The sequence below is a fragment of the Lissotriton helveticus genome (assembly GCF_964261635.1).
Source record: "Lissotriton helveticus chromosome 1_1 unlocalized genomic scaffold, aLisHel1.1 SUPER_1_unloc_6, whole genome shotgun sequence".
NCBI classification, from domain to species: Eukaryota; Metazoa; Chordata; class Amphibia; order Caudata; family Salamandridae; genus Lissotriton; species Lissotriton helveticus.
In genome coordinates, this window is record NW_027611703.1 from 246,869 (window position 1) to 318,379 (window position 71,511).

Genomic DNA, 71,511 nt, shown 5'->3' on the forward strand with positions numbered 1-71,511 from the left:
TTTTCTGTATTTCAGTCACCCCTATGGTAGGCCCAAGGGCAGGGTGCATTGTAAGTATAAGGTAGGACAAGCCCCGGTGTGAGTGGCATGTCCTAATAGTGAATTACAGCCATTTTCGTTTTTCACTATTGCAAGGCTACCTGTTCTCCATAGGCCAGAATGGGCTGTTAGAATTGTTACATTTTATAATCCTAACAGGCTCAGAGAATTTGGTGGAAATTCGAGTTTAGTATGCCTGAACTCAGAATAATAAAATACATATTTTAGTGAAATTTATTTTAATATTCTGTGTTTGCAAATACCACTTTTAGGTCTTTGCTTGTCTAACCATTCAAACCTGCCTCTGCTAGTTTGTGTATTCCTATGTCTGGTATCTGTGAGTGACAGGGCTGGGGAATTCCAGGAGACAGGCTGAGTCACCCAGTGGTGAATAGAGAGATCTGAATCTTGACGGGAGGGAGGAGTGTACCTGAACTCTGAATAGGGCTGTGCCTGCCTTCCACAATGCTGGCTCCACCTCCTGGGGAGTGGCTGATGTCCCTGCCCTGCACACTGAAAGAAGAGAAGGAAGACTTTCAACAGAGTACTCCAGGGCTGTCCTTGCCTTCCACAATGCTGGCTCCACCTCCTGTGGGGCGTCTGATGTTTCTGCCTTGCACTGTGAAAGGAGAGGAGAAGTCTGGAAATCAAAGTGCTCAGGAACTGGTTTGGACTAGGTACAGGCCCCTCTCCCCTCAGAGAACAAATGATTTTGGGTATAAATATTGGGACCCTGCTCCCATGAAATTAGATCCCTTTTGGACTACAAGAAGAAACCTTTAATGAGGAGAGGAACCTGAAGAAACTGAGGAGAGACTATTCCCAAGCTGAAGTGCTGCTTGGGGTTTGGCCTGCAGTTGTTGTCTTACTGCCAAAGGAAGGAGAAAGGAACTTTGTGTACTTTGCTTTCAACTTGTGAAGGATCTCCAAGGGCTTGGAAAAGAGCTTGCCTCCTGCTGAAGTCTCAGGGACAACAGACTTCACCCCCCTGCTCCCCAGAGTTCTTGTGGAAGTGCCTGCTGCTGTTTCGGGCCTTCTGACGAACTGCGTGTCGCAAGGAGCTGGAAGAGTGACTCAACGAGAAGAAGTGTGTTGCCGTCGCTGTGCCTGCCGTCGCAACTCTGGAGAAAGGAGGGTGTTGCCACTGGAACTGCCGCACTGCACCGAAATATAACTATTGTTACATGATGAAAAAGATGTTGGAGCTTTTCTTTCAGAAAGTCGGATAAATGGAAGTTTAAGAGTACTATTGAGTAATTTCCAAAGAAAAGGACTTTCCATATACTATTTGGCCTCGTAGAAAAGTAAGTGGATCAAATATGAGTTAAGATATGTTTTTTCTAAGTTTTACATTATTTATTGAAACGTTGTATGGGTTTTTTTAAACACAATCTTTTTGATTGTGGTTTTTTTTTGCCCGCTGTCATATGATGAGTAGTATTGAACTCACTGTTTTAAGTGAAATTCAATATATTCTGAGAACAGCAAAAATAAACCATATAACATGTTGTACAAGTTATTTTGTATTTTGTATTGTGAAATATATATTATACTCCCCTTGTCTCACGCTCACTCACCTTTTTCCATCCTCTATCACCCCTCTTTACTCACCCTCACTGCCCTTCTCTCACTCTCCTTCACCCCCGTTCCCTTACTCCACTTCCCTCACTACCCCACATTCCCCATTCCTTCACTCCCCTTCCCCTCTATCCCCTCCACCACTTTCCAGCTCTCAGTCCCCCTATTTCACTCCCCTTCCCCTTCTTTCCTTCCTTTGGTCCCTAAGTAATTCCCTTTCCCTCACTCACCTTACTCCACTTCACTCACTCCTTCTCTCACTCCCTCTGTCCTCTCACATCCTCACTCCCCTTCCCTCACTCTCACTCTTACCCTCACTCCCTCCATCCCCTCACTTTGTCACTGCCCCTTCCCTCATACTCACTCCCTTTAACTCACCAACTCTCCCTCATTTACCTTTCTATGCTCCCTCACTTAGTCCCCTTCTCTCACTCCTTCCTTCACTACCTCTATGTCCTCACTCCCTCACTCCCCTTGTCTTACGCTCACTCGCCTTTATCCACCCTCTATCACTCCTCTTTCCTCAACCTCACTGCCCTTCTCTCACCCTCCCTCACCCCGTTCCCTTACTCCACTTCCCTTACTTATCCTCATTCCCCATCCTTAATTCCCCTTCCCCTCACTCTCCTCCCGCAGTCACCTTTTCCCAGTCCCTCTGCTTCACTCCCCTTCCCCTTCTTTCATTCCTTTGCTCCCTCAGTCATTCCCCTTCCCTCACTCACCTTACTTTACTTTACTCACTCCTTCTCTCACTCCCTCTGTCCTCTCACTTCCTCACTCCTCTTCCGTCACTCCCTCTCTGTTACCCTCACTCCCTCTGTCCCCTCACTCTCTCACACCCCTTCACTCACGCTCACTCACCTTCCATCCCTCATTGTCGTGAATGCACCCTCACTCACTCCCCCTTTCCTGTCACTCAGTCCCCTTTCCTTACTCCCCTTTCCTCCTTTAGTTTTGATAACTCACATTCCTTTAGTATCTTACTCACCTTCACTTCATTTCTCTCTCCCTCTCTTCCTCTCTGTCACTGAATCTATCCGCCTCATTGTCCTCTTAGTAATTTGCTCTCCCTCTATTTCTTTTTCCCTCTCTGTCCTTCACCATTCCTTTGTTTCCCTTTCTGTGTCCTTCACTCCTACTTTATCTCTTACTACCCTTTTATGACTTTTAATCTCCTGCCTTGTCCCTTGTATTTTAAAATATATATTATAAAAATTATAACTTATTTTTTTTCCTCTTCCACAGATATTAAATTTATTACAAATGTCATTAAGTTTACATTACTTATAAGGTAAGTTTGACAAACAAAATTTACTTTCTCATCACTCTTTTCCTTAACCTCACTACTCTTCTCTCACCCACCCTCACCCCTGTTACCTTACTCCGCTTCCCTCACTTATTCTCATTCTCCATGTTTACTCCCCTTTCCCTCACTCCCCTCCCACACTCACCTTCTTTCAGACCCCCTGCTTTACTTCCCTTTCCCTCTCTTCCCTTCCTTCGCTCTTTCACTCATTCCCCTTCCCTTACTCACCTTACTCCACTTCACTCACTCCTTCTCTCACTCCCTCTGTCCTCTCACTTCCTCTCTCCCCTTCCCTCACTCCCTCTCTCTTAGCCTTACTCTCTCCGTCCCTTCACTCTCTCACTCCTCTTCCATCACGCTCACTCCCTATAACTCACCCACACTCCCTCACTTACCTTTTTTGCTCCCTTACTCAGTCCTTTTCTCTCACTCCTTCCTTCACTACCTCTATGTCCTCACTCCCTCAGTCCCCTTGTCTTACACTCACTCGCCTTTATCTACCCTCTATCATCCCTCTTTCCTCAACCTCACTGCCCTTCTCTCACCCTCCCTCACCCCCGTTCCCTTACTCCCCTTCCCTCACTCTCTCTCTCTCAGCCTCACTCTCGCTGTCTTCTCATTCTCTCACTCCTCTTCTGTCACGCTCACTCCCTATAACTCACCCACACTCACTCACTTACCTTTCTTTGCTCTCTCACTCAGTCCCTTTCTGTCACTCCTTCCTTCACTCCCTCTATCCCCTCACTCCCTCACTGCCCTTGTCTTTCCCTCACTCACTTTTATCCATCCTCTTTCACCCCTCTTTACTCACGCTCACTGCCCTTCTCTCACCCTCCCTCACCCCCGTTCCCTTACTCCGGTTCCTTCACTACCCCTCATTCCCCATCCTTCTCCCCCTTCCCGTTACTTTCATCCCCCACTCACCTTCTCTCAGTACCTATGCTTCAGTCCTCTTCCCCTCTATTCCCTTCCTTCGTTCCCTCACTCATTCCCCTTCCCTCACTCACCTTACTCCACTTCACTCACTCCTTCTCTCACTCCCTCTGTCCTGTCACATCCTCACTCTCCTTCCCTCACTCCCTCTCTCTTAGCCTCACTACCTCCGTCCCCTCACTCTCTCAGTCCCCTTCCCTCATGCTCACTCCCTTTAACTCACCTACACTCCCTCACTTACCTTTCTATGCTCCCTCACTCAGTCCCCTTCTCTCACTCTTTCCTTCACTCCCTCTGTCTCCTCACTCCCTCACTCCCCCTGTCTCACGCTCACTTGCCTTTATCCACCCTCTATCACCACTCTTTCCTCAACCTCACTGCTCTTCTCTTACCCTCCCTCACCCCCGTTCCCTTACTCCGCTTCCCTCACTTATCCTCATTCCCCATGTTCACTCTCCTTCCCCTCACTCCCCTCTCACACTCACCTTCTTTCAGTCCCCCTGCTTCACTTCCCTTCCCCTCTCTTCCCTTCCTTCACTCCCTCACTCATTTTCCTTTCCTCTCACCATACTCCACTCCACTTCACTCACTCCTTCTCTCAGTCCCTCTGTCCTCTCACTTCCTCACTCCTCTTCCCTCACTCCCTCTAGATTACACTCACTCCCTCCATCCCCTCACTCTGTGACTCCCCCTTCACTCACCCTCACTCACCTTCCATCCCTCACTGTCATCAACTCACCCTCACTCACTCCTCTTCTGTCATTTGTTCCCTCAGTCACTTTCTACCCTTCATTCAGTCATTTTATCCATTCATTTATGCAGTGCACATTCATTGAAAAAAGAATGAGAGAATATATAAGGAATATAGCTCTTTTTGGAAAATTGGAGGTAGTTCTAAAAAGAACTTTTTTTTCTTCTTTTTTCGATTTGATATTTTTTTATACTTTTTCAGAACGATTTTACACTTTTTTGGGGGTTTTTTGGGGAGAAAAACAAAACCAGGGAATCCAAAACTGCTCAACAGGAGCAAATAAAAGAGGAAAAATGAGTGGTGGGTGGAGCAGCGGTGTTCTTCTTTTCTCCGAACAATAAGTTCTACGCTCTGCTCCCCATAGCAAATCAGTTAGTCGCAGTCCTTGCAGAGAAATTTGCGACCTGCAAAGACCGGCTGCACGTTTGAAATTAGTCTTTCAGGTCTTTCGGAAGGTGTTGCTCCTCCGGTGGAGGTGCTGCCGCCATCTCTTCGGGGATTGCGTGCCAGGTCCCTGACACTCTCCCTCGTAAAGTTATTGGGGTGCCTCCTCTCAACATGCCTGATTAAGGTGGCGTTGCCAAAGCTGTACTTTTTTGTTGGGTCACCACGTGACAAGGTGGTGCCACAGATTTTGCAGCACACCTTTGCCGCATTCACCTTCTTTTCACCTTCGGGGAAGGTAAAAAATTTCCAAATAAAATGTTCTTTTACTTTGCGCCGAGGAGGGTCCTCTGGCACAAACTCTTCATCAGAGTCACTGGAGGTTGTCTGTCTTCCAGCCATTCTTCAGAAAAAGACAACATGCTGCAGAAGAACCAGGGAACAGCTCTTGCTCTCTCCAAGTTCAAAGTGGTAGTGAGGGAAATGGGTAGAGGCTTTCAATATTTGGAAAAAAAACTGTTATGAACCAATGAAAAGTGTTGTTTTAAGGTCACATGGCTTGACGCGCTTACGTACGCGCTCCGGAGCGTTCCGGGTGCGCTAACGCGGCACGTACGTAGGAGCTTATGGAGGTGCTTCCGGGGCCGCTTACGCGGCGCGTATGAATGACATTTTACTTGATTTTCGGAAATGTGTTTAGAGTCAAAATACGGTTTTTAAAAATCAAAAATACTACTTTTATGAGTATGCTACTGAATGTCTTGCATTGTTATTTACTTTAAATACATATATTTTTTCGCTCGTGGGAATAGCGCTCATGCTACGTGTACGGATGCGTTTACGTGTGCGCGCACCCTGAGCGCACCGGGGTTAAAAAATAAAAAAAAAAACACAGGAAAAATACATTGAAAAATTAATATTACAAAAATATACAATATTTAAATAATTAAAAAAATTATAATAATTAATAGCTATTAAAAAAAACTTAATAATTCACTTTAAAAACCATAGGTTTCAAACTCGTTATAGTTAGGAATTAGCTTTTAAAAAACCTTTGAAATTCATTGAAAAAACCATAGGTTTAACACTCGTTATAGTTAGGAATTAGCATTTAAAAAACCTTTGAAATTCACTGAAAAAACCATAGGTTTCACACCAGTTATAGTTAGCTGAACATTTTACTCATACAAAACCATTGAAATTCCCACGTTATAGTTAGTTGGACTCACTATAACTCGCGCGCCCACAATCCACTGCTGATGATGTCACATATTACATCATTCATGACATCTCAAATGACATCACTGATGACATCTCTGATGATATCTCAATTGACATCAGTGATCACATCACTGATGACATCATTCATGTGATAATACGATGCACCTCCTCACACTCTAATCTAACCTTTGATACACCCAGTCTTAAATACAGACTACCATTCTTGAAACCATTGACACACCAATACCAGTTACTACATACGTACTCACTGATTCCTAGGTCTACACACACATCCACTCATTCACCCATACAATCACTCATACATACTGTCACTCATCAATACAACACTATCATATGCACTCATACACCTATACAGACACTCACATACTACCACTCATCCATGGAGTTACTCTCACACCTAGTCAGTCATGCAAAGAATCAATTACACTCCCATTTCATCATCTATACAGTTATACACAGAACACCTTACTTATTCAAACATATACTAACACATACTTACTCTCTTATACAATCACTGATACAAGTACACATTGATCCACACAGCCACGTGCACAATCACTGGCACTCATGCATAGTCATTTATATATGCCAACTCTCACATGCACCGTGTTTTACATATGTACTTACTTGGACATGTAGCAGTGAGATATTCATTCACTCACCAACACACACATACACACAGTCAACTGCCCATACAGCTGTTTCCACATGCAGTCTTGACCTCATACACCTAGTGAATCAACTGCTCACACATCTATGCACAGAGTCACACACCTCCCAGCCACCCACTCACACACTCAGCCTCACATACAAATACTTGGGCAACCAATCAATAACCCATATAGCCACTCATATAGCTACTGATCAACACCTGCAGGAGCTTACACAACAACAGGCATACTGATGCACACATTCAGGCAGTTTAGTCACTAACCCATGCATTCAGTAAGAAACATTTAATCACTCACCCATACAGTCAGTCACGCACCTACTAAATCCTTCATACAGACACTTATACATCCACTCATTGTTCAATATGTAAAACATATTTAAACTTTACAGAAACACACAGTCACTGGATGATGTCATCAGTGATGTCATCAGTGATGTCACTGACCATGTCATGAATGATGTAATATGTGACATCATCAGCAGTGGATTGCGGGCGCGCGAGTTATAGTGAGTCCAACTAACTATAACGTGGGAATTTCAATGGTTTTGTATGAGTAAAATGTTCAGCTAACTATAACTGGTGTGAAACCGATGGTTTTTTCAGTGAATTTCAAAGGTTTTTTAAATGCTAATTCCTAACTATAACGAGTGTTAAACCTATGTTTTTTTCAGTGAATTTCAAAGGTTTTTTAAAAGCTAATTCCTAACTATAACGAGTTTGTAACCTACGGTTTTTAAAGTGAATATATATATATATACATACACATACATACACATACACACACAGCACTGGGGATGGGGGTCCCCAGAGGCGAATAAGGCTCAGGGAGGCAGGCCATGCAGACCTACTCCCCTTTCAAATACAAGGGGTCCTGGGGTCCCCATGGCCTAATGAGGCACGAACAGGGGTCCCCCTCCCCTTTAAAAAAACACAGCCCTGGGTGTTGGGGGTCTCCAGGGCCTTAATTGATTGATTGATTTGAAAATTTGTAGAGCACACGAATGCCAAGGGCGTCTTGGCGCTAAGTCGATGTAGAAAACCAGAACTGCCGATGATGTAATGCTCTAACTTGGAGGTAAAAAGCCAGGTTTTTACAGCTTTTCTGAATGATAGTAGCGATGGGCTATTTTTTATTGTAATAGGAAGAAGGTTCCAGATCTTGGCAGTCTGCAACAGGAAGCTTCTCCCCCCCCTCCCCCCACCTGACATGCTTGAATTTAGGGACCTGAATCAATATTGCCTGACCAGATCTCAGGCTCCTGGCTGGCTCATACCGTTTCAGATGAGATTTAAAAAGTGTGGTCCTACACCATAGAGGGCCTTATAAGCTAGGCAAACTGACTTAAACCTTATCCTTTTCTCCATTGGTAGCCAGTGGAGGGCTCTTAGTCTGTGGCAACCGGTTCAGATCTGGGGATGTCCAGCACCAACCTAGCTGCTGTGTTCTGTAGATGCTAGAGTTTTGTCAGAAGCTGGATTTGTATTCCAGCATACAAGACATTGCCATAATCCAACCTGGACAAGGCCAGTGCCGTTACTAGGGTTTTGCATGATTCTTGGGGAATAAAAGGCAGTAGTCTTCTTAAGGCTCAGGGAGAGGCCCTTATGGCCCCTCTCCCCTTCTTTACTACATTTTGACCACAGGTGTGGTCCCCACAGGCCCTATATTAGTTCGGGGAGGGGGCCCCATGGCCCCCTTCTCCTTTAAAAAAAAAAATGCCCTGGGCGATGGAGTCTTATGAGGCTCGGGGAGATTGGCCACATAGGAGGGTTGGCTTTACATATGGTAATAAAATATTACTTTGTTATTTTTATTTGTTATTTTTAAAAAAAACTAGAAATTCACTGGAAAGACCAAAGGTTATCTGAAGGTTATCTGAAATCTGGCACAGACTATCTTAATGTATGCCTTTCTGCAAAGTACAGCATTTTAAAACATATTACAAGTTGTACTACACTCAGGGGGAAATAGCTACATGGGGTGGAACCAGTAACCAGCACTGTTCCCGATGCCATTCACACAGGCCGCATTTGATACACTGTTTGCAACCAGCCCAGTCCAAGGTGGCCTCATTTGGGACATTACTGAGTTCCTGGAGGGAGGACTGGGACTAAGTATAGTATAGAGCCCGCAACTTATATTACTGGGAATTAGTAATGAATCAATCATTAGCCAGGCACAGGCATTTGTGTTTATTTTAATGACAGATTTTCGGCTAAGCTTGGATACAGCATGGCAAGACCTCTCAGCACCATCGGTCCAACAATGGCTCGCTCGTCTAATGGCTATTTATCATACGGAAGTGGCAGTATATGCAAAAAAAAAAGGCGAGGGGGCTAGGAGGAAAGGGTCAAAGTTGTGGGCACCTCTGACGGGTGGGTGGCTACACTTGAAGAGGGATAGTAGAGCATCTTTCTATTCTCTATGAGATGTGGGAATGGGGGTCAGTTGGGTAAATTTTTCCGCAGGTGCCTCCTACATGGGAAAGATAGGAATATATGTATAAATGTTTGATCAGTGTATAAGAAGTGACATGAATTAATCTTAAGACTGGACTGTCCACTTGGAGAGGTACATTAAAACGTAAGCTATAAGATATGCAATAAAGATATGTTTAAAAGAAAAAAGGAAAACATCAAGTCATTCTCAAAGCTGTTGCAAAGGTAACCCATGAATCTTAGAAGAGGGGCTGTGAACTGTGCTTGGTAGAACCAAAGACCTATTTGAGGAATTATCAGCGTCCGCTTTTTGAGATTGGAAGTAAACCAGTTTTGCTCTTAGTATAAGTGGGTTACAACCACTGCAATGGATATGACAAGTGCTTCTGGCAAAGGGTATATATATAAGGTTTTTCACTCAGTGTGGGTTCTCTCGTGTCGAAAGGCATCCATTTTACAACTCGTGTTCCTGAAATTCAGAACAGTGATAAGGATTTGACACAGGACGCGTTCTTTAATTTTCATTGAAATTAATTTTATGAATAAAGCTTTTCTGGCATTCAGAACACTAATAAACACTTTTCCTTTATAACATGGATCTTCCAACTGAATCTTTACATGCCTTCAAAACACTCATACATTTATTTTGGTTAGTATGGGCTTTTACATGCAGAGTGAGAATTATTTTAAAACTAAAGCTTGTCTGGAATTGAAAGCACCGAAAATGATCTTCCCCATTATGTGTTTTCTCATGAACAGTAAGGTGACTTTTCACACTGAAGGTTTTCTGGCATTCAGAGCACTGATGAAGTTTTTCCCAACTATGAGTTCCCTCATGTAAAGTTAGACTGAGTTTATGACTGAAGCTTTTCTGGTACTCAAGGCACTGATGAGGTCTTTCCCCAGTGTGAGTTCTCTCATGTAAAGTTAGATTGAGTTTATGACTCAAGGTTTTCTGGAATTCAAGGCACTGATCAGGTTTTTCCCCAGTGTGAGTTCTCTGATGTACAATAAGACTGGTTTTATAACTGAAATGTTTTAGGCATTCAGAACACTGATAAGGTTTTTGTCCAGTATGTGTTTGTTCATGGTGAGTGAGACTATCTCGTTCACTAAAGTTTTTGTGACATTCAGAGCACTCATATGGTTTCTCCCCAGTGTGAGTTCTCTCATGGAAAATAAGACCAGTTTGCAACCAATAGCTTTTTAGTGGCATTCAGAGCAGTGATATGGTTTTTCCCCCGTGTGGGTTCTCTCATGTTGAGTGAGAAGGTATTTACGACTAAAGTTTTTTGGGCATTCAGAGCACTGATGGGATTTCTGCCCAGTATGGGTTAACTCATGCCGGGTGAGAACTTTTTTCCGACTGAAGGTTTTCTGGCATTCAGTGCACTTATAAGGTTTTTGCCCAGTATGCGTTCTCTCATGTTGAGTGAGATCTGCTTTACATTGGTAACTATTTAGGCATTCAGAGCACTGATAAGGTTTCTCTCCAGTGTGAGTTCTCTCATGTTGACTGAGAAGGGTTTTACAAATGAAGCTTCTCAGACATTCAGAGCACTGAAAAGGTTTTTCTCCAGTATGTATTCTCTCATGTCGAGTAAGGCTGAATTTACTTCGGAAACCTTTGTGGCATTCAGAGCACTTATGAGGTTTTTCCCCAGTGTGAGTTCTCACATGTCGAGTCAGATGCTGTTTGCGAGTGAAGCGTTTCTGGCATTCAGAGCACTGATAAAGTTTTTCCCCTGTGTGAGTTTTCTCATGCTCACTGAGACTGGATCGACACCTAAAGCTCTTCTCACATTCAGAGCATGAATGAGACTTCTTTTTGGTGCTAATATCTCCAAGTTCGGTTTTGTCTTGTATACATTCCATTATGAGATAAAATTTCTTTCTGAAGTTAATATCGCCAAGTTGGGACATGCCATAAGACAAGACTAAATCTTATTCAGCATGTGTTTAGCATCACCCACTCAAATGTGCTGCACTTGTTCAACTTAACACTTGTACATTTATTTAGCCAAAGATCAATTCTCTGTGGAGTTCACAGTTTATAACTTCTGTTGGCAACCTAATTCACCCTACAACCTTAATATCAGCAGCCCCTGGTACTTATGGGGAAGCCTCTCATGGGATTATTGCCTCTTCATTACATCCCTGTAGATTCTCTAACCCTTTTCTCGAACGTATTCATTTATGAGTTAATGAAGCCCTTAACAGGTCTTTTTTTGGTGTTCAGTATTTCAAAGCTAGGTAAATATTCACATAATGTATTGGCATGAACATTCAGAATACTATTGTTTATCAGTAGCAGCACATTGTTTCTTGTCACCCTTCTTACGGATGTCTTCTATATCTGTATATAAGACTACAATGAGGATTTTAAGGATTTTGCAGGTCTTGCCCGGTAACAAATACCTGAGGTCACTTCTAATGGGTAAGAATGGTAGTGGACATATGGACCTGGACTACAAGCAAAATGTGGTCATTGGTCGCAGAGGTGCAGTTATTTTCCCTCACTCTCCTTCCCTTGGTCCCAGATTTACCCACATCGCTAGTTCGTAACTAGCAGATATCTTAGTCCTAACCTGATTACCTGGTCTTTTAAGCAGCTTTGTTTACAATGTATAAGTGATGAACAGATATTTGTTTTTGATTTAACGACAATTCACTGGATATGGTGCTCAAGTTCCATTTTGCTGAGGTCTGTCAAAAACTCTTCAAGTCCCACTTGTTCTGTGTGTATTATCTTCTCTTGGATCGATTAGAACTTGAGACTGATGTGTGTCCTCTCTGGTTGAGATAGATGGTCTTCCTGCCCTGGGTTAGCATCTCCAGGGCATTCTTCATATACCATTAGAGCAGCAGGAAATCTATTTCGCGAAACTGCTTTCACATTCTTTATTTTACTCTAATCCAAGTTCCTCACCACATCTTTTTTCTGGATACTTTCCTCTTGTTGGAGCTCTGAAGCAACTTTACTTCTTTAGCGTAGGCGCTTTAATAGTTTTTAATTATTTGCTTATTACTGATCACCATTGTGTCTTCTACGCCAACACTTCAATCACCTGTGGATTTAAAACAAGAGATTGTTAAAGAATGCAAACTGGAACTAAGGAATAACATTTATTAGCTAATACAGACATCCAGAGTCTGAGTTCATTTTGAGAGAGGGATGAGAGGCCTCTAGGCATTCTCGAGATAGAAAGCTTGAGAACACTGGAATACTAGGTTGAGGAGGTCTAAGGATGGAAATTCTGATGAACAGTTTTACCCTTGTGTTTCAGGCCTATAATTCCCCAGTCAGTATTTATGTAGAATGTGTTTGTATAGTAACCGAAAAGTATAATTTATAAAGTTATTAATATACTTTTATTTAAGTTTATTTTTTTACAGATATTGTTTATCATTATTAAAATAAAGTTATCATGCCTGAGAAATTCAGAAAAAGAGAGCTAAAGGACAGTTACTTGAAAAAAACTCAACAACAAGTATTGGATGACCAAGATAATGTGACTAAAAAGAGAAAATGTTCTGGTAAGACCACCAACAAATTTATTAAAAATATTACTAGACTCAGAAAGAATATTGAAAATGTTGAAAAAAGCACAAAAAAATTTCAAAAATATAGGAAAGGAAAAAAAGGCAATGTACATTCAAAGGATACAACTTAGGGCAAAAGAAGAGAAAATTAATATAAAGAAATACGTAAAAAATTATTTTATAACAGAGTAGTGCATAATTTTCTGAAAGATATGAAGAAATATAAATAGAGAGCACTGTTTTTATAAAAGGAAGAAACATATTAAATCTATTGTTGAAAAGGCTTTTGAAGTAAAGAGGAAATTATTTATTTTAGTTTTAAACAGAAGTCGATCACTAGATAAACGAATCCATTTCATGAAGGCCAAAAGTAAGAGGGAAAGAGTAATTAATAGAACTAATTTTTGTGAGGTGTTTTTGCGGGAATGGAAGCACAGTTCAAGTTCAGAGCCTTTCTTTAATGAAGAGAGTTATTTTCAGACCAATGATTTGCTGCTTGCAGTGACACCAGTGGTGGAGCTTATGAGGTTAGAAATTGTTGTCCAACTGAGAAAGAGAAAATGGTTCCCAGAAATGCAGAAGGAAGAAGTGATAGCTGATGGAGTTCTAGGCTGTGGGGCAGGAGGGAGAGGAGCACAGAGTGGGGCAGAGTGTGAGAGATGCGCATGCAGATAGACAAGGAGGGGGGCAATTTGGGGCAGGAGAGAGAGGAGTACAGAGTGGGGGCAGAGTGTGAGAGATGCGCATGCAGATAGACAAGGAGGGGGGCAATGTGGGGCAGAAGGGAGAGGAGTACAGAGTGAGGGCAGAGTGTGAGAGATGCGCATGCAGATAGACAAGGAGGGGGGCAATGTGGGGCAGAAGGGAGAGGAGTACAGAGTGGGGGCAGAGTGTGAGAGATGTGCATGCAGATAGACAAGGAGGGGGCAATGTGGGGCAGGAGAGAGAGGAGTACAGAGTGGGGGCAGAGTGTGAGAGATGCGCATGCAGATAGACAAGGAGAGGGGCAATGTGAGGCAGGAGGGAGAGGAGTACAGAGTGGGGGCAGAGTGTGAGAGATACGCATGCAGATAGACAAGGAGGGGGGCAATGTGGGGCAGGAGAGAGAGGAGCACAGAGTGGGGGCAGAGTGTGAGAGATGCGCATGCAGATAGACAAGGAGAGGGGCAATGTGGGGCAGGAGGGAGAATAATACTGAGTGGGGGCAGAGTGTGAGAGATGCACATGCAGTTAGAGAAGGAGGGGGGCAATGTGGGGCAGGAGGGAGAGGAGTACAGAGTGGGGGCAGAGTGTGACAGATGCGCATGCAGATAGACAAGGAGAGGGGGCAATGTGGGGCAGGAGGGAGAAGAGTACAGAGTGGGGCAGAGTGTGAGAGATGCGCATGCAGATAGACAAGGAGGGGGGCAATGTGGGGCAGGAGGGAGAGGAGTACAGAGTGGGGGCAGAGTGTGAGAGATGCGCATGCAGATAGACAAGGAGAGGGGATAATGTGGGGCAGGAGGGAGAGGAGTACAGAGTGGGGCAGAGTGTGAGAGGTGCGCATGCAGATAGGCAAGGAGAGGGGGGCAATGTGGGCCAGGAGGGAGAGGAGTACAGAGTGGGGGCAGAGTGTGAGAGATGCGCATGCAGATAGACAAGGAGGGGGCAATGAGGGGCAGGAGGGAGAGGAGTAGAGTGGGGGCAGAGTGTGAGAGTTGCGCATGCAGATAGACAAGGAGAGGGGGGGCAATGTGGGGCAGGAGGGAGAGGAGTACAGAGTGGGGTAAGAGTGTGAGAGATGCGCATGAAGATAGACAAGGAGGGGGCAATGTGGGGAAGAGGGAGAGGAGTACAGAGTGGGGGCAGAGTGTGAGAGATGCGCATGCAGATAGACATGGAGAGGGGGGCAATGTGGGGCAGGAAGGAGAGGAGTACAGAGTGGGGGCAGAGTGTGAGAGATGCGCATGCAGATAGACAAGGAGAGGGGGCAATGTGGGGTAGGAGGGAGAGGAGTACAGAGTGGGGGCAGAGTGTGAGAGATGCGCATGCAGATAGACAATGAGAGGGGGGCAATGTGAGGCAGGAGGGAGAGGAGTACAGAGTGGGGGCAGAGTGTGAGAGATGTGCATGCAGATAGACAAGGAGAGGGGGAAATGTGGGGCAGGAGGGAGAGGAGTACAGAGTGGGGCAGAGTGGGAGAGATGCGCATGCAGATAGGCAAGGAGGGGGGCAATGTGGGGCAGGAGGGAGAGGAGTACAGAGTGGGGGCAGAGTGTGAGAGATGCGCATGCAGATAGACAAGGAGAGGGGGCAATGTGGGGCAGGAGGGAGAGAAGTACAGAGTGGGGCAGAGTGTGAGAGGTGTGCATGCAGATAGACAAGGAGGGGGCAATGTGGGGCAGGAGGGAGAGGAGTAGATTGGGGGCAGAGTGTGAGAGATGCGCATGCAGATAGACAAGGAGAGGGGGGGCAATGTGGGGCAGGAGGGAGAGGAGTACAGAGTGGGGGCAGAGTGTGAGAGATGCGCATGCAGATAGACAGGGAGGGGGCAATGTGGGGCAGGAGGGAGAGGAGTAGATTGGGGCAGAGTGTGAGAGATGCGCATGCAGATAGACAAGGAGAGGGGGGGCAATGTGGGGCAGGAGGGAGAGGAGTACAGAGTGGGGGCAGAGTGTGAGAGATGCGCATGCAGATAGACAAGGAGGGGGCAATGTGGGGAAGAGGGAGAGGAGTACAGAGTGGGGGCAGAGTGTGAGAGATGCGCATGCAGATAGACATGGAGAGGGGGGCAATGTGGGGCAGGAAGGAGAGGAGTACAGAGTTGGGGCAGAGTGTGAGAGATGCGCATGCAGATAGACAAGGAGAGGGGGCAATGTGGGGCAGGAGGGAGAGGAGTACAGAGTGGGGGCAGAGTGTGAGAGATGCACATGCAGATAGACAAGGAGAGGGGGGCAATGTGGGGCAGGAGGGAGAGGAGTACAGAGTGGGGGCAGAGTGTGAGAGATGTGCATGCAGATAGACAAGGAGAGGGGTCAATGTGGGGCAGGAGGGAGAGGAGTACAGAGTGTGGGCAGAGTGTGAGAGATGCGAATGCAGATAGACAAGGAGAGGGGGGCAATGTGGGGCAGGAGAGGAGTACAGAGTGGGGGCAGAGTGTGAGAGATGCACATGCAGATAGACATGGAGAGGGGGCAATGTGGGGCAGGAGGGAGAGGAGTACAGAGTGGGGCAGAGTGTGAGAGATGCGCATGCAGATATACAAGAAGGGGGGCAATGTGGGGCAGGAGGGAGAGGAGTACAGAGAGAGGACAGAGTGTGAGAGATGCACATGCAGATAGACAAGGAGGGGGGCAATGTGGGGCAGGAGGGAGAGGAGTAGAGTGGGGGCAGAGTGTGAGAGATGCGCATGCAGATAGACAAGGAGGGGGCAATGTGGGGAAGAGGGAGAGGAGTACAGAGTGGGGGCAGAGTGTGAGAGATGCGCATGCAGATAGACATGGAGAGGGGGGCAATGTGGGGCAGGAAGGAGAGGAGTACAGAGTGGGGGCAGAGTGTGAGAGATGCGCATGCAGATAGACAAGGAGAGGGGGGCAATGTGGGGTAGGAGGGAGAGGAGTACAGAGTGGGGGCAGAGTGTGAGAGATGCGCATGCAGATAGACAACGAGAGGGGGGCAATGTGGGGCAGGAGGGAGAGGAGTACAGAGTGGGGGCAGAGTGTGAGAGATGTGCATGCAGATAGACAAGGAGAGGGGGGAATGTGGGGCAGGAGGGAGAGGAGTACAGAGTGGGGCAGAGTGTGAGAGATGTGCATGCAGATAGGCAAGGAGGGGGGCAATGTGGGGCAGGAGGGAGAGGAGTACAGAGTGGGGGCAGAGTGTGAGAGATGCGCATGCAGATAGACAAGGACAGGGGGCAATGTGGGGCAGGAGGGAGAGAAGTACAGAGTGGGGCAGAGTGTGAGAGTTGTGCATGCAGATAGACAAGGAGGGGGCAATGTGGGGCAGGAGGGAGAGGAGTAGATTGGGGGCAGAGTGTGAGAGATGCGCATGCAGATAGACAAGGAGAGGGGGGGCAATGTGGGGCAGGAGGGAGAGGAGTACAGAGTGGTGGCAGAGTGTGAGAGATGCGCATGCAGATAGACAAGGAGGAGGCAATGTGGGGCAGGAGGGAGTGGAGTAGATTGGGGCAGAGTGTGAGAGATGCGCATGCAGATAGACAAGGAGAGGGGGGGCAATGTGGGGCAGGAGGGAGAGGAGTACAGAGTAGGGGCAGAGTGTGAGAGATGCGCATGCAGATAGACAAGGAGGGGGCAATGTGGGGAAGAGGGAGAGGAGTACAGAGTGGGGGCAGAGTGTGAGAGATGCGCATGCAGATACACATGGAGAGGGGGGCAATGTGGGGCAGGAAGGAGAGGAGTACAGAGTGGGGGCAGAGTGTGAGAGATGCGCATGCAGATAGACAAGGAGAGGGGGGCAATGTGGGGCAGGAGGGAGAGGAGTACAGAGTGGGGGCAGAGAGTGAGAGATGCACATGCAGATAGACAAGGAGAGGGGGGCAATGTGGGGCAGGAGGGAGAGGAGTACAGAGTGGGGGCAGAGTGTGAGAGATGTGCATGCAGATAGACAAGGAGAGGGGTCAATGTGGGGCAGGAGGGAGAGGAGTACAGAGTGTGGGCAGAGTGTGAGAGATGCGATTGCAGATAGACAAGGAGAGGGGGGCAATGTGGGGCAGGATAGGAGTACAGAGTGGGGGCAGAGTGTGAGAGATGCGCATGCAGATAGACAAGGAGAGGGGGCAATGTGGGGCAGGAGGGAGAGGAGTACAGAGTGGGGCAGAGTGTGAGAGATGCGCATGCAGATATACAAGAAGGGGGGCAATGTGGGGCAGGAGGGAGAGGAGTACAGAGAGAGGACAGAGTGTGAGAGATGCACATGCAGATAGACAAGGAGGGGGGCAATGTGGGGCAGGAGAGAGAGGAGTACAGAGTGGGGGCAGAGTGTGAGAGATGCGCATGCAGATAGACAAGGAGAGGGGCAATGTGAGGCAGGAGGGAGAGGAGTACAGAGTGGGGGCAGAGTGTGAGAGATACGCATGCAGATAGACAAGGAGGGGGGCAATGTGGGGCAGGAGAGAGAGGAGCACAGAGTGGGGGCAGAGTGTGAGAGATGCGCATGCAGATAGACAAGGAGAGGGGCAATGTGGGGCAGGAGGGAGAAGAATACTGAGTGGGGGCAGAGTGTGAGAGATGCACATGCAGTTAGAGAAGGAGGGGGGCAATGTGGGGCAGGAGGGAGAGGAGTACAGAGTGGGGGCAGAGTGTGACAGATGCGCATGCAGATAGACAAGGAGAGGGGGCAATGTGGGGCAGGAGGGAGAGGAGTACAGAGTGGGGCAGAGTGTGAGAGATGCGCATGCAGATAGACAAGGAGGGGGGCAATGTGGGGCAGGAGGGAGAGGAGTACAGAGTGGGGGCAGAGTGTGAGAGATGCGCATGCAGATAGACAAGGAGGGGGCAATGTGGGGCAGGAGGGAGAGGAGTAGAGTGGGGGCAGAGTGTGAGAGTTGCGCATGCAGATAGACAAGGAGATGGGGGGCAATGTGGGGCAGGAGGGAGAGGAGTACAGAGTGGGGGAAGAGTGTGAGAGATGCGCATGCAGATAGACAAGGAGGGGGCAATGTGGGGAAGAGGGAGAGGAGTACAGAGTGGGGGCAGAGTGTGAGAGATGCGCATGCAGATAGACATGGAGAGGGGGGCAATGTGGGGCAGGAAGGAGAGGAGTACAGAGTGGGGGCAGAGTGTGAGAGATGCGCATGCAGATAGACAAGGAGAGGGGGGCAATGTGGGGTAGGAGGGAGAGGAGTACAGAGTGGGGGCAGAGTGTGAGAGATGCGCATGCAGATAGACAACGAGAGGGGGGCAATGTGAGGCAGGAGGGAGAGGAGTACAGAGTGGGGGCAGAGTGTGAGAGATGTGCATGCAGATAGACAAGGAGAGGGGGAAATGTGGGGCAGGAGGGAGAGGAGTACAGAGTGGGGCAGAGTGTGAGAGATGCGCATGCAGATAGGCAAGGAGGGGGGCAATGTGGGGCAGGAGGGAGAGGAGTACAGAGTGGGGGCAGAGTGTGAGAGATGCGCATGCAGATAGACAAGGAGAGGGGGCAATGTGGGGCAGGAGGGAGAGAAGTACAGAGTGGGGCAGAGTGTGAGAGGTGTGCATGCAGATAGACAAGGAGGGGGCAATGTGGGGCAGGAGGGAGAGGAGTAGATTGGGGGCAGAGTGTGAGAGATGCGCATGCAGATAGACAAGGAGAGGGGGGGCAATATGGGGCAGGAGGGAGAGGAGTACAGAGTGGGGGCAGAGTGTGAGAGATGCGCATGCAGATAGACAAGGAGGGGGCAATGTGGGGCAGGAGGAAGAGGAGTAGATTGGGGGCAGAGTGTGAGAGATGCGCATGCAGATAGACAAGGAGAGGGGGGGCAATGTGGGGCAGGAGGGAGAGGAGTACAGAGTGGGGGCAGAGTGTGAGAGATGCGCATGCAGATAGACAAGGAGGGGGCAATGTGGGTGTTGGAAATGGGATCCCCGGCTGGCCAGGGCTTTCGCCAAAGTCAGTCAGAGACCACCACACCCAAGTCAGGGCAAGGGAGTAACACGCCAAGATAACCCCTACTCACCCTCTAGGTAACGTGGCGCGAGCAGCAAGGCTAAACTTGGAGGCGATGTAGGCTAAGTATTTGCGCACGCACCCCAGCAACAACAACCAAAGGCCCACCACAAAGGAAACTCCACACAAGGTTATATAAAAATAGCCTTTGTATTACACCAAAACACATTAGATAAAACACACACTTTACAATGTGCCAGAGGCACGGGCAGAATTTACAAGGGATTATTTACAAGACAGGGCCACCTGGACCACTGTCAGGAATCAGCACTTTTAGAAGTAACAATACAATACTTGTAGGCCTAGAACTTAGAACATAGCCTATCAGACAGTACCTTCCGTCCTGGTTGCACGGGATAATGCGAGTGACCTCCTTAGTAAGCTTGAGCGGGCGACCCAGCGAAGCGGCGCGGCTCAGGGGAGAGCGGCGCTGCTCGAGGCTTGGACGGGCTGCCGGCACGAGCTGCCGAGGGGAACGAGCGAGGCACACTTCAGCGAGGCCCCAGGGGCCCAGGGAGATCAGACAAGTCCCATCAATTTGGCAGGGAAGGCACCATAGAGTCCACTGGTCCTGGGACTCTGGTCAGGGGGCAAGCTTAGTATCAAGCCCTTGGGATCACTTATAACAGAAGATCACTGTAATACAAAATAAGACATAAAGCACACAACCAGTACCCACTGGTAACTGGTAAGTCCCCCCTACGCAATCCTAACCACCCTAGGAACAGGTCACGCAGGGAACCAGGACCTTACTAGCACCACCTGCACTAGCAAGAACAACCACCTCAGTATCACAATACAAGTAGGGGCATAGACCTGGGGACAAAACACATGATGCAGAACCTACATTCAGCGGTGTAAGGAACAGGGCACATAATGTATCAACAACACATTCAGAGGTGCAGAACACAGGGTGCGCAAAACATACTACACATTGTACATTTCCTAACACCCAAAAGCAATAGGACATAGATCATAACAGCATCTAAACCTTTAGCGTAGAACTCACAAAGTCCAGGTTGCGCCACTGCGCCAAGACCTAAACGTAGCAGCTGCCCACTACTTGCTGGGCAGCTGAGGGACAGAACAGGGGGCCTAAACGCTGCAGCTGGCACTAAGTGCTGCGCAGCTGGGGAAAGGCCAGGGATGAAGGAGTGCGCCTCACTCCTAAAGTCCAGAACATGTCCCTAGAAGCAAAAGAAAGACCTAAACGGTGCAGCTGCCCACTAACTGCTGGGCAGCTGGAAACAAATCTGCGCCAGGGGCCCTCACTGGCCCCTCAGGACAAGAACTGTGCCCAACTGAGCCCTCTGGCTCTAAAAACAAATACGTCCCGGGTTGGAGCCATCTAGGCTCAAGAAACACTACTGCCCAGCGTGGGAGCCCTCAGGCTCTGCAGTAAATACAATGCCCCCACACGTTGGAGCCACGGGGCTCAGCACGGGCTCCTCGGGCCCTTTCACTCGATACTGTGCCCTGGGGAAACGTTGGGGCGGCCCTCTACCATCCGGGGCCGCCCTGAAGGCACCTGAAGGCTGAGCGCACGGACAGAAGAAAACGCTATGCCCCCACCGAGCCCTCTAGGCTCAAAGAACTACTGGGGGCCGTTGGAGCGGCCCTCTGTCAAGCGGGGCCGCTCAGCGTTGCGAGGGGATCCCTCGCGCACTTTCACCACCACCGCCCCCCCCCCGGGGCAGCTCTACTCACCGGCTGCTCTCCGGAGGCGGCGGGGGACACCATCTTCTTTCAGCAGTCTGCCGGGGCCCTCCCTCGCTCACGGGGGCCTCGGCGGTTGTCAGCAGGGCAGCAGGCGGGGCTCTCTCACCTCATGAGAGCCCCGCTTTCTTGACACACGGGTCTTCACCCGGTCCCCCATCTCGGGACCGGGACTCAGCTCCAGGCTCAGTCTCCCTGGCGGCGCTGGCCAATCCCAGCGCGGCGGCGGGCGGGACTTCCTCCGGCAAACCGGAAGTCCCGCCCCGCATCAGGCACTGTAGTGCCTGACTTCCTGTTTTGCGGCGCTCGGGCCGCGGCGGTGAATCTCGGGGGCATTTCAGAGGGGTGGCACCCTCGAGATTAAAAATAAACAGCGAGGTGGGCACTCGCTCGCTTTAAGTAATAAACAGGGGCAAAAGTAAAAATAAAGCGCTCCGAGCGCTAGGGAACAACACAGCGCTTTCAAGCGCTAGGGGCAGAATAAAAGCGCTCCCATGCGCTATAAAGCCAATAAAGCGCTCCTTGCGCTAGGCAACAGTCCCTCTGGCATCCAGGAGCTGGGCAGGGCAAACAGGCCCCACGAGTCCAGGGACAAGCACAGCAGAGAAAAGTCCTCCAGGGCATCAAGGCAAGTCAGAGAGACCCCAGAGGGAGAAGGCATCCAGGGGCTGGGCAGGGCCCAGGGAGGCAAGCCTTCCCCTGGGCCCAAGTAGCAACACGCCCCTGGTAGTTTCAAGTTGGCAAACAAGAACATTTTCATGGGGTCACAGCCCCTCTTTTATACACCTTTCTCTTTGTCTTTAGGTGCAGGGTGGGGGCAGAACCAGTCGCAGCTGGTCTGGGAGTACTGTTGATGGCCCAACCACCCATTCTATTCACTGGCAGGGCTTGGGTCATCAGTCACACCACAGGGGGGCGGAGCCAGCATTGTGTGGGGAAAACCCAGCCCATCCAGGACACAGGTACACTCCTCCCACACATCACTCATGCTAATCTCCCACTCACCACCGGGGCAGACCCACACAGACTTCCTGGAGCCTGGCATCCCAGCCAGCTCCAGCCAATCACACGCCAGCACCCTCACAGCACACGTACAGCCATGTCTAGAAGTAGCACTTCCCTTCTAGACACATACATGCCGCATATACCATCTCGCAGCATTCACTCCCCCGAGTTCACACATACCAAACTTGACCATGCACACCTCACGCATCAGGAACTACCAGGGACACAGACATTCCCCATGCATTCCTATGGGAGGGCAGGCCAATCTCACACACGCACTCAGGGAGAGCACGCACTTTACACTGCGCCACAGTGTCAAAGTGCGCAAAGGCCAGAAATCACTATACTTTTAAGGCAAAAAGTTCAGGGGTGACCCTGCCAGAAGGCCCAAGTCCAACAGTGGGGAAGAGGGAGAGGAGTACAGAGTGGGGGCAGAGTGTGAGAGATGCGCATGCAGATAGACATGGAGAGGGGGGCAAGGTGGGGCAGGAAGGAGAGGAGTACAGAGTGGGGGCAGAGTGTGAGAGATGTGCATGCAGATAGACAAGGAGAGGGGGGCTATGTGGGGCAGGAGGGAGAGGAGTACAGAGTGGGGGCAGAGTGTGAGAGATGCACATGCAGATAGACAAGGAGAGGGGGGCAATGTGGGGCAGGAGGGAGAGGAGTACAGAGTGGGGGCAGAGTGTGAGAGATGTGCATGCAGATAGACAAGGAGAGTGGTCAATGTGGGGCAGGAGGGAGAGGAGTACAGAGTGTGGGCAGAGTGTGAGAGATGCGAATGCAGGTAGACAAGGAGAGGGGGGCAATGTGGGGCAGGAGAGGAGTACAGAGTGGGGGCAGAGTGTGAGAGATGCGCATGCAGATAGACAAGGAGAGGGGGCAATGTGGGGCAGGAGGGAGAGGAGTACAGAGTGGGGCAGAGTGTGAGAGATGCGCATGCAGATATACAAGAAGGGGGGCAATGTGGGGCAGGAGGGAGAGGAGTACAGAGAGAGGACAGAGTGTGAGAGATGCACATGCAGATAGACAAGGAGGGGGGCAATGTGGGGCAGGAGGGAGAGGAGTAGAGTGGGGGCAGAGTGTGAGAGTTGCACATGCAGATAGACAAGGAGAGGGGGGCAATGTGGGGCAGGAGGGAGAGGAGTACAGAGTGGGGGAAGAGTGTGAGAGATGCGCATGCAGATAGACAAGGAGGGGGCAATGTGGGGAAGAGGGAGAGGAGTACAGAGTGGGGGCAGAGTGTGAGAGATGCGCATGCAGATAGACATGGAGAGGGGGGCAATGTGGGGCAGGAAGGAGAGGAGTACAGAGTGGGGGCAGAGTGTGAGAGATGCGCATGCAGATAGACAAGGAGAGGGGGGCAATGTGGGGTAGGAGGGAGAGGAGTACAGAGTGGGGGCAGAGTGTGAGAGATGCGCATGCAGATAGACAACGAGAGGGGGGCAATGTGGGGCAGGAGGGAGAGGAGTACAGAGTGGGGGCAGAGTGTGAGAGATGTGCATGCAGATAGACAAGGAGAGGGGGAAATGTGGGGCAGGAGGGAGAGGAGTACAGAGTGGGGCAGAGTGTGAGAGATGCGCATGCAGATAGGCAAGGAGGGGGGCAATGTGGGGCAGGAGGGAGAGGAGTACAGAGTGGGGGCAGAGTGTGAGAGATGCGCATGCAGATAGACAAGGAGAGGGGGCAATGTGGGGCAGGAGGGAGAGAAGTACAGAGTGGGGCAGAGCTTGAGAGGTGTGCATGCAGATAGACAAGGAGGGGGCAATGTGGGGCAGGAGGGAGAGGAGTAGATTGGGGGCAGAGTGTGAGAGAAGCGCATGCAGATAGACAAGGAGAGGGGGGGCAATGTGGGGCAGGAGGGAGAGGAGTACAGAGTGGGGGCAGAGTGTGAGAGATGCGCATGCAGATAGACAAGGAGGGGGCAATGTGGGGCAGGAGGGAGTGGAGTAGATTGGGGGCAGCGTGTGAGAGATGCGCATGCAGATAGACAAGGAGAGGGGGGGCAATGTGGGGCAGGAGGGAGAGGAGTACAGAGTGGGGGCAGAGTGTGAGAGATGCGCATGCAGATAGACAAGGAGGGGGCAATGTGGGGAAGAGGGAGAGGAGTACAGAGTGGGGGCAGAGTGTGAGAGATGCACATGCAGATAGACAAGGAGAGGGGGGCAATGTGGGGCAGGAGGGAGAGGAGTACAGAGTGGGGGCAGAGTGTGAGAGATGTGCATGCAGATAGACAAGGAGAGGGGTCAATGTGGGGCAGGAGGGAGAGGAGTACAGAGTGTGGGCAGAGTGTGAGAGATGCGAATGCAGATAGACAAGGAGAGGGGGGCAATGTGGGGCAGGATAGGAGTACAGAGTGGGGGTAGAATGTGAGAGATGCGCATGCAGATAGACAAGGAGAGGGGGCAATGTGGGGCAGGAGGGAGAGGAGTACAGAGTGGGGCAGAGTGTGAGAGATGCGCATGCAGATATACAAGAAGGGGGGCAATGTGGGGCATGAGGGAGAGGAGTACAGAGAGAGGACAGAGTGTGAGAGATGCACATGCAGATAGACAAGGAGGGGGGCAATGTGGGGCAGGATTGAGAGGAGTACAGAGTAGGGGCAGAGTATGAGAGATGCGCATGCAGATAGACAAGGAGAGGGGGGGCAATGTGGGGCAGGAGGGAGAGGAGTACAGAGTGGGGGCCGAGTGTGAGAGATGCGCATGCAGATAGACAAGGAGGGGGGCAATGTGGGGAAGAGGGAAAGTAGTACAGAGTGGGGGCAGAGTGTGAGAGATGCACATGCAGATACACAAGAAGAGGGGGCAATGTGGGGCAGGAAGGAGAGGAGTACAGAGTGGGGCAGAGTGTGAGAGATGCGCATGCAGATAGACAAGGAGAGGGGGGCAATGTGGGGCAGGAGGGAGAGGAGTACAGAGTGGGGGAAGAGTGTGAGAGATGTGCATGCAGATAGACAAGGAGAGGGGGGCAATGTGGGGCAGGAGGGAGAGGAGTACAGAGTGGGGGCAGAGTGTGAGAGATGCGCATGCAGATAGACAAGGAGAGGGGGCAATGTGGGGCAGGAGGGAGAGCAGTACAGAGTGTGGGCAGAGTGTGAGAGATGCGCATGCAGATAGACAAGGAGAGGGGGGCAATGTGGGGCGGGAGAGGAGTACAGAGTGTGAGAGATGCGCATGCAGATAGACAAGGAGAGGGGGAAATGTGGGGCAGGAGGGAGAGGAGTACAGAGTGGGGCAGAGTGGGAGAGATGCGCATGCAGATATACAAGGAGGGGGCAATGTGGGGCAGGAGGGAGAGGAGTACAGAGTGAGGACAGAGTGTGAGAGATGCGCATGCAGATAGACAAGGAGGTGGGCAATGTGGGGCAGGAGTGAGAGGAGTCCAGAGTAGGGGCAGAGTATGAGAGATGCGCATGCAGATAGACAAGGAGAGGGGGCAATGTGGGGCAGGAGGGAGATGAGTACAGAGTGGGGGCAGAGTGTGAGAGATGCGCATGCAGATAGACAAGGAGAGGGAGCAATGTGGGGCAGGAGGGAGAGGAGTACAGAGTGGGGGCAGAGTGTGAGAGATGTGCATGTAGATAGACAAGGAGAGGGGGGCAATGTGGGGCAGGAGGAAGAGTCGTACAGAATGGGGGCAGAGTGTGATGGAAGCGCATGCAGATAGACAAGGAGAGGGGGCAATGTGGGGCAGGAGAGAGAGGAGTACGGAGTGTGGGCAGAGTGTGAGAGATGCACATGCAGCTAGACAAGGAGGGGGCAATGTGGGGCAGGAGGGAGAGTAGTACAGAGTGAGGGCAGAGTGTGAGAGATGCGCATGCAGATAGACAAGGAGGGGGGCAATGTGGGGCAGGAGGGAGAGGAGTACAGAGTGGGGGCAGAGTGTGAGAGGTGCGCATGCAGATAGACAAGGAGGGGGGCAATGTGGGGCAGGAGGGAGAGGAGTACAGAGTGAGGGCAGAGTGTGAGAGATGCGCATGCAGATGGACAAGGAGGGGGGCAATGTGGGGCAGGAGGGAGAGGAGTACAGAGTGGGGGCAGAGTGTGAGAGATGCGCATGCAGATAGACAAGGAGGGGGCAATGTGGGGCAAAAGGGAGAGGAGTACAGAGTGGGGGCAGAGTGTGAGAGATGCGCATGCAGATAGACAAGGAGGAGGGCAATGTGGGGCAGGAGTGAGAGAGGAGTACAGAGTGGGGGCAGAGTGTGAGAGATGCGCATGCAGATAGACAAGGAGGGGGGCAATGTGGGGCAGGAGGGAGGGAGTACAGTGTGGGGCAGAGTGTGAGAGATGCGCATGCAGATAGACAAGGAGGGGGCAATGTGGGGCAGGAGGGAGAGGAGCACAGAGTGTGAGAGATGTGCAAGCAGATAGACAAGAGAGGGGGGCAATGTGGGGCAGGAGGGAGAGAGAGGAGTACAGAGTGAGGGCAGAGTGTGAGAGATGCGCATGCAGATAGACAAGGACAGGGGGGGCAATGTGGGGCAGGAGGGAGGGAGAGGAGTACAGAGTGGGGGCAGAGTGTGAGAGATGCGCATGCAGATAGACAGGGAGACAATGTAGGGCAGGAGGGAGAGGAGTACAGAGTGTGGGCAGAGTGTGAGAGGTGTGCATGCAGATAGACAAGGAGGGGGCAATGTGGGGCAGGGGGGAGAGTAGTACAGAGTGAGGGCAGAGTGTGAGAGATGCGCATGCAGATAGACAAGGAGGGGGGCAATGTGGGGCAGGAGGGAGAGGAGTACAGAGTGGGGGCAGAGTGTGAGAGGTGCGCATACAGATAGACAAGGAGGGGGGCAATGTGGGGCAGGAGGGAGAGGAGTACAGAGTGGGGGCAGAGTGTGAGAGATGCGCATGCAGATAGACAAGGACAGGGGGCAATGTGGGGCAGGAGGGAGAGAAGTACAGAGTGGGGCAGAGTGTGAGAGGTGTGCATGCAGATAGACAAGGAGGGGGCAATGTGGGGCAGGAGGGAGAGGAGTAGATTGGGGGCAGAGTGTGAGAGATGCGCATGCAGATAGACAAGGAGAGGGGGGGCAATGTGGGGCAGGAGGGAGAGGAGTACAGAGTGGTGGCAGAGTGTGAGAGATGCGCATGCAGATAGACAAGGAGGGGGCAATGTGGGGCAGGAGGGAGTGGAGTAGATTGGGGGCAGAGTGTGAGAGATGCGCATGCAGATAGACAAGGAGAGGGGGGGCAATGTGGGGCAGGAGGGAGAGGAGTACAGAGTGGGGGCAGAGTGTGAGAGATGCGCATGCAGATAGACAAGGAGGGGGCAATGTGGGGAAGAGGGAGAGGAGTACAGAGTGGGGGCAGAGTGTGAGAGATGCGCATGCAGATACACATGGAGAGGGGGGCAATGTGGGGCAGGAAGGAGAGGAGTACAGAGTGGGGGCAGAGTGTGAGAGATGCGCATGCAGATAGACAAGGAGAGGGGGGCAATGTGGGGCAGGAGGGAGAGGAGTACAGAGTGGCGGCAGAGAGTGAGAGATGCACACGCAGATAGACAAGGAGAGGGGGGCAATGTGGGGCAGGAGGGAGAGGAGTACAGAGTGGGGGCAGAGTGTGAGAGATGTGCATGCAGATAGACAAGGAGAGGGGTCAATGTGGGGCAGGAGGGAGAGGAGTACAGAGTGTGGGCAGAGTGTGAGAGATGCGATTGCAGATAGACAAGGAGAGGGGGGCAATGTGGGGCAGGATAGGAGTACAGAGTGGGGGCAGAGTGTGAGAGATGCGCATGCAGATAGACAAGGAGAGGGGGCAATGTGGGGCAGGAGGGAGAGGAGTACAGAGTGGGGCAGAGTGTGAGAGATGCGCATGCAGATATACAAGAAGGGGGGCAATGTGGGGCAAGAGGGAGAGGAGTACAGAGAGAGGACAGAGTGTGAGAGATGCACATGCAGATAGACAAGGAGGGGGGCAATGTGGGGCAGGAGAGAGAGGAGTACAGAGTGGGGGCAGAGTGTGAGAGATGCGCATGCAGATAGACAAGGAGAGGGGCAATGTGAGGCAGGAGGGAGAGGAGTACAGAGTGGGGGCAGAGTGTGAGAGATACGCATGCAGATAGACAAGGAGGGGGGCAATGTGGGGCAGGAGAGAGAGGAGCACAGAGTGGGGGCAGAGTGTGAGAGATGCGCATGCAGATAGACAAGGAGAGGGGCAATGTGGGGAAGGAGGGAGAAGAATACTGAGTGGGGGCAGAGTGTGAGAGATGCACATGCAGTTAGAGAAGGAGGGGGGCAATGTGGGGCAGGAGGGAGAGGAGTACAGAGTGGGGGCAGAGTGTGACAGATGCGCATGCAGATAGACAAGGATAGGGGGCAATGTGGGGCAGGAGGGAGAGGAGTACAGAGTGGGGCAGAGTGTGAGAGATGCGCATGCAGATAGACAAGGAGGGGGGCAATGTGGGGCAGGAGGGAGAGGAGTACAGAGTGGGGGCAGAGTGTGAGAGATGCGCATGCAGATAGACAAGGAGGGGGCCATGTGGGGCAGGAGGGAGAGGAGTAGAGTGGGGGCAGAGTGTGAGAGTTGCGCATGCAGATAGACAAGGAGAGGGGGGGCAATGTGGGGCAGGAGGGAGAGGAGTACAGAGTGGGGGAAGAGTGTGAGAGATGCGCATGCAGATAGACAAGGAGGGGGCAATGTGGGGAAGAGGGAGAGGAGTACAGAGTGGGGGCAGAGTGTGAGAGATGCGCATGCAGATAGACATGGAGAGGGGGGCAATGTGGGGCAGGAAGGAGAGGAGTACAGAGTGGGGGCAGAGTGTGAGAGATGCGCATGCAGATAGACAAGGAGAGGGGGGCAATGTGGGGTAGGAGGGAGAGGAGTACAGAGTGGGGGCAGAGTGTGAGAGATGCGCATGCAGATAGACAACGAGAGGGGGGCAATGTGAGGCAGGAGGGAGAGGAGTACAGAGTGGGGGCAGAGTGTGAGAGATGTGCATGCAGATAGACAAGGAGAGGGGGAAATGTGGGGCAGGAGGGAGAGGAGTACAGAGTGGGGCAGAGTGTGAGAGATGCGCATGCAGATAGGCAAGGAGGGGGGCAATGTGGGGCAGGAGGGAGAGGAGTACAGAGTGGGGGCAGAGTGTGAGAGATGCGCATGCAGATAGACAAGGAGAGGGGGCAATGTGGGGCAGGAGGGAGAGAAGTACAGAGTGGGGCAGAGTGTGAGAGGTGTGCATGCAGATAGACAAGGAGGGGGCAATGTGGGGCAGGAGGGAGAGGAGTAGATTGGGGGCAGAGTGTGAGAGATGCGCATGCAGATAGACAAGGAGAGGGGGGGCAATATGGGGCAGGAGGGAGAGGAGTACAGAGTGGGGGCAGAGTGTGAGAGATGCGCATGCAGATAGACAAGGAGGGGGCAATGTGGGGCAGGAGGGAGAGGAGTAGATTGGGGGCAGAGTGTGAGAGATGCGCATGCAGATAGACAAGGAGAGGGGGGGCAATGTGGGGCAGGAGGGAGAGGAGTACAGAGTGGGGGCAGAGTGTGAGAGATGCGCATGCAGATAGACAAGGAGGGGGCAATGTGGGTGTTGGAAATGGGATCCCCGGCTGGCCAGGGCTTTCGCCAAAGTCAGTCAGAGACCACCACACCCAAGTCAGGGCAAGGGAGTAACACGCCAAGATAACCCCTACTCACCCTCTAGGTAACGTGGCGCGAGCAGCAAGGCTAAACTTGGAGGCGATGTAGGCTAAGTATTTGCGCACGCACCCCAGCAACAACAACCAAAGGCCCACCACAAAGGAAACTCCACACAAGGTTATATAAAAATAGCCTTTGTATTACACCAAAACACATTAGATAAAACACACACTTTACAATGTGCCAGAGGCACGGGCAGAATTTACAAGGGATTATTTACAAGACAGGGCCACCTGGACCACTGTCAGGAATCAGCACTTTTAGAAGTAACAATACAATACTTGTAGGCCTAGAACTTAGAACATAGCCTATCAGACAGTACCTTCCGTCCTGGTTGCACGGGATAATGCGAGTGACCTCCTTAGTAAGCTTGAGCGGGCGACCCAGCGAAGCGGCGCGGCTCAGGGGAGAGCGGCGCTGCTCGAGGCTTGGACGGGCTGCCGGCACGAGCTGCCGAGGGGAACGAGCGAGGCACACTTCAGCGAGGCCCCAGGGGCCCAGGGAGATCAGACAAGTCCCATCAATTTGGCAGGGAAGGCACCATAGAGTCCACTGGTCCTGGGACTCTGGTCAGGGGGCAAGCTTAGTATCAAGCCCTTGGGATCACTTATAACAGAAGATCACTGTAATACAAAATAAGACATAAAGCACACAACCAGTACCCACTGGTAACTGGTAAGTCCCCCCTACGCAATCCTAACCACCCTAGGAACAGGTCACGCAGGGAACCAGGACCTTACTAGCACCACCTGCACTAGCAAGAACAACCACCTCAGTATCACAATACAAGTAGGGGCATAGACCTGGGGACAAAACACATGATGCAGAACCTACATTCAGCGGTGTAAGGAACAGGGCACATAATGTATCAACAACACATTCAGAGGTGCAGAACACAGGGTGCGCAAAACATACTACACATTGTACATTTCCTAACACCCAAAAGCAATAGGACATAGATCATAACAGCATCTAAACCTTTAGCGTAGAACTCACAAAGTCCAGGTTGCGCCACTGCGCCAAGACCTAAACGTAGCAGCTGCCCACTACTTGCTGGGCAGCTGAGGGACAGAACAGGGGGCCTAAACGCTGCAGCTGGCACTAAGTGCTGCGCAGCTGGGGAAAGGCCAGGGATGAAGGAGTGCGCCTCACTCCTAAAGTCCAGAACATGTCCCTAGAAGCAAAAGAAAGACCTAAACGGTGCAGCTGCCCACTAACTGCTGGGCAGCTGGAAACAAATCTGCGCCAGGGGCCCTCACTGGCCCCTCAGGACAAGAACTGTGCCCAACTGAGCCCTCTGGCTCTAAAAACAAATACGTCCCGGGTTGGAGCCATCTAGGCTCAAGAAACACTACTGCCCAGCGTGGGAGCCCTCAGGCTCTGCAGTAAATACAATGCCCCCACACGTTGGAGCCACGGGGCTCAGCACGGGCTCCTCGGGCCCTTTCACTCGATACTGTGCCCTGGGGAAACGTTGGGGCGGCCCTCTACCATCCGGGGCCGCCCTGAAGGCACCTGAAGGCTGAGCGCACTGACAGAAGAAAACGCTATGCCCCCACCGAGCCCTCTAGGCTCAAAGAACTACTGGGGGCCGTTGGAGCGGCCCTCTGTCAAGCGGGGCCGCTCAGCGTTGCGAGGGGATCCCTCGCGCACTTTCACCACCCCCCGCCCCCCCCCGGGGCAGCTCTACTCACCGGCTGCTCTCCGGAGGCGGCGGGGGACACCATCTTCTTGCAGCAGTCTGCCGGGGCCCTCCCTCGCTCACGGGGGCCTCGGCGGGTGTCAGCAGGGCAGCAGGCGGGGCTCTCTCACCTCATGAGAGCCCCGCTTTCTTGACACACGGGTCTTCACCCGGTCCCCCATCTCGGGACCGGGACTCAGCTCCAGGCTCAGTCTCCCTGGCGGCGCTGGCCAATCCCAGCGGCGGCGGGCGGGACTTCCTCCGGCAAACCGGAAGTCCCGCCCCGCATCAGGCACTGTAGTGCCTGACTTCCTGTTTTGCGGCGCTCGGGCCGCGGCGGTGAATCTCGGGGGCATTTCAGAGGGGTGGCACCCTCGAGATTAAAAATAAACAGCGAGGTGGGCACTCGCTCGCTTTAAGTAATAAACAGGGGCAAAAGTAAAAATAAAGCGCTCCGAGCGCTAGGGAACAACACAGCGCTTTCAAGCGCTAGGGGCAGAATAAAAGCGCTCCCATGCGCTATAAAGCCAATAAAGCGCTCCTTGCGCTAGGCAACAGTCCCTCTGGCATCCAGGAGCTGGGCAGGGCAAACAGGCCCCACGAGTCCAGGGACAAGCACAGCAGAGAAAAGTCCTCCAGGGCATCAAGGCAAGTCAGAGAGACCCCAGAGGGAGAAGGCATCCAGGGGCTGGGCAGGGCCCAGGGAGGCAAGCCTTCCCCTGGGCCCAAGTAGCAACACGCCCCTGGTAGTTTCAAGTTGGCAAACAAGAACATTTTCATGGGGTCACAGCCCCTCTTTTATACACCTTTCTCTTTGTCTTTAGGTGCAGGGTGGGGGCAGAACCAGTCGCAGCTGGTCTGGGAGTACTGTTGATGGCCCAACCACCCATTCTATTCACTGGCAGGGCTTGGGTCATCAGTCACACCACAGGGGGGCGGAGCCAGCATTGTGTGGGGAAAACCCAGCCCATCCAGGACACAGGTACACTCCTCCCACACATCACTCATGCTAATCTCCCACTCACCACCGGGGCAGACCCACACAGACTTCCTGGAGCCTGGCATCCCAGCCAGCTCCAGCCAATCACACGCCAGCACCCTCACAGCACACGTACAGCCATGTCTAGAAGTAGCACTTCCCTTCTAGACACATACATGCCGCATATACCATCTCGCAGCATTCACTCCCCCGAGTTCACACATACCAAACTTGACCATGCACACCTCACGCATCAGGAACTACCAGGGACACAGACATTCCCCATGCATTCCTATGGGAGGGCAGGCCAATCTCACACACGCACTCAGGGAGAGCACGCACTTTACACTGCGCCACAGTGTCAAAGTGCGCAAAGGCCAGAAATCACTATACTTTTAAGGCAAAAAGTTCAGGGGTGACCCTGCCAGAAGGCCCAAGTCCAACAGTGGGGAAGAGGGAGAGGAGTACAGAGTGGGGGCAGAGTGTGAGAGATGCGCATGCAGATAGACATGGAGAGGGGGCAATGTGGGGCAGGAAGGAGAGGAGTACAGAGTGGGGGCAGAGTGTGAGAGATGTGCATGCAGATAGACAAGGAGAGGGGGGCTATGTGGGGCAGGAGGGAGAGGAGTACAGAGTGGGGGCAGAGTGTGAGAGATGCACATGCAGATAGACAAGGAGAGGGGGGCAATGTGGGGCAGGAGGGAGAGGAGTACAGAGTGGGGGCAGAGTGTGAGAGATGTGCATGCAGATAGACAAGGAGAGTGGTCAATGTGGGGCAGGAGGGAGAGGAGTACAGAGTGTGGGCAGAGTGTAAGAGATGCGAATGCAGATAGACAAGGAGAGGGGGGCAATGTGGGGCAGGAGAGGAGTACAGAGTGGGGGCAGAGTGTGAGAGATGCGCATGCAGATAGACAAGGAGAGGGGGCAATGTGGGGCAGGAGGGAGAGGAGTACAGAGTGGGGCAGAGTGTGAGAGATGCGCATGCAGATATACAAGAAGGGGGGCAATGTGGGGCAGGAGGGAGAGGAGTACAGAGAGAGGACAGAGTGTGAGAGATGCACATGCAGATAGACAAGGAGGGGGGCAATGTGGGGCAGGAGGGAGAGGAGTAGAGTGGGGGCAGAGTGTGAGAGTTGCACATGCAGATAGACAAGGAGAGGGGGGCAATGTGGGGCAGGAGGGAGAGGAGTACAGAGTGGGGGAAGAGTGTGAGAGATGCGCATGCAGATAGACAAGGAGGGGGCAATGTGGGGAAGAGGGAGAGGAGTACAGAGTGGGGGCAGAGTGTGAGAGATGCGCATGCAGATAGACATGGAGAGGGGGGCAATGTGGGGCAGGAAGGAGAGGAGTACAGAGTGGGGGCAGAGTGTGAGAGATGCGCATGCAGATAGACAAGGAGAGGGGGGCAATGTGGGGTAGGAGGGAGAGGAGTACAGAGTGGGGGCAGAGTGTGAGAGATGCGCATGCAGATAGACAACGAGAGGGGGGCAATGTGGGGCAGGAGGGAGAGGAGTACAGAGTGGGGGCAGAGTGGGAGAGATATGCATGCAGATAGACAAGGAGAGGGGGAAATGTGGGGCAGGAGGGAGAGGAGTACAGAGTGGGGCAGAGTGTGAGAGATGCGGATGCAGATAGGCAAGGAGGGGGGCAATGTGGGGCAGGAGGGAGAGGAGTACAGAGTGGGGGCAGAGTGTGAGAGATGCGCATGCAGATAGACAAGGAGAGGGGGCAATGTGGGGCAGGAGGGAGAGAAGTACAGAGTGGGGCAGAGCTTGAGAGGTGTGCATGCAGATAGACAAGGAGGGGGCAATGTGGGGCAGGAGGGAGAGGAGTAGATTGGGGGCAGAGTGTGAGAGAAGCGCATGCAGATAGACAAGGAGAGGGGGGCAATGTGGGGCAGGAGGGAGAGGAGTACAGAGTGGGGGCAGAGTGTGAGAGATGCGCATGCAGATAGACAAGGAGGGGGCAATGTGGGGCAGGAGGGAGTGGAGTAGATTGGGGGCAGCGTGTGAGAGATGCGCATGCAGATAGACAAGGAGAGGGGGGGCAATGTGGGGCAGGAGGGAGAGGAGTACAGAGTGGGGGCAGAGTGTGAGAGATGCGCATGCAGATAGACAAGGAGGGGGCAATGTGGGGAAGAGGGAGAGGAGTACAGAGTGGGGGCAGAGTGTGAGAGATGCACATGCAGATAGACATGGAGAGGGGGGCAATGTGGGGCAGGAAGGAGAGGAGTACAGAGTGGGGGCAGAGTGTGAGAGATGCGCATGCAGATAGACAAGGAGAGGGGGGCAATGTGGGGCAGGAGGGAGAGGAGTACAGAGTGGGGGCAGAGTGTGAGAGATGCACATGCAGATAGACAAGGAGAGGGGGGCAATGTGGGGCAGGAGGGAGAGGAGTACAGAGTGGGGGCAGAGTGTGAGAGATGTGCATGCAGATAGACAAGGAGAGGGGTCAATGTGGGGCAGGAGGGAGAGGAGTACAGAGTGTGGGCAGAGTGTGAGAGATGCGAATGCAGATAGACAAGGAGAGGGGGGCAATGTGGGGCAGGATAGGAGTACAGAGTGGGGGTAGAATGTGAGAGATGCGCATGCAGATATACAAGAAGGGGGCAATGTGGGGCAGGAGGGAGAGGAGTACAGAGAGAGGACAGAGTGTGAGAGATGCACATGCAGATAGACAAGGAGGGGGGCAATGTGGGGCAGGATTGAGAGGAGTACAGAGTAGGGGCAGAGTATGAGAGATGCGCATGCAGATAGACAAGGAGAGGGGGGGCAATGTGGGGCAGGAGGGAGAGGAGTACAGAGTGGGGGCCGAGTGTGAGAGATGCGCATGCAGATAGACAAGGAGGGGGGCAATGTGGGGAAGAGGGAGAGTAGTACAGAGTGGGGGCAGAGTGTGAGAGATGCACATGCAGATAGACAAGAAGAGGGGGCAATGTGGGGCAGGAAGGAGAGGAGTACAGAGTGGGGCAGAGTGTGAGAGATGCGCATGCAGATAGACAAGGAGAGGGGGGCAATGTGGGGCAGGAGGGAGAGGAGTACAGAGTGGGGGCAGAGTGTGAGAGATGTGCATGCAGATAGACAAGGAGAGGGGGGCAATGTGGGGCAGGAGGGAGAGGAGTACAGAGTGGGGGCAGAGTGGGAGAGATGCGCATGCAGATAGACAAGGAGAGGGGGCAATGTGGGGCAGGAGGGAGAGCAGTACAGAGTGTGGGCAGAGTGTGAGAGATGCGCATGCAGATAGACAAGGAGAGGGGGGCAATGTGGGGCGGGAGAGGAGTACAGAGTGTGAGAGATGCGCATGCAGATAGACAAGGAGAGGGGGAAATGTGGGGCAGGAGGGAGAGGAGTACAGAGTGGGGCAGAGTGGGAGAGATGCGCATGCAGATATACAAGGAGGGGGCAATGTGGGGCAGGAGGGAGAGGAGTACAGAGTGAGGACAGAGTGTGAGAGATGCGCATGCAGATAGACAAGGAGGGGGCAATGTGGGGCAGGAGGGAGTGGAGTAGATTGGGGGCAGCGTGTGAGAGATGCGCATGCAGATAGACAAGGAGAGGGGGGGCAATGTGGGGCAGGAGGGAGAGGAGTACAGAGTGGGGGCAGAGTGTGAGAGATGCGCATGCAGATAGACAAGGAGGGGGCAATGTGGGGAAGAGGGAGAGGAGTACAGAGTGGGGGCAGAGTGTGAGAGATGCACATGCAGATAGACATGGAGAGGGGGGCAATGTGGGGCAGGAAGGAGAGGAGTACAGAGTGGGGGCAGAGTGTGAGAGATGCGCATGCAGATAGACAAGGAGAGGGGGGCAATGTGGGGCAGGAGGGAGAGGAGTACAGAGTGGGGGCAGAGTGTGAGAGATGCACATGCAGATAGACAAGGAGAGGGGGGCAATGTGGGGCAGGAGGGAGAGGAGTACAGAGTGGGGGCAGAGTGTGAGAGATGTGCATGCAGATAGACAAGGAGAGGGGTCAATGTGGGGCAGGAGGGAGAGGAGTACAGAGTGTGGGCAGAGTGTGAGAGATGCGAATGCAGATAGACAAGGAGAGGGGGGCAATGTGGGGCAGGATAGGAGTACAGAGTGGGGGTAGAATGTGAGAGATGCGCATGCAGATATACAAGAAGGGGGCAATGTGGGGCAGGAGGGAGAGGAGTACAGAGAGAGGACAGAGTGTGAGAGATGCACATGCAGATAGACAAGGAGGGGGGCAATGTGGGGCAGGATTGAGAGGAGTACAGAGTAGGGGCAGAGTATGAGAGATGCGCATGCAGATAGACAAGGAGAGGGGGGGCAATGTGGGGCAGGAGGGAGAGGAGTACAGAGTGGGGGCCGAGTGTGAGAGATGCGCATGCAGATAGACAAGGAGGGGGGCAATGTGGGGAAGAGGGAGAGTAGTACAGAGTGGGGGCAGAGTGTGAGAGATGCACATGCAGATAGACAAGAAGAGGGGGCAATGTGGGGCAGGAAGGAGAGGAGTACAGAGTGGGGCAGAGTGTGAGAGATGCGCATGCAGATAGACAAGGAGAGGGGGGCAATGTGGGGCAGGAGGGAGAGGAGTACAGAGTGGGGGCAGAGTGTGAGAGATGTGCATGCAGATAGACAAGGAGAGGGGGGCAATGTGGGGCAGGAGGGAGAGGAGTACAGAGTGGGGGCAGAGTGGGAGAGATGCGCATGCAGATAGACAAGGAGAGGGGGCAATGTGGGGCAGGAGGGAGAGCAGTACAGAGTGTGGGCAGAGTGTGAGAGATGCGCATGCAGATAGACAAGGAGAGGGGGGCAATGTGGGGCGGGAGAGGAGTACAGAGTGTGAGAGATGCGCATGCAGATAGACAAGGAGAGGGGGAAATGTGGGGCAGGAGGGAGAGGAGTACAGAGTGGGGCAGAGTGGGAGAGATGCGCATGCAGATATACAAGGAGGGGGCAATGTGGGGCAGGAGGGAGAGGAGTACAGAGTGAGGACAGAGTGTGAGAGATGCGCATGCAGATAGACAAGGAGGTGGGCAATGTGGGGCAGGAGTGAGAGGAGTCCAGAGTAGGGGCAGAGTATGAGAGATGCGCATGCAGATAGACAAGGAGAGGGGGCAATGTGGGGCAGGAGGGAGATGAGTACAGAGTGGGGGCAGAGTGTGAGAGATGCGCATGCAGATAGACAAGGAGAGGGAGCAATGTGGGGCAGGAGGGAGAGGAGTACAGAGTGGGGGCAGAGTGTGAGAGATGTGCATGTAGATAGACAAGGAGAGGGGGGCAATGTGGGGCAGGAGGAAGAGTCGTACAGAATGGGGGCAGAGTGTGATGGAAGCGCATGCAGATAGACAAGGAGAGGGGGCAATGTGGGGCAGGAGAGAGAGGAGTACGGAGTGTGGGCAGAGTGTGAGAGATGCACATGCAGCTAGACAAGGAGGGGGCAATGTGGGGCAGGAGGGAGAGTAGTACAGAGTGAGGGCAGAGTGTGAGAGATGCGCATGCAGATAGACAAGGAGGGGGGCAATGTGGGGCAGGAGGGAGAGGAGTACAGAGTGGGGGCAGAGTGTGAGAGGTGCGCATGCAGATAGACAAGGAGGGGGGCAATGTGGGGCAGGAGGGAGAGGAGTACAGAGTGAGGGCAGAGTGTGAGAGATGCGCATGCAGATGGACAAGGAGGGGGGCAATGTGGGGCAGGAGGGAGAGGAGTACAGAGTGGGGGCAGAGTGTGAGAGATGCGCATGCAGATAGACAAGGAGGGGGCAATGTGGGGCAAAAGGGAGAGGAGTACAGAGTGGGGGCAGAGTGTGAGAGATGCGCATGCAGATAGACAAGGAGGAGGGCAATGTGGGGCAGGAGTGAGAGAGGAGTACAGAGTGGGGGCAGAGTGTGAGAGATGCGCATGCTGATAGACAAGGAGGGGGGCAATGTGGGGCAGGAGGGAGGGAGTACAGTGTGGGGCAGAGTGTGAGAGATGCGCATGCAGATAGACAAGGAGGGGGCAATGTGGGGCAGGAGGGAGAGGAGCACAGAGTGTGAGAGATGTGCAAGCAGATAGACAAGAGAGGGGGGCAATGTGGGGCAGGAGGGAGAGAGAGGAGTACAGAGTGAGGGCAGAGTGTGAGAGATGCGCATGCAGATAGACAAGGACAGGGGGGGCAATGTGGGGCAGGAGGGAGGGAGAGGAGTACAGAGTGGGGGCAGAGTGTGAGAGATGCGCATGCAGATAGACAGGGAGACAATGTGGGGCAGGAGGGAGAGGAGTACAGAGTGTGGGCAGAGTGTGAGAGGTGTGCATGCAGATAGACAAGGAGGGGGCAATGTGGGGCAGGGGGGAGAGTAGTACAGAGTGAGGGCAGAGTGTGAGAGATGCGCATGCAGATAGACATGGAGAGGGGGGCAATGTGGGGCAGGAGGGAGAGGAGTACAGAGTGAGGGCAGAGTGTGAGAGATGCGCATGCAGATAGACAAGGAGGGGGGCAATGTGGGGCAGGAGGGAGAGGAGTACAGAGTGAGGGCAGAGTGTGAGAGATGCGCATGCAGATAGACAAGGAGGGGGGCAATGTGGGGCAGGAGGGAGAGGAGTACAGAGTGGGGGCAGAGTGTGAGAGATGCGCATGCAGATAGACAAGGAGGGGGCAATGTGGGGCAAAAGGGAGAGGAGTACAGAGTGGGGGCAGAGTGTGAGAGATGCGCATGCAGATAGACAAGGAGGAGGGCAATGTGGGGCAGGAGTGAGAGAGGAGTACAGAGTGGGGGCAGAGTGTGAGAGATGCGCATGCAGATAGACAAGGAGGGGTGCAATGTGGGGCAGGAGGGAGGGAGTACAGTGTGGGGCAGAGTGTGAGCGATGCGCATGCAGATAGACAAGGAGGGGGCAATGTGGGGCAGGAGGGAGAGGAGCACAGAGTGAGAGAGATGTGCAAGCAGATAGACAAGAGAGGGGGGCAATGTGGGGCAGGAGGGAGAGAGAGGAGTACAGAGTGGGGGCAGAGTGTGAGAGATGCGCATGCAGATAGACAAGGACAGGGGGGGCAATGTGGGGCAGGAGGGAGGGAGAGGAGTACAGAGTGGGGGCAGAGTGTGAGAGATGCGCATGCAGATAGACAGGGAGACAATGTGGGGCAGGAGGGAGAGGAGTACAGAGTGTGGGCAGAGTGTGAGAGGTGTGCATGCAGATAGACAAGGAGAGGGGGCAATGTGGGGCAGGAGGGAGAGGAGTACAGAGTGGGGGCGGATTGTGAGAGATGCACATGCAGATAGACAAGGAGAGGGGCAATGTGGGGAAGGAGGAAGAGGAGCACAGGGTGGGGGCAGAGTGTGAGAGATGCGCATGCAGATAGACCTTGGGAGGGTGGCAATGTGGGGCAGGAGGGAGAGGAGTACAGAGTGGGGGCAGAGTGTGAGAGATGCACATGCAGTTAGACAAGGAGGGGGGCAATGTGGGGCAGGAGTGAGAGAGGAGTACAGCGTGGGGGCAGAGTGTGAGAGATGCGCTTGCAGATAGACAAGGAGAGGAGGCAATGTGGGGCAGGAGGGAGAGAGGAATACAGAGTGGGGCAGAGTGTGAGAGATATGCATGCAGATAGACAAGGAGAGGGGGCAATGTGGGGCAGGAGGGAGATGAGTACAGAGTGGGGCAGAGTGTGAGAGATGCGCATGCAGATAGACAAGGAGGGGGCAATGTGGGGCTGGAGGGAGAGAGAGGAAGGAGATGCCTGCCGTGAGGGGTCCTGGTGGGGTCTCCTTGGCTGCAGCGGTGCAGGCACAGGCGTCCCACGGTGTGGGGGGGGCTCTAGCTCCAAGGGGCCCCCTCGGCACTGCACTGTGGCCGGAGAGCTCCTGATTGAGCCTGGAGGGGGCCCCTCTAAGTACCGTGCAGGGAGCCCCCTTCACTTTTCATTACGCCAGTGGTGGGGGTCTCCTTGGCTGCAGGGGTGGAGGCACAGGCGTCCCACGGACCCGAGGCATGGAATAGTTTGCCAGACAGATGAAGGGCTGCAGTGGCCCTCCATGCAGAGAAATCCGGGTGCAAAAACCTGCAGCCATTGAAGTGAGTAATGCGTGTTTAAGCACCAGCCCAACTGCAGTTGGCGTCAACATGCCATCTTAATATCATGTTATATTATATTTTGTACCAAAATTTGTTGTTCCTATCAAATGGGCATAGGATAGTGTTCCCCAGAAATGGTTCAGGCGATGGTGCATTGTGTAAAGAGCTGTAGGAAATGCCTCTTAGGAACACGTCGACTGCATTGCACAAACAAAGTGTCATAGGGCAAACAGTGTCCATGTTTTTCGGGCCCACGGTTGAAAATGGAGCCTTTGGGAGCTATTGTGACTGTTTTAATATACTTTTCACTTTTCTGCACACAGCATGGGTGTTCATTTACACATAATATAGCCGCAAAGTCAATGGGCGAGCTTTGTAAACACGAGGGCCTGACAGCCCGTGCGCCTTGGGAGAGGTTCGCCTGGTCCCCGGCACACTCTGTGGCCCGCCAGCGCCAGCATCCCCCCACTCCACTAGTGCCCAAGGGGGGCTGATCCAACAGGGTGCCCAGCCACGACACACGCACGACGCGTGAAATGCGCGCTCATTAGTAATAATAACAAGCATTTACAATGCAATGGTCTCGGCATTATTAAAGGTAGAGCTATTAGCATTGCTCATGACATTTTTTTTTAAATCATAAATAAATGGCAATGTCATTTACATTGCCAATAGCTTAATCGTTAAATAAATGGCATTGTCATTTACAATGCCAATAGCTTAATCGCTCACAAATGCATGACCTATTGCATTTACACCCAAACAGAGCCACTCACACAAAGCCACCCACACACACATACAGAGCCACTCACACAGAGACACACACACACAGACACACACACACACACACACACAGCCCCACACACACACAGAACCCCCCACACACACACACACATAGAGCTCCATATACACCCAGAGCCGCACACACACCCAGAGCCACACAAACACCCAGAGCCACACACACAAACAGGAGAGCAGGCACAGCGAGGGGGCAGGGAAGCAAGCACAGCGAGGGGGCAGGGGAGCAAGCACAGCCAGGGGCAGGGGGGCAAGCACAGCCGGGGGCAGGGGAGCAAGCACAGCCAGGGGGCAGGGGAGCAAGCACAGCGAGGGGGCAGGGAAGCAAGCACAGCGAGGGTGCAGGGAAGCAAGCACAGCGAGGGGGCAGGGGAACCAGGGGGCAGGGGAGCAAGCACAGCCAGGGGGCAGGAGAGCAAGCACAGCGAGGGGGCAGGGAAGCAAGCACAGCGAGGGGGCAGGGAAGCAAGCACAGTGAGCGGGCAGGGAAGCAAGCACAGCGAGGAGGCAGGGGAGCAAGCACAGCCAGGGGAGCAAGCACAGCCAGGGGGCAGGGAAGCAAACACAGCCAGGGGGCAGGGAAGCAAGCACAGCCAGGGGTCAGGGAAGCAAGCACAGCCAGGGAAGCAAGCATAGCCAGGGGGCAGGAGAGCAAGCACAGCCAGGGGGCAGGAGAGCAATCACAGCCAGGGGGGCAGGGAAGCAAGCACAGCCAGGGGGGCAGGGAAGCAAGCACAGCGAGGGGGCAGGGGAGCAAGCACAGCGAGGGGGAAGGGAAGCAAGCACAGCAAGGGTGCAGGGAAGCAAGCACAGCGAGGGTGCAGGGAAGCAAGCACAGCGAGGGTGCAGGGAAGCAAGCACAGCGAGAGTGCAGGGAAGCAAGCACAGCGAGGGTGCAGGGAAGCAAGCACAGCGAGGGTGCAGGGAAGCAAGTACAGAGAGGGGGCAGGGAAGCAAGCACAGCGAGGGGGCAGGGGAACAAGGGGGCAGGGGAGCAAGCACAGCCAGGGGGCAGGAGAGCAAGCACAGCGAGGGGGAGGGAAGCAAGCACAGCGAGAGGGCAGGGAAGCAAGCACAGTGAGCGGGCAGGGAAGCAAGCACAGCCAGGGGAGCATGCACAGCCAGGGGGCAGGGAAGCAAACACAGCCAGGGGGCAGGGAAGCAAGCACAGCCAGGGGGCAGGGAAGCAAGCACAGCCAGGGGGCAGGGAAGCAAGCACAGCCAGGGGCAGGGAAGCAAGCACAGCCAGGGGGCAGAGGAGCAAGCACAGCCAGGGGGCAGGGGAGCAAGCACAGCGAGGGTGCAGGGAAGCAAGCACAGCGAAGGTGCAGGGAAGCAAGCACAGCGAGGGGGAAGGGAAGCAAGCACAGCAAGGGTGCAGGGAAGCAAGCACAGCGAGGGTGCAGGGAAGCAAGCACAGCGAGGGTGCAGGGAAGCAAGCACAGTGAGAGTGCAGGGAAGCAAGCACAGCGAGGGTGCAGGGAAGCAAGTACAGAGAGGGGGCAGGGAAGCAAGCACAGCGAGGGGGCAGGGGAACAAGGGGGCAGGGGAGCAAGCACAGCCAGGGGGCAGGAGAGCAAGCACAGCGAGGGGGGAGGGAAGCAAGCACAGCGAGTGGGCAGGGAAGCAAGCACAGCGAGCCGGCATGGAAGCAAGCACAGCCAGGGGAGCATGCACAGCCAGGGGGCAGGGAAGCAAACACAGCCAGGGGGCAGGGAAGCAAGCACAGCCAGGGGGCAGGGAAGCAAGCACAGCCAGGGGGCAGGGAAGCAAGCACAGCCAGGGGCAGGGAAGCAAGCACAGCCAGGGGGCAGAGGAGCAAGCACAGCCAGGGGGCAGGGGAGCAAGCACAGCTAAGGGGCAGGGGAGCAAGCACATTGAGGGGGCTCCTTGACATTGGCATTCACCCTTGTATAGCGCTGGCTAGACCCGCAGGTATCAGAGCGCTTTCCCGTAGGAACAAAGCAAGGGAGAAACAAACTCTGTGTGCCCAATTATAGACAACCTGGAGCACGGCGCCCTGTGCTGTTCCACTGTAGTGCCTGACTTCCTGTTTTGCGGCGCTCGGGCCGCGGCGGTGAATCTCGGGGGCATTTCAGAGGGGTGGCACCCTCGAGATTAAAAATAAACAGCGAGGTGGGCACTCGCTCGCTTTAAGTAATAAACAGGGGCAAAAGTAAAAATAAAGCGCTCCGAGCGCTAGGGAACAACACAGCGCTTTCAAGCGCTAGGGGCAGAATAAAAGCGCTCCCATGCGCTATAAAGCCAATAAAGCGCTCCTTGCGCTAGGCAACAGTCCCTCTGGCATCCAGGAGCTGGGCAGGGCAAACAGGCCCCACGAGTCCAGGGACAAGCACAGCAGAGAAAAGTCCTCCAGGGCATCAAGGCAAGTCAGAGAGACCCCAGAGGGAGAAGGCATCCAGGGGCTGGGCAGGGCCCAGGGAGGCAAGCCTTCCCCTGGGCCCAAGTAGCAACACACCCTGGTAGTTTCAAGTTGGCAAACAAGAACATTTTCATGGGGTCACAGCCCCTCTTTTATACACCTTTCTCTTTGTCTTTAGGTGCAGGGTGGGGGCAGAACCAGTCGCAGCTGGTCTGGGAGTACTGTTGATGGCCCAACCACCCATTCTATTCACTGGCAGGGCTTGGGTCATCAGTCACACCACAGGGGGGCGGAGCCAGCATTGTGTGGGGAAAACCCAGCCCATCCAGGACACAGGTACACTCCTCCCACACATCACTCATGCTAATCTCCCACTCACCACCGGGGCAGACCCACACAGACTTCCTGGAGCCTGGCATCCCAGCCAGCTCCAGCCAATCACACGCCAGCACCCTCACAGCACACGTACAGCCATGTCTAGAAGTAGCACTTCCCTTCTAGACACATACATGCCGCATATACCATCTCGCAGCATTCACTCCCCCGAGTTCACACATACCAAACTTGACCATGCACACCTCACGCATCAGGAACTACCAGGGACACAGACATTCCCCATGCATTCCTATGGGAGGGCAGGCCAATCTCACACACGCACTCAGGGAGAGCACGCACTTTACACTGCGCCACAGTGTCAAAGTGCGCAAAGGCCAGAAATCACTATACTTTTAAGGCAAAAAGTTCAGGGGTGACCCTGCCAGAAGGCCCAAGTCCAACAGTGGGGAAGAGGGAGAGGAGTACAGAGTGGGGGCAGAGTGTGAGAGATGCGCATGCAGATAGACATGGAGAGGGGGCAATGTGGGGCAGGAAGGAGAGGAGTACAGAGTGGGGGCAGAGTGTGAGAGATGTGCATGCAGATAGACAAGGAGAGGGGGGCTATGTGGGGCAGGAGGGAGAGGAGTACAGAGTGGGGGCAGAGTGTGAGAGATGCACATGCAGATAGACAAGGAGAGGGGGGCAATGTGGGGCAGGAGGGAGAGGAGTACAGAGTGGGGGCAGAGTGTGAGAGATGTGCATGCAGATAGACAAGGAGAGTGGTCAATGTGGGGCAGGAGGGAGAGGAGTACAGAGTGTGGGCAGAGTGTGAGAGATGCGAATGCAGATATACAAGGAGGGGGCAATGTGGGGCAGGAGAGGAGTACAGAGTGGGGGCAGAGTGTGAGAGATGCGCATGCAGATAGACAAGGAGGGGGCAATGTGGGGCAGGGGGGAGAGTAGTACAGAGTGAGGGCAGAGTGTGAGAGATGCGCATGCAGATAGACAAGGAGGGGGGCAATGTGGGGCAGGAGGGAGAGGAGAACAGAGTGTGGGCAGAGTGTGAGAGGTGTGCATGCAGATAGACAAGGAGGGGGCAATGTGGGGCAGGGGGGAGAGTAGTACAGAGTGAGGGCAGAGTGTGAGAGATGCGCATGCAGATAGACAAGGAGGGGGGCAATGTGGGGCAGGAGGGAGAGGAGTACAGAGTGAGGGCAGAGTGTGAGAGATGCGCATGCAGATGGACAAGGAGAGGGGGGCAATGTGGGGCAGGAGGGAGAGGAGTACAGAGTGGGGGCAGAGTGTGAGAGATGTGCATGCAGATAGACAAGGAGAGTGGTCAATGTGGGGCAGGAGGGAGAGGAGTACAGAGTGGGGGCAGAGTGTGAGAGATGTGCATGCAGATAGACAAGGAGAGTGGTCAATGTGGGGCAGGAGGGAGAGGAGTACAGAGTGTGGGCAGAGTGTGAGAGATGCGAATGCAGATAGACAAGGAGAGGGGGGCAATGTGGGGCAGGAGAGGAGTACAGAGTGGGGGCCGAGTGTGAGAGATGCGCATGCAGATAGACAAGGAGAGGGGGCAATGTGGGGCAGGAGGGAGAGGAGTACAGAGTGGGGCAGAGTGTGAGAGATGCGCATGCAGATATACAAGAAGGGGGGCAATGTGGGGCAGGAGGGAGAGGAGTACAGAGAGAGGACAGAGTGTGAGAGATGCACATGCAGATAGACAAGGAGGGGGGCAATGTGGGGCAGGAGGGAGAGGAGTAGAGTGGGGGCAGAGTGTGAGAGTTGCACATGCAGATAGACAAGGAGAGGGGGGGGCAATGTGGGGCAGGAGGGAGAGGAGTACAGAGTGGGGGAAAAGTGTGAGAGATGCGCATGCAGATAGACAAGGAGGGGGCAATGTGGGGAAGAGGGAGAGGAGTACAGAGTGGGGGCAGAGTGTGAGAGATGCGCATGCAGATAGACATGGAGAGGGGGGCAATGTGGGGCAGGAAGGAGAGGAGTACAGAGTGGGGGCAGAGTGTGAGAGATGCGCATGCAGATAGACAAGGAGAGGGGGGCAATGTGGGGTAGGAGGGAGAGGAGTACAGAGTGGGGGCAGAGTGTGAGAGATGCGCATGCAGATAGACAACGAGAGGGGGGCAATGTGGGGCAGGAGGGAGAGGAGTACAGAGTGAGGGCAGAGTGTGAGAGATGTGCATGCAGATAGACAAGGAGAGGGGGAAATGTGGGGCAGGAGGGAGAGGAGTACAGAGTGGGGCAGAGTGTGAGAGATGCGCATGCAGATAGGCAAGGAGGGGGGCAATGTGGGGCAGGAGGGAGAGGAGTACAGAGTGGGGGCAGAGTGTGAGAGATGCGCATGCAGATAGACAAGGAGAGGGGGCAATGTGGGGCAGGAGGGAGAGAAGTACAGAGTGGGGCAGAGCTTGAGAGGTGTGCATGCAGATAGACAAGGAGGGGGCAATGTGGGGCAGGAGGGAGAGGAGTAGATTGGGGGCAGAGTGTGAGAGAAGCGCATGCAGATAGACAAGGAGAGGGGGGGCAATGTGGGGCAGGAGGGAGAGGAGTACAGAGTGGGGGCAGAGTGTGAGAGATGCGCATGCAGATAGACAAGGAGGGGGCAATGTGGGGCAGGAGGGAGTGGAGTAGATTGGGGGCAGCGTGTGAGAGATGCGCATGCAGATAGACAAGGAGAGGGGGGGCAATGTGGGGCAGGAGTGAGAGGAGTACAGAGTGGGGGCAGAGTGTGAGAGATGCGCATGCAGATAGACAAGGAGGGGGCAATGTGGGGAAGAGGGAGAGGAGTACAGAGTGGGGGCAGAGTGTGAGAGATGCGCATGCAGATAGACATGGAGAGGGGGGCAATGTGGGGCAGGAAGGAGAGGAGTACAGAGTGGGGGCAGAGTGTGAGAGATGCGCATGCAGATAGACAAGGAGAGGGGGGCAATGTGGGGCAGGAGGGAGAGGAGTACAGAGTGGGGGCAGAGTGTGAGAGATGCACATGCAGATAGACAAGGAGAGGGGGGCAATGTGGGGCAGGAGGGAGAGGAGTACAGAGTGGGGGCAGAGTGTGAGAGATGTGCATGCAGATAGACAAGGAGAGGGGTCAATGTGGGGCAGGAGGGAGAGGAGTACAGAGTGTGGGCAGAGTGTGAGAGATGCGAATGCAGATAGACAAGGAGAGGGGGGCAATGTGGGGCAGGATAGGAGTACAGAGTGGGGGTAGAATGTGAGAGATGCGCATGCAGATAGACAAGGAGAGGGGGCAATGTGGGGCAGGAGGGAGAGGAGTACAGAGTGGGGCAGAGTGTGAGAGATGCGCATGCAGATATACAAGAAGGGGGGCAATGTGGGGCATGAGGGAGAGGAGTACAGAGAGAGGACAGAGTGTGAGAGATGCACATGCAGATAGACAAGGAGGGGGGCAATGTGGGGCAGGATTGAGAGGAGTACAGAGTAGGGGCAGAGTATGAGAGATGCGCATGCAGATAGACAAGGAGAGGGGGGGCAATGTGGGGCAGGAGGGAGAGGAGTACAGAGTGGGGGCCGAGTGTGAGAGATGCGCATGCAGATAGACAAGGAGGGGGGCAATGTGGGGAAGAGGGAGAGTAGTACATAGTGGGGGCAGAGTGTGAGAGATGCACATGCAGATAGACAAGAAGAGGGGGCAATGTGGGGCAGGAAGGAGAGGAGTACAGAGTGGGGCAGAGTGTGAGAGATGCGCATGCAGATAGACAAGGAGAGGGGGGCAATGTGGGGCAGGAGGGAGAGGAGTACAGAGTGGGGGCAGAGTGTGAGAGATGTGCATGCAGATAGACAAGGAGAGGGGGGCAATGTGGGGCAGGAGGGAGAGGAGTACAGGGTGGGCCAGAGTGTGAGAGATGCGCATGCAGATAGACAAGGAGAGGGGGCAATGTGGGGCAGGAGGGAGAGCAGTACAGAGTGTGGGCAGAGTGTGAGAGATGCGCATGCAGATAGACAAGGAGAGGGGGGCAATGTGGGGCGGGAGAGGAGTACAGAGTGTGAGAGATGCGCATGCAGATAGACAAGGAGAGGGGGAAATGTGGGGCAGGAGGGAGAGGAGTACAGAGTGGGGCAGAGTGGGAGAGATGCGCATGCAGATATACAAGGAGGGGGCAATGTGGGGCAGGAGGGAGAGGAGTACAGAGTGAGGACAGAGTGTGAGAGATGCGCATGCAGATAGACAAGGAGGTGGGCAATGTGGGGCAGGAGTGAGAGGAGTCCAGAGTAGGGGCAGAGTATGAGAGATGCGCATGCAGATAGACAAGGAGAGGGGGCAATGTGGGGCAGGAGGGAGATGAGTACAGAGTGGGGGCAGAGTGTGAGAGATACGCATGCAGATAGACAAGGAGAGGGAGCAATGTGGGGCAGGAGGGAGAGGAGTACAGAGTGGGGGCAGAGTGTGAGAGATATGCATGTAGATAGACAAGGAGAGGGGGGCAATGTGGGGCAGGAGGAAGAGTCGTACAGAATGGGGGCAGAGTGTGATGGAAGCGCATGCAGATAGACAAGGAGAGGGGGCAATGTGGGGCAGGAGAGAGAGGAGTACGGAGTGTGGGCAGAGTGTGAGAGATGCACATGCAGCTAGACAAGGAGGGGGCAATGTGGGGCAGGAGGGAGAGTAGTACAGAGTGAGGGCAGAGTGTGAGAGATGCGCATGCAGATAGACAAGGAGGGGGGCAATGTGGGGCAGGAGGGAGAGGAGTACAGAGTGGGGGCAGAGTGTGAGAGGTGCGCATGCAGATAGACAAGGAGGGGGGCAATGTGGGGCAGGAGGGAGAGGAGTACAGAGTGAGGGCAGAGTGTGAGAGATGCGCATGCAGATGGACAAGGAGGGGGGCAATGTGGGGCAGGAGGGAGAGGAGTACAGAGTGGGGGCAGAGTGTGAGAGATGCGCATGCAGATAGACAAGGAGGGGGCAATGTGGGGCAAAAGGGAGAGGAGTACAGAGTGGGGGCAGAGTGTGAGAGATGCGCATGCAGATAGACAAGGAGGAGGGCAATGTGGGGCAGGAGTGAGAGAGGAGTACAGAGTGGGGGCAGAGTGTGAGAGATGCGCATGCAGATAGACAAGGAGGGGGGCAATGTGGGGCAGGAGGGAGGGAGTAAAGTGTGGGGCAGAGTGTGAGAGATGCGCATGCAGATAGACAAGGAGGGGGCAATGTGGGGCAGGAGGGAGAGGAGCACAGAGTGTGAGAGATGTGCAAGCAGATAGACAAGAGAGGGGGCAATGTGGGGCAGGAGGGAGAGAGAGGAGTACAGAGTGAGGGCAGAGTGTGAGAGATGCGCATGCAGATAGACAAGGACAGGGGGGGCAATGTGGGGCAGGAGGGAGGGAGAGGAGTACAGAGTGGGGGCAGAGTGTGAGAGATGCGCATGCAGATAGACAGGGAGACAATGTGGGGCAGGAGGGAGAGGAGTACAGAGTGTGGGCAGAGTGTGAGAGGTGTGCATGCAGATAGACAAGGAGGGGGCAATGTGGGGCAGGGGGGAGAGTAGTACAGAGTGAGGGCAGAGTGTGAGAGATGCGCATGCAGATAGACAAGGAGGGGGGCAATGTGGGGCAGGAGGGAGAGGAGTACAGAGTGGGGGCAGAGTGTGAGAGGTGCGCATACAGATAGACAAGGAGGGGGGCAATGTGGGGCAGGAGGGAGAGGAGTACAGAGTGAGGGCAGAGTGTGAGAGATGCGCATGCAGATAGACAAGGAGGGGGGCAATGTGGGGCAGGAGGGAGAGGAGTACAGAGTGGGGGCAGAGTGTGAGAGATGCGCATGCAGATAGACAAGGAGGGGGCAATGTGGGGCAAAAGGGAGAGGAGTACAGAGTGGGGGCAGAGTGTGAGAGATGCGCATGCAGATAGACAAGGAGGAGGGCAATGTGGGGCAGGAGTGAGAGAGGAGTACAGAGTGGGGGCAGAGTGTGAGAGATGCGCATGCAGATAGACAAGGAGGGGTGCAATGTGGGGCAGGAGGGAGGGAGTACAGTGTGGGGCAGAGTGTGAGAGATGCGCATGCAGATAGACAAGGAGGGGGCAATGTGGGGCAGGAGGGAGAGGAGCACAGAGTGAGAGAGATGTGCAAGCAGATAGACAAGAGAGGGGGGCAATGTGGGGCAGGAGGGAGAGAGAGGAGTACAGAGTGGGGGCAGAGTGTGAGAGATGCGCATGCAGATAGACAAGGACAGGGGGGGCAATGTGGGGCAGGAGGGAGGGAGAGGAGTACAGAGTGGGGGCAGAGTGTGAGAGATGCGCATGCAGATAGACAGGGAGACAATGTGGGGCAGGAGGGAGAGGAGTACAGAGTGTGGGCAGAGTGTGAGAGGTGTGCATGCAGATAGACAAGGAGGGGGCAATGTGGGGCAGGAGGGAGAGGAGTACAGAGTGGGGGCAGAGTGTGAGAGATGCACATGCAGTTAGACAAGGAGGGGGGCAATGTGGGGCAGGAGGGAGTGAGGAGTACAACGTGGGGGCAGAGTGTGAGAGATGCGCTTGCAGATAGACAAGGAGAGGGGGCAATGTGGGACAGGAGGGAGAGAGGAGTACAGAGTGGGGCAGAGTGTGAGAGATGCGCATGCAGATAGACAAGGAGGGGGGCAATGTGGGGCAGGAGGGAGAGGAGTACAGAGTGGGGCAGAGTGTGAGAGATGCGCATGCAGATAGACAAGGAGAGGGGGCAATGTGGGACAGGAGGGAGAGAGGAGTACAGAGTGGGGCAGAGTGTGAGAGATGCGCATGCAGATAGACAAGGAGGGGGGCAATGTGGGGCAGGAGGGAGAGGAGTACAGAGTGGGGGCAGAGTGTGAGAGATGCGCATGCAGATAGACAAGGAGGGGTGCAATGTGGGGCAGGAGGGAGGGAGTACAGAGTGGGGCAGAGTGTGAGAGATGCGAATGCAGATAGACAAGGAGGGGGCAATGTGGGACAGGAGGGAGAGAGGAGTACAGAGTGGGGCAGAGTGTGAGAGATGCGCATGCAGATAGACAAGGAGAGGAGGCAATGTGGGGCAGGAGGGAGAGAGGAATACAGAGTGGGGCAGAGTGTGAGAGATATGCATGCAGATAGACAAGGAGAGGGGGCAATGTGGGGCAGGAGGGAGAGAGGAATACAGAGTGGGGCAGAGTGTGAGAGATATGCATGCAGATAGACAAGGAGAGGGGGCAATGTGGGGCAGGAGGGAGAGGAGTACAGAGTGGGGCAGAGTGTGAGATATGCGCATGCAGATAGACAAGGAGGGGGCAATGTGGGGCTGGAGGGAGAGAGAGGAAGGAGATGCCTGCCGTGAGGGGTCCTGGTGGGGTCTCCTTGGCTGCAGCGGTGCAGGCACAGGTGTCCCACGGTGTAGGGGGGCTCTAGCTCCAAGGGGCCCCCTCAGCACTGCACTGTGGCCGGAGAGCTCCTGATTGAGCCTGGAGGGGGCCCCTCTAAGTACCGTGCAGGGAGCCCCCTTCACTTTTCATTACGCCAGTGGTGGGGGTCTCCTTGGCTGCAGGGGTGGAGGCACAGGCGTCCCACGGACCCGAGGCATGGAATAGTTTGCCAGACAGATGAAGGGCTGCAGTGGCCCTCCGTGCAGAGATATCCGGGTGCAAAAACCTGCAGCCATTGAAGTGAGTAATGCGTGTTTAAGCACCAGCCCAACTGCAGTTGGCGTCAACATGCCATCTTAATATCATGTTATATTATATTTTGTACCAAAATGTGTTGTTCCTATCAAATGGCCATAGGATAGTGTTCCCCAGAAATGGTTCAGGCGATGGTGCATTGTGTAAAGAGCTGTAGGAAATGCCTCTTAGGAACACGTCGACTGCATTGCACAAACAAAGTGTCATAGGGCAAACAGTGTCCATGTTTTTCGGGCCCACGGTTGAAAATGGAGCCTTTGGGAGCTATTGTGACTGTTTTAATATACTTTTCACTTTTCTGCACACAGCATGGGTGTTCATTTACACATAATATAGCCGCAAAGTCAATGGGCGAGCTTTGTAAACACGAGGGCCTGACAGCCCGTGCGCCTTGGGAGAGGTTCGCCTGGTCCCCGGCACACTCTGTGGCCCGCCAGCGCCAGCATCCCCCCACTCCACTAGTGCCCAAGGGGGGCTGATCCAACAGGGTGCCCAGCCACGACACACGCACGACGCGTGAAATGCGCGCTCATTAGTAATAATAACAAGCATTTACAATGCAATGGTCTCGGCATTATTAAAGGTAGAGCTATTAGCATTGCTCATGACATTTTTTTTTTAAATCATAAATAAATGGCAATGTCATTTACATTGCCAATAGCTTAATCGTTAAATAAATGGCATTGTCATTTACAATGCCAATAGCTTAATCGCTCACAAATGCATGACCTATTGCATTTACACCCAAACAGAGCCACTCACACAAAGCCACCCACACACACATACAGAGCCACTCACACAGAGACACACACACACAGACACACACACACACACACACACAGCCCCACACACACACAGAACCCCACACACACACACACACATAGAGCTCCATATACACCCAGAGCCGCACACACACCCAGAGCCACACAAACACCCAGAGCCACACACACAAACAGGAGAGCAGGCACAGCGAGGGGGCAGGGAAGCAAGCACAGCGAGGGGGCAGGGGAGCAAGCACAGCCAGGGGCAGGGGAGCAAGCACAGCCGGGGGGCAGGGGAGCAAGCACAGCCAGGGGGCAGGGGAGCAAGCACAGCGAGGGGGCAGGGAAGCAAGCACAGCGAGGGTGCAGGGAAGCAAGCACAGCGAGGGGGCAGGGGAACCAGGGGGCAGGGGAGCAAGCACAGCCAGGGGGCAGGAGAGCAAGCACAGCGAGGGGGCAGGGAAGCAAGCACAGCGAGGGGGCAGGGAAGCAAGCACAGTGAGCGGGCAGGGAAGCAAGCACAGCGAGGAGGCAGGGGAGCAAGCACAGCCAGGGGAGCAAGCACAGCCAGGGGGCAGGGAAGCAAACACAGCCAGGGGGCAGGGAAGCAAGCACAGCCAGGGGTCAGGGAAGCAAGCACAGCCAGGGAAGCAAGCATAGCCAGGGGGCAGGAGAGCAAGCACAGCCAGGGGGCAGGAGAGCAATCACAGCCAGGGGGGCAGGGAAGCAAGCACAGCCAGGGGGGCAGGGAAGCAAGCACAGCGAGGGGGCAGGGGAGCAAGCACAGCGAGGGGGAAGGGAAGCAAGCACAGCAAGGGTGCAGGGAAGCAAGCACAGCGAGGGTGCAGGGAAGCAAGCACAGCGAGGGTGCAGGGAAGCAAGCACAGCGAGAGTGCAGGGAAGCAAGCACAGCGAGGGTGCAGGGAAGCAAGCACAGCGAGGGTGCAGGGAAGCAAGTACAGAGAGGGGGCAGGGAAGCAAGCACAGCGAGGGGGCAGGGGAACAAGGGGGCAGGGGAGCAAGCACAGCCAGGGGGCAGGAGAGCAAGCACAGCGAGGGGGGAGGGAAGCAAGCACAGCGAGAGGGCAGGGAAGCAAGCACAGTGAGCGGGCAGGGAAGCAAGCACAGCCAGGGGAGCATGCACAGCCAGGGGGCAGGGAAGCAAACACAGCCAGGGGGCAGGGAAGCAAGCACAGCCAGGGGGCAGGGAAGCAAGCACAGCCAGGGGGCAGGGAAGCAAGCACAGCCAGGGGCAGGGAAGCAAGCACAGCCAGGGGGCAGAGGAGCAAGCACAGCCAGGGGGCAGGGGAGCAAGCACAGCGAGGGTGCAGGGAAGCAAGCACAGCGAAGGTGCAGGGAAGCAAGCACAGCGAGGGGGAAGGGAAGCAAGCACAGCGAGGGTGCAGGGAAGCAAGCACAGCGAGGGTGCAGGGAAGCAAGCACAGCGAGGGTGCAGGGAAGCAAGCACAGCGAGAGTGCAGGGAAGCAAGCACAGCGAGGGTGCAGGGAAGCAAGTACAGAGAGGGGGCAGGGAAGCAAGCACAGCGAGGGGGCAGGGGAACAAGGGGGCAGGGGAGCAAGCACAGCCAGGGGGCAGGAGAGCAAGCACAGCGAGGGGGGAGGGAAGCAAGCACAGCGAGTGGGCAGGGAAGCAAGCACAGCGAGCGGGCAGGGAAGCAAGCACAGCCAGGGGAGCATGCACAGCCAGGGGGCAGGGAAGCAAACACAGCCAGGGGGCAGGGAAGCAAGCACAGCCAGGGGGCAGGGAAGCAAGCACAGCCAGGGGGCAGGGAAGCAAGCACAGCCAGGGGCAGGGAAGCAAGCACAGCCAGGGGGCAGAGGAGCAAGCACAGCCAGGGGGCAGGGGAGCAAGCACAGCTAAGGGGCAGGGGAGCAAGCACATTGAGGGGGCTCCTTGACATTGGCATTCACCCTTGTATAGCGCTGGCTAGACCCGCAGGTATCAGAGCGCTTTCCCGTAGGAACAAAGCAAGGGAGAAACAAACTCTGTGTGCCCAATTATAGACAACCTGGAGCACGGCGCCCTGTGCTGTTCCAAGAGATTTTAATTCTTAAAAAATGCTTCTACCCATGTGCTTCAAAACCCAAGGGAATCACCAATTCACTCTTAGGCAGGCAACAGCATTCTGGGGGTGGTAGCGCCACTATTTGCATTACACGTGTGGAACTACATGTCCCAACATGCAGAGCGCTTTCGGCTGAAAGCTAGGAGTGGCTGAAAGGCACAAATGCCGCTGAATATCTCCGAGCAGAGAGCGGCCTGCGAACACACATTTGCCATTGTCTCATCACCAGAAGGGAGGCTAAGTGAAGTAAAGAAAATACGATTGTATAGACATTCGAGAGGTGATGAACTGAACCAGCGTCCCGGAATTAAGGGATCATTATAGGCAGCTTAGAAGGTCAGCCAAACGTGCACCCCCTCTAAATCTGGGCACCCTGGGACCAGCTCACCCATTTCCAAAAGTCGGCCCTGGAAGAAAATACATTCTTGGTATAAAAGGGTGGGAAAGCGTCTAAGTGGAAACGCTGCCCTTGAACCCCGGATGATTGACTCTTCGTTTCAGCTCTTGCCTTATTGTGGAGAGCTGGACAAATGAAAGCAATATCTGGAGGCAGCGCCTCATCATCTTTTAATATCTCCCCTGTTTCTCCTACAGTGATGTGGCCTGGCAGTCCAATTAGATGCCACGAAGCGCTGATGCCTGCTCCGTGGCTCTGCTCCCGTTCCCTCCAAGCCGCTGGAACGAGAAGCATGTCTCTTGTGCAGCGCGAGAGGCTAGCGCGAGCGTGGGCGAGCGCGAGCCTCCTCTGCCTCGCGCTGCAGCATCAGGCGGCGGCGCGGGGCGCTGGGCTCCTCATTAAATAACTCACCTTGTGTTTGGCGGAGAGGAGTTCACCGTCCGTGGTGAGGGTCCTGTGGTGAGGGCGGGAAACAAAGACGCGGGTGAGCGGAGGGGAAAGTGGTCATGGTAATGGAAATGGTCCAGAAGAGAAAGGAGAAACGTGGGATAGGTTAAAAGAAAGAGGGAAGACCCGTGGTAGGAAGAAGGGACAAGTGATTTACCTGGAGTGGCAGCGGGGCTGTTCCTGCCAACAACAACAAAAAAAATGGCTGCCGCAAAACTCAAAAAATTTCCGATTTGGGGGCGTGTTTTTGGGTAAGTGACAGATGGCGTCACAGATAGAAAGAATCTAAAAAACATGCCGACGAATCGCAAAAAGATGGGGCTTGAATTGAGTGACGCCCCTCTCCTCCAATGGCTGGCCTCCATTTAGGAAGCCAGCCAATGGAGAAGAGGGGCGGGTTCCAAGCCCCCTCTAAGAAACATTAAATCTCAGGCTCCGCCCACTGCTACGCAGTGCGACGGTCCTCGACCTAAAAAGTAGCCGCCGCTGTCAGTGGCTGAAGAGGGTACAGTGGCTTTGCACAGCATTGCCTTAACTTGCTCTTGTAGGTTTCAGGGAGCTATTGTGCCAGAATACAGTGAAAGTACTTACCAGCACTAGCCCCCTCGCTTCTGCTGATACAAAGATGCCGCCCCACGAGTACGGATGGCGGCCCGACTGTCTGCCTGTAGGTAAAGCTCCCCCACTTTAACACCCATCTAACCCCTCCCTTGGCAGTACACTTAGATGACGTTTAGAGGCCTGATTCACAAAGTTTGGTGTTGTGCGTAACTTAGGCCACACGTAAGTGTGAGTCCCTCATACAGGCTCAGAACTCAGGACATTTTATACATCAATAAAAGCTCTGTGGAACTTTTTAATTTCGACGAACCCGTAAATTTAGGTCATTTCAGGTGTATTATATCACCCGTCACAGCCACAAGTCACACACGGGCTAAAAAATAACTGAGAATGGTGTCCCTTTGTGTTAAACAACACACCTTTGGCGGGCATTCAAAACATCACACTGCTAACAGTGGCGTCACTAGGAGGGTGCGAGGGGTGCGGACCGCACCGGGTGACACCATCACATGGGGTGACTGCACCGACGCTCTCAGCACGACTACGGCTACACGGTGACCAGGGAGCAGGCTTCACAGGCTGAGATTCAAGGTGGAAGCGAGCCTCAGGGTCAGACTGACGCACACTCTCTTAAACACACACGCACACGCGGAATGTGTCAAGCTTCTCTCACACACTTCCATTTCACCCTCAACCCAGGGCACCTCGTCGTCGTCTCCCAGTTCGGACACAGAGGCATTGCTGTCAGCTCCTTAAGCACAAGGACAGAACAGGTGGAAGGAACCCAGTTACACCACATCTGTGCGGATGGATAGATGAATGGCGCTTCCAGGCGCTACTCACACAGACACAGCTGCAGAGCTCCTGGAGGCGGAATCTTGCAGCGTTTGGGCAGCGCGAGTGTATCCAGCTGAGCAAGACAAGTGCCGGACCCCCCACCCTTCTGAAACACAGGTCAGAATGACACAAGGCGCTGCGACCCTTCATTCATACAGGGGCTAATCTACTCTCCTGCAGAATGTGGCGAGGGGCCCCGGAGACACCCCCGTACCTCACAAAACAAACTGAATACGGTGCAAGGCCGCAGGGACGTGTCTGTGTTCAGACCCCGCATTCCCACAAGGCTCGTCAGTGTTTCACAACACGGGGGGCGTGGACGGCGGGGCCCGGGGGCGGCAAGAGTGTCCATCAAAGAAAGGCGCCACACCAAAGTGCGGCCCCTGAAGTATGCACTTGCAACAGAATCCCATACAATCATGCGCATCTGAATACCAGTCACGAGAACTGCACTTCCCTAGAAAGTAAGTTAAGTAAACAACTCACATTCTGTAACTAAAAAATCTGACAATCTACTTACAAAAACGACAGGTTGTTTGGCGGCACACTTCAAATGATTCCCAAAGTCACAGGTTTACACGAAGTGTTGTGAAAAGAACTTTCTTCCGTGGCTAAATAATAAAACACAACTTTGTATTAATGGTAAACATAATACAAAGGACGCATTGACACACTGGGTACATTTAGTAAGTTAAGATGTACTTACACAAAGACGAGAACTGGAAAGAGCCCGAGTGCCACAGGACACGTCTCTGGTCGCATGATCGAGGCGCCGCCCTGTGTGGAGTTTAAATAAGGAAACAGGGAAAGAAATGCAAAGCGTGTACTTTGATCACAACAAGCAATGACGTGTGCAATGACGTGTACCCTGACAACAAACGAGGCAGTCCTGGTGTGAATGGGAAAGTAGCGCCAACATTAAGAGTGAGGTGTGACTAGCGCTGCTTGTTGTAAAGATGGCAGACGGCTGACCCTGTGATTGGCGCCTCCTTTCATCCCCTCTGATATGTAAATGTCGGCGGCGCCAGTGACCTGCAGGGGTCAGGTGGATGCAGCGAAATGGAGTTGTTTCGAGTGTGAATGTGTCTGAGGCTTTTAAACAGGAAGGGACTGCCCTGCAGGGTGTGGCGGCCTGGCCTGAGTTAGAGTCTGGTATGTCAGGGGGGTGGGGGGCTGATCTAAGCAGTCAGAGCGATGCAACCTCCAAGGGTTTGTGTGATGTGTTTGAGCTTGCAATGGCAATTTTAAAACATCCCTGGAATAAAGTTTGTTAACGTTCTTCCCGCTAAAGACATTGAGTGCATATAATGTAAAGAACATATATGGGTAGAATATTTTTATACGTTTCCACATCATGGCTGCAGGAGCCGTCAATGATGTGTCTTTCTCTCAGCGCGAGGCGCACGTTCATATTTAATGCTGCGGCAGCTCCAGACTTAAAAGGGCCTCTGTGCGCTTTTTATCTTTCTGTTAATGGCAAAGCAAACGAGACGCCGCTGCGGCATCACCAATGCATCCAAACAACAGCTGTGGAGGTGAAGCAAACACTCTCGACACTGCTCATCGCTGCTGATTTTTACAAATTGTAACTGAGGGTAGAAAATGAAAGGAAGGCCTGTTGGCTTTGCAAATGCTTGTTGTAATCCATCTCTGTTGGCAGCACGTGTTGTAGACATTACAGCTGATGTATTACCGCGGTGGCTGGATACCTCGAGTCCAGGACCCACGGGCGCCCGGGCGTCACGTGTAAACCTCTTGTATTTGAAATGCTGGGTGTATATGGTATATGACGTACCCCACGACAAACCCGGAGATGGATTGCAAGGCCCGTCATTTCTGGTTCCCTCATAAACAAATGCTTTCAAGGTTGTGTGCGACAGTGGGGTGGGGGCACCGGGGGAGCGGTGGCGGAGAGGCCCGCACACAGGGGTCGGGCGGTGTTTTGTACACATGACATCATTACACGCACTAATGTCAAGGAGTCACTGCAACCTAAGAATAGCTTCCGCCGCCACAAAAAATATGCTAAATATATCCAATCTCAAAAATAGACGTATACGTTTTTTATCAATTGCATTACCGACAGATAAAAAATGCAGTTACCCACTAACCACACTTTATGTCTTGAGACAAGCACTTCTGGAAACATAAACACATTCCCCTCAATGTAGTTGGTGACGTTGAACACACAGCGCCCAGAGACCCCCTTGTCAAACACGCAGCGCTCGGTGCACCCGTGTGTGAACCACGCACCGCACGCGAGACCTAAAAATCAGACCCGAGTCACAGCAAGACATTCAGATCTGGGCGAAGCTTCGACCGACGGACCCCACGCGCTGTGTGACCCTCGGCAGACTGTGCCTGGACACACCAGACTCGAGGCGCTACACACGAGGCGCTACGCACGAGACGCGTGTTCATCCCTCAGAATGAGGGAAATGTCCTGATCCATTTCCATCTTTCAGCCCCTGGGCCTGGCTCCGGTGGTGCTGCCCCCCCCCCCCCCCAATTATCCTCCCCAAAAGTGACCTTTAACCCGGAAGTGTCCTCTGGAGGGGGCAGATCTCTGGGGTATTTCTGACTTGTGGTGATGCTCATGTCTTGTGCAGCTGACAATGCCCCACACTGTACCCCACTCCTGATGTCTGTCCCTCTGGGGGTGTTATACTGTGTGTATCTCTTCTTGGGCACAATTTGTGATAATGCATGTTTAATCCGAGGCGCCTCGACTCCCCCCGGCCTCCTTCACGCTTTATAAAGATCCTAAAATAAAGACAGAATAAACCCCTCCCTGGGGACTACTGCTGCCTCCCCCTGGGGGCCCCTGTAGAAGGATAGGAGGGGCCCCTCTGCTTCTCGTGGGAGGGGCCCCTCTGCTTCTCCTGTGGGTGGGGCCCCTATGCTTCTCCTGTGGGTGGGGCCCCTCTGCTCCTTGTGGGAGGGGCCCCTCTGCTTCTGGGAGGGGCCCCTATGCTTCTCGTGGGAGGGCCCCTCTGCTTCTCGTGGGAGGAGCCCCTATGCTTCTCCTGTGGGTGGGGCCCCTCTGCTCCTTGTGGGAGGGGCCCCTCTGCTTCTGGGAGGGGCCCCTATGCTTCTCGTGGGAGGGCCCCTCTGCTTCTCGTGGGAGGAGCCCCTATGCTTCTCGTGGGAGGGGCCCCTCTGCTTCTGGGAGGGGCCCTATGCTTCTCCTGTGGGTGAAGCCCCTATGCTTCTCCTGTGGGTGGGGCCCCTCTGCTCCTTGTGGGAGGGGCCCCTCTGCTTCTGGGAGGGGCCCCTATGCTTCTCGTGGGAGGGCCCCTCTGCTTCTCGTGGGAGGGGCCCCTCTGCTTCTCGTGGGAGGGGCCCCTCTGCTTCTTCTGGGAGGGGCCCCTCTGCTTCTCCTGATGGTGGAGCCCCTATGCTTCTCGTGGGAGGGGCCCCTCTGCTCCTCGTGGGAGGGGCCCCTCTGCTCCTCGTGGGAGGGGCCCCTCTGCTCCTCGTGGGAGGGGCCCCTCTGCTTCTCATGGGAGGGGCCCCTCTGCTTCTCCTGATGGTGGAGCCCCTATGCTTCTCGTGGGAGGGGCCCCTCTGCTCCTCGTGGGAGGGGCCCCTCTGCTCCTCGTGGGAGGGGCCCCTCTGCTTCTCGTGGGAGGGGCCCCTCTGCTTCTCCTGATGGTGGAGCCCCTATGCTTCTCGTGGGAGGGGCCCCTCTGCTTCTCGTGGGAGGGGCCCCCCTGCTTCTCGTGGGAGGGGCCCCCCTGCTTCTCGTGGGAGGGGCCCCTCTGCTTCTCGTGGGAGGGGCCCCTCTGCTTCTCGTGGGAGGGGCCCCTCTGCTTCTCCTGATGGGAGGGGCCCCTCTGCTTCTCCTGTGGGAGGGCCCCCCCTGCTCCTCGTGGGAGGGGCCCCTCTGCTTCTCCTGTGGGAGGGGCCCCCTGCTTCTCGTGGGAGGGGCCCCTCTGCTTCTCCTGTGGGAGGGCCCCCCCGCTTCTCGTGGGAGGGGCCCCTCTGCTTCTCCTGTGGGAGGGCCCCCCGCTTCTCGTGGGAGGGGCCCCTCTGCTTCTCCTGTGGGAGGGCCCCCCGCTTCTCGTGGGAGGGGCCCCTCTGCTTCTCCTGTGGGAGGGGCCCCCCTGCTTCTCATGGGAGGGGCCCCTCTGCTTCTCGTGGGAGGGTCCCCTCTGCTTGTCTTGTGGGAGGGGCCCCTCTGCTTCTCTTGTGGGAGGGTCCCCTCTGCTTCTCTTGTGGGAGGGTCCCCTCTGCTTCTCCTGTGGGAGGGGCCCCCCTGCTTCTCGTGGGAGGGGCCCCTCTGCTTCTCGTGGGAGGGGCCCCTCTGCTTCTCGTGGGAGGGTCCCCTCTGCTTCTTCTGGGAGGGGCCCCTCTGCTTCTCCTGATGGTGGAGCCCCTATGCTTCTCGTGGGAGGGGCCCCTCTGCCTCTCGTGGGAGGGGCCCCTCTGCTCCTCGTGGGAGGGGCCCCTCTGCTCCTCGTGGGAGGGGCCCCTCTGCTTCTCATGGGAGGGGCCCCTCTGCTTCTCCTGATGGTGGAGCCCCTATGCTTCTCGTGGGAGGGGCCCCCCTGCTCCTCGTGGGAGGGGCCCCTCTGCTTCTCGTGGGAGGGGCCCCTCTGCTTCTCCTGATGGTGGAGCCCCTATGCTTCTCGTGGGAGGGGCCCCTCTGCTTCTCGTGGGAGGGGCCCCCCTGCTTCTCGTGGGAGGGGCCCCCCTGCTTCTCGTGGGAGGGGCCCCTCTGCTTCTCGTGGGAGGGGCCCCTCTGCTTCTCGTGGGAGGGGCCCCTCTGCTTCTCCTGATGGGAGGGGCCCCTCTGCTTCTCCTGTGGGAGGGCCCCCCCTGCTCCTCGTGGGAGGGGCCCCTCTGCTTCTCCTGTGGGAGGGGCCCCCTGCTTCTCGTGGGAGGGGCCCCTCTGCTTCTCCTGTGGGAGGGCCCCCCCGCTTCTCGTGGGAGGGGCCCCTCTGCTTCTCCTGTGGGAGGGCCCCCCGCTTCTCGTGGGAGGGGCCCCTCTGCTTCTCCTGTGGGAGGGCCCCCCGCTTCTCGTGGGAGGGGCCCCTCTGCTTCTCCTGTGGGATGGCCCCCCGCTTCTCGTGGGAGGGGCCCCTCTGCTTCTCGTGGGAGGGTCCCCTCTGCTTGTCTTGTGGGAGGGGCCCCTCTGCTTCTCTTGTGGGAGGGTCCCCTCTGCTTCTCTTGTGGGAGGGTCCCCTCTGCTTCTCCTGTGGGAGGGGCCCCCCTGCTTCTCGTGGGAGGGGCCCCTCTGCTTCTCGTGGGAGGGGCCCCTCTGCTTCTCGTGGGAGGGTCCCCTCTGCTTCTTCTGGGAGGGGCCCCTCTGCTTCTCCTGATGGTGGAGCCCCTATGCTTCTCGTGGGAGGGGCCCCTCTGCCTCTCGTGGGAGGGGCCCCTCTGCTCCTCGTGGGAGGGGCCCCTCTGCTCCTCGTGGGAGGGGCCCCTCTGCTTCTCATGGGAGGGGCCCCTCTGCTTCTCCTGATGGTGGAGCCCCTATGCTTCTCGTGGGAGGGGCCCCCCTGCTCCTCGTGGGAGGGGCCCCTCTGCTTCTCGTGGGAGGGGCCCCTCTGCTTCTCCTGATGGTGGAGCCCCTATGCTTCTCATGGGAGGGGCCCCTCTGCTTCTCGTGGGAGGGGCCCCCCTGCTTCTCGTGGGAGGGGCCCCCCTGCTTCTCGTGGGAGGGGCCCCTCTGCTTCTCGTGGGAGGGGCCCCTCTGCTTCTCGTGGGAGGGGCCCCTCTGCTTCTCCTGATGGGAGGGGCCCCTCTGCTTCTCCTGTGGGAGGGCCCCCCCTGCTCCTCGTGGGAGGGGCCCCTCTGCTTCTCCTGTGGGAGGGGCCCCCTGCTTCTCATGGGAGGGGCCCCTCTGCTTCTCCTGTGGGAGGGCCCCCCCGCTTCTCGTGGGAGGGGCCCCTCTGCTTCTCCTGTGGGAGGGCCCCCCGCTTCTCGTGGGAGGGGCCCCTCTGCTTCTCCTGTGGGAGGGCCCCCCGCTTCTCGTGGGAGGGGCCCCTCTGCTTCTCCTGTGGGAGGGGCCCCCCTGCTTCTCATGGGAGGGGCCCCTCTGCTTCTCGTGGGAGGGTCCCCTCTGCTTGTCTTGTGGGAGGGGCCCCTCTGCTTCTCTTGTGGGAGGGTCCCCTCTGCTTCTCTTGTGGGAGGGTCCCCTCTGCTTCTCCTGTGGGAGGGGCCCCCCTGCTTCTCGTGGGAGGGGCCCCTCTGCTTCTCGTGGGAGGGGCCCCTCTGCTTCTCGTGGGAGGGTCCCCTCTGCTTGTCTTGTGGGAGGGGCCCCTCTGCTTCTCTTGTGGGAGGGGCCCCTCTGCTCCTTGTGGGAGGGGCCCTCTGCTTCTCTTGTGGGAGGGGCCCCTCTGCTCCTTGTGGGAGGGGCCCTCTGCTTCTCTTGTGGGAGGGGCCCCTCTGCTCCTTGTGGGAGGGGACCCCTCTGCTCCTTGTGGGGTGGGGGGAGGAGTTAGATGGATGGAAAAAGAGGAAGAGGAAGGGGAGGCTGGGACATATTAAGGATTTTGGGGGCCCCTGGACCAAACATTTTGGGGCCCCTGCTCAGACCAGTTGTGAATTCATGGTCCAATCAGACTGCTCCAGACTCTAAAGTGTGTCCAATGACTCAGCAGCAGCTCACTGACGTCACTGCGTGCAATGCCGGCCACCCACTTGTAATACAAATATATGAAAACAAACTGTGTTGAAAAAACATTCAAGGTCATCAGGGCAGGGATGTGTGGAGAACAGGGCCAGGTCTATCAGGGGGCCCTGAAAGGCTGGGGCCCGGGGCCAGAGCCCACTTTGCCAAGGCTTTAAAATGTCTCTGGGAGGAGGGAGAGGGAGAAACAGAGGGAGGAGAGGTAGAGAGAAAGTGTTCAGAGAGGGAGGAAAGAAGTGAAGATGAATGGATGGATGGGTGGAATGATAGATGGATGGATGGATGGATGGGTGGATGGGTGGATGGGTGGATGATAAACACTTATACCTGTAAAGACCTGGGATTTCAGATGTCACAGACGTGAATGTGTTTAAGGGTCAGACAGTTACAGTACAGGGCCTCACACTTTGCTGCTGAAAAAAAATATTTATAGCTTCTCTTCAGATTGCATCTTCCAAACACTGACGTAAAGGACTTAAGAGTATTTACAGAAAGGTGACAACTGGAAGTGGCAGTCTGTATTTCAAAGAACATATCTGATCAGTGACAATGCGGCATAGGTCATGTGTCAAAGCGACAATTGAAGGAACAGCTTATTTCTAATTTTCCTATGTCTGTGGCTTATTCCTTATATTTGATACGGTTTTATATCCTCGAACAAGACAGAAATGTAGGCCCTAATTAGGTTTTGAGTTTCTGGTTTAAGAGCACAACGGTCTCCTAAAATATTAAGACACCGGCCTCTTCCAGGCTTCGTTGTTTTGTTTAAAGTAACCACCATCCTCTCTCAACAAAGATTCACTGACAAAAAATAAAGCAATTTATCTTTGAAACAACTCATTCCTAAGATAGAGATATCAAGTATGAACCAGAAATTTCTCACACACTTTGCATTGTATCATAAAAATGAGTGGGTGTTACTGGTCTGAGGAACGGGGGGGGGGGCATTTCACTACTCTAAAATATTCTACTCCTTCACATAGGCCCCTATATTATAGTACACTCGTCATCAATACAACGCTGATTAGTGAGTGAGTCAACTCTTTGTAGCATTGTCGTGCAAGCAGCCTTGAGTGCCTCGACAGCGACATTGGTTCGGACGTGCATATATCAGAGCCTTCAAGCCTCACTCATCACAAGTGACACTCACACATTTGGGGGTCGGTCTGAAGTCTCACTCAAACCTGGCTCATTCTTCCAAAATATGGGGATTACCTAGAACTTCACACGTGACTATTCGGCACAGAGCAGACCCGCTGTCCCACATTTTGGTGGCAAAACTTTTCTCATATTTCACCATGAGTACTACACACAGTTCAATAGAATGTTACATTGAATGTCTATTTTAGTGAGACTGGGTTGTTAATGTTATCACTTTACATGTGTTCTGATCATGTATATAAATTCAGCAATGTCTCTTCCTTTGATATTGTCAAAGTTGAATGTTAAGTGACACCACTCCCTGTGTCCTTTTTTAATACCTCAATTCTCCATTGATTTTTTAGGGCTCGCCTGCTGATGCGCTTCAGCGCATAGCTGGCGAAGCTCTATAGGGGCTTATCCAGTGTTTATCCACTGGCGATTCCACTGGCGATTCCTTCAAGTGCATGTGCTTTTTAGGTCATTGCGCTTGCGCAAGCCCTAAAAAGCGCGTGCACAATGCCACCAGCCGCCTGCCTGCCTGCCTCGCATTACCACATCAAAGGCAGCCCTCCGAGCGCATTTCTCACCCCCTAATTATTCACGGCCGGCCGGCAGGCACATCAAAGGCTGCTGCTGCCGTGACTCGCATTTCTCCTCCCTCCTCCCCTATCACTGCCCAGGCCGGCCGTACTTTCTCTTTACAAGGGCGCCCATTCCTGAATCACTTGAAATCTCTCCACATTATTTGCATTTTGTTAATTAAAAAAATTAACTTCAACACAGCGTTGCACATTTTTCTCGACTTCGGAAGGATGAGTCCCAATCTCATTTGTACAAAGTGTTGTAATGGGATTATTGGAGAGTTAGAGAAACGTGCTCACAAGTTACATTTTTATGCAAATCATCTGAGTAAATAAACAATAGCATGGTGCCGTTTGCGTCCTTGACTTGATCTGGTTTTTATTTTTATTTTGCTAATATTCTCACAAAGGCTAAGAAGGTCTGCCTACTTTAGTATTAAGTGCTATACGTCGCATAAGCAACAGCTAACCATTCACTCACCCACGCAACGCCACTCACCCATGCAACGCCACTCACCCATGCAACGCCACTCACCCACGCAACGCCACTCACCCACGCAACGCCACTCACCCACGCAACGCCACTCACACACGCAACGCCACTCACACACGCAACGCCACTCACACACGCAACGCCACTCACACACGCAACGCCACTCACACACGCAACGCCACACACGCAACGCCACACACACACGCAACGCCACACACACATGCAACGCCACTCACACATGCAACGCCACTCACACATGCAACGCCACTCACACATGCAACGCCACTCAACCACGCAACGCCACTCACACACGCAACGCCACTCAACCACGCAACGCCACTCACCCACGCAACGCCACTCAGCCACGCAACGCCACTCAGCCACGCAACGCCACTCAGCCACGCAACGCCACTCACACACGCAACGCCACTCACACACGCAACGCCACACACACACGCAACGCCACACACACATGCAACGCCACTCACACATGCAACGCCACTCACACATGCAACGCCACTCACACATGCAACGCCACTCACACATGCAACGCCACTCACACACGCAACGCCACTCAACCACGCAACGCCACTCAACCACGCAACGCCACTCAACCACGCAACGCCACTCACCCACGCAACGCCACTCACCCACGCAACGCCACTCACCCACGCAACGCCACTCACCCACGCAACGCCACTCACCCACGCAACGCCACTCACCCACGCAACGCCACTCACCCACGCAACGCCACTCACCCACGCAACGCCACTCACCCACGCAACGCCACACACACACGCAACGCCACACACACACGCAACGCCACTCACACATGCAACGCCACTCACACACGCAACGCCACTCACACACGCAACGCCACTCACACACGCAACGCCACTCACCCACGCAACGCCACTCACACACGCAACGCCACTCACCCACGCAACGCCACTCACCCACGCAACGCCACTCACCCACGCAACGCCACTCACCCACGCAACGCCACTCACCCACGCAACGCCACTCACCCACGCAACGCCACTCACCCACGCAACGCCACTCACCCACGCAACGCCACTCACCCACGCAACGCCACTCACCCACGCAACGCCACTCACCCACGCAACGCCACTCACCCACGCAACGCCACTCACCCACGCAACGCCGCTCAGCCACGCAACGCCGCTCAGCCACGCAACGCCGCTCAGCCACGCAACGCCGCTCATCCACGCAACGCCGCTCACCCACGCAACGCCGCTCACCCACGCAACGCCGCTCACCCACGCAACGCCACTCACCCACGCAACGCCACTCATCCACGCAACGCCACTCATCCACGCAACGCCACTCATCTATATGCAAAACGAAAAATGTCAAACTCTTCTATTGCGAGACCTATTGCATTTTCAATGCTTGTCATATACAATGAGCATGTTACAGGGATGAAAGTTTATCGATTCAGCAGAGTCCAAGATACTGTGTAAACTAGAACTTGTGAGAAGACATTGAAAACAGGAAAAACAATAAATAAAATAACCCCTCCAGACTGAGGTGATGTGACTTAGAAAATCCCATAGATGATCAGGGACGGAGGACGAGGGGGAACACGAGGGGAAGGGACATTCAAAGAGGAAAAAACAAGCATTGGCATAGTCAGTAGGTCTCGCTTTTGGGACCTTGTAGGTATTTAGTTATGCAGCACAATATCCTTGGTGCAACAACACCAACCGTTGCATGGCTAAACACTTATAAGGTCCCAAAGGCTCGAAGTATTGGCTATGCCAATGCTTGTTTGACAGTGCATTTCACTGAAACAGTGTATGGTAATGGTTTGCCACTACTATTGTTCATTGGCCCGTGGTCCACTTCCGGGTGGCTGGGGCTAGTCTTGATATTGTGCCCCTGTGTTTGCTGGTTAGAACATCAGTTGTGTTGAGTAACAGTATTTTGTGCATTCTTGTTCTGTGTCTGACCTTGGAAGGCTTTCAGGGCCAGATCCACCGTCCCAGACTCTAGTAGTGATGAATGACTGCATCCTACTCAGTCCCCGTCCTCCCAGTTCCAATGTTGATGTGCACCCCCCCCCCCCCGGTGGAATGCATCTGTTGCTATGACAATTTTGAAAACTGTTGGGGTGCACAATTACAAACAAAGTCCAAGTGGCCAGTAGTATGTGAAAGTAACTCCTCTTTATTTTTGACAGTTCATCTTTTTCAAGAGAACAAAAATACAATTATAAAAAGTAATCAGCCAACGCGTTTCACTCCCTCGCTGGGAGCTTCTACAGGGCTAAAAATCAAACAAATACAGACATACATAAATATTACAATTACAAAAATCATCTATAATACAAAAACAATACACAATTACATTTGGGAGAACACAAACGATTACTAGTTACATTTCGTTTAAAAATGGGACTGTTGTCATTATCACTGAAACAGACAGATATTTGGAAGACCATTCTTTATAGACCTTTTGTCAACCGTGCCTGTAACCTTAAAGAGCCATGTAGATCCCTCCCGACTTGCATAAAGGAGAAAAAGGGAAAAAGAAAGAAGGTTTATGAAGTCGAGAGAAAAAGGCGGATTAGAGGAAACAGTTGAAAGGTGAAAAGCCCAGATCAATATATTTCAACTAGTATCTGTCTACAGTGTGAATATTACAGGGTCATAGTATATGGCCAATGCAGCACGGTGCTGTCCGGGACAGTGGGAGTAGTAAGGTCAGTAAGCTTACCAGCATCAAAATGGGACTATGTTCATAGTCCCAAGGTATGGCGAATTCGTAGTAATCCCAAGGTATAGCAGGTTCGTAGTAAGCGTTGAAGAAATTAAAAAGACCAGTCAGTTCCAAAACCCGAAAAATGAGATATATATGTAATCTGAAAATGGAAGGGAAGTCACAATGACCAAGAGAGTGAGTGTATGTTACGCAAAAACAGAACCTGTAGATCAACCTAAATGTCAATGGTAAGTGGAGGGACAACCCGGACAGTCAGGTGCCCCCGGGCAGCAACAGCATAGTCTGTCCCAGACATCATAACGATCTAAGGGCCTCATTTATGAGGCCTTGCGTCAGTTTTGTGCTTCTGATGCGTCACTTTTTGTGACGCATAGGCGGCGTAAAATATGCCTCCTGTTGCGCACTATTTACAAAGTGACCCATTTAAGCAGATGCGTCACTTTGTAAACCCCTGCGCTACATTATACCTGCGTCAGGTATAATGTATGCAGAGGGGGCGTTCCACCGCAAAAAGCCTCGTAATAGTGATGCAGTGAAATCTATGAGATTTCACTGCGTCACTTTTAGGACGCTGTTGCGTCAAAATCTTGCGCCTGCCTCACAGCAGGCGTAAGACTGACGCAAGCCCTTTCACATGGGGCTTTCCCCATGTGAAAGGACGCATTGCTGGAGTTGCGTCACTTTTGTGACACACCCCAGCAATGCGCTTACAGATGCATCAGAAATACTGACGTATCTGTAACTCCTTGCGACATGATGCGTCATACTGTAAATATGACGCATCATTGGTGTCGCAAGGAGGACGCAGTGAAAAGTGACGCATCGCTGTTTTCACGCAACGATGCGTCACTTTTCATAAATGAGGCCCTAAGAATATTCCAGACTGCGCCCTCAGTCATAGAAAGCGACAAGCAACAGCAGTAATAGCATAGCCCGTCTCAGACAACATAACGATCTAAGAATACTCTACGCTATGCCCCTAGTCACAAAGAGTGACAAGAGTAGCCCTGTTAGAGTGCCTACATGTTCTGTTTTCAACACAATGCCAGTTTATCAATCATTTGGACTCCCCCCATAGTCTATACGGACGGAAAGCGAGACTTTGGCAGAGTACAAATGATACCAAGATTACTTGACCCACCTATCGTCGTGTTCCGCGAGTGTACAGTCAGGTAATCTGCTCATAGAAAATATGTTTCAAACTTCCAAGGTAAAATCGCCTTGGAAGGATACTCTTAGAAACTCGTGTGTTCCATCTGTAAGGGGAGAAGAAATCCTTGTAAGACAGGTAAGGGTAGCCTACCCCCCGCCCCCCTTTTGTTTGCCCCCTTCTTCCCATTAGTACATCTAGATATTACGACTCTTCTCTGCCCGTTACTTTAAAAATGTGGTCCAATTTTACAGGGCACATATCCAGATTCATAACTGTTTAATTTGCTTTGACAAAGGGCTGGTCCCAAGATCTTCATGGGTTCCAAATATCCTACCTCTTGTTGAATCAAAGAAGCAGAGTTGTTATCTACAGTGGTGACTCAGCAGGCATCCAGTTTGTCACCCCGGAAGGCCAAAGTCATATATCTGTCATAGGCGAAGTATCACGCCCTGTCCCATAATACGGACCTAGAAAATGAGATTGCCAACTGTTTTTATATGCTACCACGTGAAAACAGATATATCTGTCATGGGCGAAATATCACGCCCTGTCCCATAATACGGACATAGAAAATGAGATTGCCAACTGTTTTTGTATGCTATCACGTGAAAACAGATATAGTCACTGAATGTTTCATATTATCATGCTCGGCTTTAAAATAACATACATCCTCCCTTTTAACTGTTTTAAAGTTTTGTTTTAAAACACAACCCATATGGGTTTAACTACATCATCCTATTAGCATTTGTTATAGTGCTTTGTATGCTCCCCAATGGCAGTGATTATAACTGACACAAAGCCAAAAATAACATATCCGATTTCGGAGTAGTGGCCACAATCCTTCGTTGCTATATAGCACAGGATGGGCGCCGCCCGTATACATTATACTCCCTACAGTTAAACTGTTGGTTAGGGCAACACCCCACCTTGTATTGTGGAGTAACCCTTGTAAGACAGACAACAATAACAACATGCACAGCATTGTCCTGGTTTACATAGCTTCCCCTCTAGCCTTTCAAGATTACCATTTGCCAAAACCATATATACTTATATAATAACAGTATACATGGACCCAAGTCTATCGTTTGCTCGGGCTCATCTCCCAATGATGCTCGATATTTTCGAGAGCAGTCCCCGTTGTATGTACTTACTGGAAAGATGAAAGAGCAGCGTAACCTGGTGTGTAAACCCGAGCACCTAAAAGGCTACGACCCCTGCCCTCCTTTTAAACCACGGCCGTCCAAGTGGAGAGACACACCCACACTCGTTCAAGTGGAGAGACACCTCCACACTCGTCCAAGTGGAGAGACACGCCCACACTCGTCCAAGTGGAGAGACACGCCCACACTCATCCAAGTGGAGAGACACGCCCATACTCGTCCAAGTGGAGAGACACACCCACACTCGTCCAAGTGGCGAGACACGCCCACACTCGTCCAAGTGGAGAGACACGCCCACACTTGTCCAAGTGGAGAGACACACCCACGCTCGTCCAAGTGGAGAGACACACCCACACTCATCCAAGTGGAGAGACACACCCATGCTCGTCCAAGTGCAGAGACACACCCACACTCGTCCAAGTGGAGAGACACGCCCACACTCGTCCAAGTGAAGAGACATGCCCACACTCGTCCAAGTGGAGAGACACACCCACGCTCGTCCAAGTGGAGAGACACACCCACACTCGTCCAAGTGGAGAGACACACCCACGCTCGTCCAAGTGGGAAGACACACCCACACTCGTCCAAGTGGAGAGACACACCCACGCTCGTCCAAGTGGAGAGACACAGCCACGCTCGTCCAAGTGCAGAGACACACCCACACTCGTCCAAGTGGAGAGACACACCCACGCTCGTCCAAGTGGAGAGACACACCCACGCTCGTCCAAGTGGAGAGACACACCCACGCTCATCCAAGTGGAGAGACACACCCACACTCGTCCAAGTGGAGAGACTCACCC

The 71,511-nt window shown here is 54.0% G+C and overlaps 1 pseudogene across 1 annotated transcript; it reads right to left on the reverse strand.

Moving 5' to 3' along the window:
• Positions 1-9,858: 9,858 nt before the first annotated feature.
• LOC144806285 (uncharacterized) lies at positions 9,859-57,579 on the reverse strand (annotated as a pseudogene). Its single transcript, XR_013605752.1, has 3 exons — positions 57,503-57,579; positions 57,317-57,407; positions 9,859-12,413 (listed from the first exon to the last, which is right to left on the reverse strand). The product of XR_013605752.1 is annotated as an uncharacterized LOC144806285 (transcript).
• Positions 57,580-71,511: the final 13,932 nt, after the last annotated feature.